General features: G+C 40.3%; 2 protein-coding genes across 2 annotated transcripts in view; both read left to right on the top strand.

Annotated features, from left to right (window-relative positions):
• TMEM196 (transmembrane protein 196) overlaps nt 1–12,001 on the top strand; it is a gene marked incomplete at both ends in the record, with an annotated part of 17,615 nt that extends 5,614 nt beyond the window's left edge. Inside the window, 3 exons of the mRNA XM_082478943.1 lie at nt 5,595–5,651; nt 7,468–7,722; nt 11,939–12,001. Of these exons, the coding sequence (XP_082335069.1) occupies nt 5,595–5,651; nt 7,468–7,722; nt 11,939–12,001 (375 nt within the window). The remainder of the gene's footprint in view (nt 1–5,594; nt 5,652–7,467; nt 7,723–11,938) is intronic.
• A 27,300-nt stretch (nt 12,002–39,301) lies between these two features.
• Nucleotides 39,302–42,820, top strand: POLR1F (RNA polymerase I subunit F). Its single transcript, XM_082479556.1, has 4 exons — nt 39,302–39,556; nt 39,724–39,865; nt 41,020–41,228; nt 42,366–42,820. Exons 1-4 carry the CDS (start codon nt 39,339–39,341, stop codon nt 42,754–42,756), a joined length of 960 nt encoding a protein of 319 aa, XP_082335682.1. The 5' UTR covers nt 39,302–39,338; the 3' UTR covers nt 42,757–42,820.
• The last annotated feature ends 29,269 nt before the right edge of the window (nt 42,821–72,089 follow it).

Genomic DNA, 72,089 nt, shown 5'->3' with positions numbered 1-72,089 from the left:
ATTTCAAAATCACGGATATTCTCATTGTAGTCACATGTTTATACAGTTTTAGTGTAAAACACAGATTTTCTGGTCTGCCACCTGACAAGAGTAGATAGAAATGAAGCTGTTGATTCTGTCTTGATGGCTTATTCTTCCAAGTGGGGGATTATTTGAATAGGTATGATATGCTTGCATTTTCACTGTGTAATAATCAAGTTTGGAATAATTTTCCTTCCTTTATTTCACCAGATACATATGGATGACCCAGAATGCTGGAGGGCTTTCCACAGAGTGTATGTAGTTTGGGCTTCTTTGTCATGAACAATAACTAGGGATCAAACAGTCCTTATATTCAACAGGTTTTCTCTACTATTTGCTTCAGTCTCCCTCCAGAAAGATTTTCCATAGACAGTTTTCATTTCCTCAAGGGAATTACACTCTCCATTGCTTTTGCCTCCTCAAAACAGAAGAAAGAAAGGTTTCTTAGCTTCAACATACAAAATAAAAATAGTTTCTTTTCTTCTGCACGATGGAAACCAACAAATCTGTGGCTGTCTGCAGCTATCACTGAAACTGAACCTTTTTTTCAGACTACCAGTAAGAAAGCCTCCGTTTTTCCCATGAGAAAGTGAAAGAGGCCAAGTCCTTTTTTTCCAGAAAATATGAAATAGGGATGGATCCAAACCACAGAACTTGAATCTAAATTGAGATTTCAGCCTCCTTACCGAAATTTCTGGGTATTTGGATCTGAGGTTTTGCTTCAAACCCATATTTAATATAAAGTAAATCAAAGCAGGCTAAAAATAAACATTCTCCTTTTCTGGGAGGTCCTTGGTTCTTTATTCCAAAGTTTGACAGACCAAAAGACAGATTTCCACCATTTATCAGCAGTCCTGGCTAACCAGGGAGGTTCCAGCTGACTGGAGGTTAGCATATGTGACACCCATCTACAAGAAGGGCCACAAGGAGGATCTGGACCCTATCAGTCTGACCTCAGTGCCGGGGAAGGTTATGGAACAGATTATCTTGAGTGCTGTTATGTGTCACATACAGGACAACCAGGCAATCAGGCACAGTCAGCATGGGTTTATGAAAGGCAGATCCTGCTTGACTAACTTGGTTTCCTTCTACGACAAGGTGACCTGCTTAGTGGATGAGGGAAAGGCTGTGAATGTTGTCTACCTAGACTTTAGTAAATACACAGTACTGTGTGTAAAGTTTAAATGGTATGACACGTTAACATGAAGATTAAATCCTTCAGGACAGCCAAGAACAGAGAGTGGCAAGACAGCAGAGCCCCTGGTGGCTGTATTCCAGCTGGCAGTATTATAAAACAGAAGAGTTCACAATTAAAAGACAAACATGACCAAACATAGGAAATTCCTTTTGAGTCTGATTTGTACTTGCATTCTTTTTCTGGCACAAAGAACTAGTGTAGTTTCTCCTATTCACTTTTCGCTACTGCTGATCACAACACTGAGACATCAAAAAATTTACTGGATATTACTATGGCACTAACAAAAAAACTCCCCTACTCCCTAGCTATTCTATCAAAAAGCAATGATCAGAGTCAATCACATAATGTTGCGCTGACTTCCTAACCTTTCCAGAGGTCCTCACATTGAGAAGCTTGGCTAAGGCAACTCTGCATGAGTGGTGTTTCTGAGCCCCTGGTATTGCTAATGTTCTCTCTGTAAAGCAGGTTTCCACTGCTTCCAGTGAATCAGAATCCTCTGCAGCCTCAGAAGAGAGTGGTAAACTTGGGTCATCATTTTCAAAGCTTTGCATGAGGTTAATTGCCTGACACTGCGACTCAAATTCATCCATTGGTTTTAATAGCAAAATGCCTGCAATCATAAATAAATAACCACACTGGGTTTTGGGCAAGCCTTTTCTCTGTGAATGTAAATAGAATGTCGTCTAAAAACCCCCAAAATAATATTAATCCTTTGCTACAACTTAGTGCTTTTTTTCCAAGGTTGTTAACATGTTTCCAAGGTTGCTAACATGTTCAAGCACACCAGTGCATTCAGTTTCACAACTTGTCTCGTAGTCATACAATTTCTAAAACTTTAGCATGACCTTCTCAAGCTCACACAGAAGAAAGTGGAAGAATCAGGAATACCCAACTCCTCTGAGTTAGAACAGAACAGAACAGAACAGAACAGAACAGAACAGAACAGAACACAATATTTCAGTTGGCTCTCTCTTGAGTTCTTCAACTACAGAACACTTTATTCCTTGTGTATATGTATAAATATCGTAGATGTACAGAGAGAATACAGACAGACCGTGACACAATAAACTATTATCATAGAATCACAGACTCAAAGAATATTTCAAGTTGGAGGGGATCCATAAGGATCATCCACTCCAACTCCCTGCTCCTTGCAAGACTACCTAAAACTAAACCATATGACTAAGAGCATTGTCTAGAAGCTCCTTGAACTCTGACAGGCTTGGCGCCATGACCACTTCTCTGGGGAGCCTATTCCAGTGAATGACCACCCTCTCAGTGAAGAATCTTTTCCTAATGTTCAATCTGAACTTCCCCTGATGCAGCTTCATTCCATTTCCTATGGCTGGTCACCAGAGAGAGGAGACCAGCACCTCCCCCTCCTTTGCCCCCCTTGAGGAAATTGTATACTGTGATGTGGTCACCACTCAGCCTTCTCTTCTCCAAGATGAACAAGCCAAGTGACCTCAGCCGCTCTTTGTGTCTTGCCCTCAAGATCTTTCACCATCTTTTCCCTCCTCTGCACACCCTAATAGTTTGATGACCTTCTTATATTGAGGCACCCAAAACTGCACACCGTACCTGAGGCGGGGCTGCACCAGTGCAGTGTAGAGTGGGGCGTTCACCTCCCACAACCAGCTGGCTATGCACCCCAGGACACAGTTGGCCCTTTTGGCTGCCAGGGCACACTGTTGACTCATATTCAATTTGCCATTAAACCAAACCCTCAGATCTCTTTCTGTGGGGCTGCTCCCCAGCCTCTCGTCCCCCAGTTTGTATGTATAACTGGGACTACCCTGTCCCAGGTGCAGAATCCAGCACTTGATCTTGTTAAATTTCATACGGTTGGTGATTGCTCAGCTCTCTAGTCTGTCCAGATCTCTCTGTAAGGCCTCTTACCCTTGAGGGAGTCCACAGCTCCTCCTAATTTAGTACCATCGGCAAATTTACCTAATGTACATTTGACACCTGCATCCTGATCATTACTCCAGGTAGTCCCTCTGGAATACGGTAGTCATCCCTTGATTTTGAGAAGCCAGTACCTTATGGCTTGCAGATTAGCTCATTCACTGTTCTTTGGATTTCAACTGGGAAACCCCTTAGCTAATATATGTGTATATGGCACTACATAAAGGTGGCTTGGAAAGGTGTGTGTCCTGTCCTTGAAAAACAGTAAAGAATAGCAGAACTGCCCAAACTGGTGGGTTCTAACACTGAGTGAATCTGTAATTGGCTTGTTGCTCTTTTGGTCATATGCAACTTGTTCACTACACTCCCTTCTGGCTAGCAAAGACTGTAGAACAGAAATAGAAAGTCTTCACTGACGGAAATCAATGGTGAAAAAGCCATGAACACTAACAGGAGCACAATTAGAGCCTTCTTGAAAAAATGGGTGACCTACTCTTTCACCTTTGAAGGTAAATTATCAAAACCCCAGCTATTTAAACTAGTTAACATACAGTTGTTACAAGTTGAAACGATCTTTCATGGTATCTTCCAGATTCTTTCTGTAAGCTTTCCAGAACTCATAAATTTTTCCTTATACAAAATTTTCCTTTTAGTCTTATTCAATCACTACAGAGAATTTATATTATTAATCTGCTTTATCAAATCTGACTGAAAAGAACTTAATTACAGTGATGTCTTGAGCAATTTTTTTTTTTTTGAGATTTCTGCATTAATGTTGAGATATATAAAACACTACTTTTGAAAACCTGAAGCACACCTTCAGTTGAAGGCAATCTACAATAACAGGATTGGGAGTGAGACTCCAAAACTTCACAGAAAGCCTGAGTGAAAACTTACAAGGCAGGTGTGATAGTTCTGAGCTGAAATCTCCTCTGTTTTTTGATTGTTATTCCAATGGGTGAGCTCTAGCAGCAATTCACAGTTGTATGTCCAGATCCGTTCAGCGCCACAGTCTACCTGAGCCGTCCTTCTCCATAATGGGACTGGTATTAAGCCACATCCCAAGCTTAGTGTAGAGGTAAATAATATATTAAAAAATTAACCATATTAATTGTGGGAACTGATTCAATGGGCCTAACTCAGAGTAAAAATACATCTCAAGGCTTATGCTTAGCTATATGCATGAACTACTTCAGTTGGAGGGGAATAAACCAGGTATTAAAGCACCTCCTCAACTGAGATACTGAAGTTGCAAAATTTTGGAGGGTAAATAAGATGGACATGCAATATATTACATGGACCCTGAATGCTGTATAGAAACTGCTTTTTTTTTTTTTTTTCACTTCTTATGTAACAGCCAGGTCTGTTCCATGATTTAATCCTAAATCAAGGTCAAGCAGAGCCTTTTGCTAGAAATACCATCTCAGTGCAAAAAGGATGTGGAAAAATCCAGTTTTATAACTATAAAATTACTTCCCAATAGGGGTGTAGGGTTAGCTTTACTGAAAATAAGTAGCACAGATTTCTTAATAAAGGAGTTTATGATGTATCAAAGAAATCTTTTGACAATATTACAAACACCTGGAGAAGGCCTTATTGTTTTCGTAAAACTACTGCAGTTCCTACCATGACTGCTCCCTCAGGGACTGTTGTTTCCCTTGTTAAACTTTTTTGGAGGAGGAAAAAGTGACATCAGAGAAAGTCATCAGTCTTTGACACAGGTCACTAAAAAGCATTAACATCTATTCATATCAGCTGGTAGGGGGTGTTTCTGTTTTTTTTTGTTAATTAGTTGTTGCCTAATGCTTGATGCAACAATTAGCAGACCAGTCTGTGAAAGGGAACTACATGAAAAAAGTACAGATACTTTCATGCTATGTCTCTTGCAAAGTGGGGTATCTAGAATCTGAAACAGATTTTCCTGCATGTTCAGTGTAGCCACACCGACAGATGTACTCGCATTTACACCTGCACCCAGGGAGGTGACTGAATGTCGTTCTTGCCCAGACCTCCACCGACTTGTGGACAACAATCAATGTATGATCCCTCAGTGGTTGACACTGTAGGATCAGGGCATTAAGTACCTCAGCTATGCTTGAAAGTAGATTTGGATCACTGACTACCGCCTTGCTAAACTTTTCATAAAGTTTCATAAACAGGTTTGCTTGCAATATTGGTTTTTTTTTTCATGTTTTGTTTACTTAAGCAACTTAAAAGTGGGATTTTTTTTTTCTTTTTTTATGAGTAATCATCCCCAGTCTGACTTCTCATTCCAGTTTCTTCTTCTCGGATAAGTGTGTTTATAGTTGAGTTATAAATTCCTGAAACATAAGGTTTGTGATAAAAATGCTGACAACAACTGTAACCATTGCCTAACCTACTGCTGTGGTCACCGCTACAGCAAGACAGCAGGATTTAAACTTAAGACCTTAAATGATGAAATAATTGGTATTTTTTTTCTTTGCAGTTTCTGCTTTGTGGTATATGTGGAATATTGTGCGCCAAAAAAAAATCTGGACTTGTTGTAAGTTTTTCCACTGCATATATAACGCATAAGTATCTGAATGGCATACTTATCTAACTTGAACTCCTTACTAGGGGCTTTCTGTTTCCAAGTGTTTCTGATAAAAAATCAGCAAAAATTTCAAGTCAACAGTCCAAAAAAATAATCAACATTTTGGGTTAATCAAGCAAAACAAGGCAGTTCTGAAATGGCCTGTTTAGTTCATGCCTGTTTAAGCCACACATCCCTGTTTATCCCTGTCTGGATAAATACGGATGGAAAACCTGTTGACACAAATTTATGCCAAGTCAATAAAAACTTCCCCAATAACTTCACTGGATTGTAACTTCTGTCCTTCAAAAACCCCTTTCTGTGAAGTGTGGTATGACTGGGCTGCCACCTCCGTGAGGCTGCTGACAAAGTTTAATCCTAGGTATCATAACAGTTCACTGTTTTAATAAGTTATTTTTTGCAATCAGAATCATGAATAAGCCAGTTTTTAAGTGATGGTGGATGTTTTCTGTCTTGTCTAAGAATCAGAAGTACAGTAATTTTTCTGACTGCAGCAAAATGGTGTCACAGCAGAACTTTACGTTAAAGACGTGATCCTTTTGTAAGTGACAATGTCTGGCTTAATTTTCTGTCAGCTTGATTATTCTGCCATATACAGATGGAAGTCACGTAAAACCAGCATAAGTGTGAAGGGAATCAAGATCTCTGATTATTTTTGCATATCAGTGAGTTATCCTAAACCCTTTTACAATGACAGTCTCATTTCTTAAAGCATGTGGACCATAACCAGTTTCTAAAAGCTGTCTGTTCTGGTGGTCTCACGGAATAGTCACTTCTCAGTAGACTGCAGCACACAGCCTGAATGCCACATTCCTGATGAAATTCCCATCCCAGTTGTGTACAGAAGTGGTCTGTAAGGCTCCATAAATTCCTCCTACCACAGTAGAAAAGAACATATACAAAGCTACATTGGGTAACATCAAAGGCCCATCTAGATCAACATCTGATAGGCCAGCAGTCAAGAGAAGTGAATAAGACAATAATTTAGCAGTGTCTCCATAATAAGGTCTTTTGCTGTCGAGTCATTTGTGGCTCAAGGACATCCTGAACCAGGGTGGCCTCTTTGTGATTAAAGTGATAGGAGGTCTTTAAACATGCCTCATTAATTGCAGCCTGTTTCACATCCTTCTAAAGTTCCCAGAAACATTTTAACCAAGTTAAAAACAAAAACAAACACATAGTCACCACACTGATCTGAGCTGCACCAGACTTCTTTGTTTCTCTTGCTTCTTTGTCCAGCACGTTCACCTTGAACACTTTTGAAGTCCCCACAAAAGCTGTAGAAAGCCTCCAAACTGCTGACTGAACAAATTAGCATTGAACAGGAGGCAGAGTCAGATGGCACACAAAGCAAGAGAGATTCACTGCGAATGCATGAGGGGTTCACTCCTGAGGAGTGCTGAGAAACTGCACAATAGAAAATTAAGACATATTCTGCCATGTTACTGTTTTGAATGAAGCGCTGGAAATCAAAAGATTCTGTGTCCTAGTAGTCCTCCCATTGACTAGCTTTTAACATGAACAACTCGTTCTACCCAACTTTATCTTACATGCAACATCAATCTTAACCCTTGTACGCCAGAAGGTATTGTGTTCCCTTGGAGCTCTGTGGGAGCTAAAGGAGATAAAAATGAGTGTCTGTGTAGTGTTTTGCAGCCCATGATGCTATCAAAGCATTGGATTATGGTTAGTCTCATTTTTATATGAATGATTCTGTCTCTGATAAATGCTACTGTGTCATAACCTCTCTTGTCTTTCCTGACAGATGATACTTTTCTCTGCCTGTTGCATCTGTGGACTAATTGGAGGAATCCTAAATTTTCAATTTCTTCGTGCTCTGACAAAGAAGTCGTCCGCTCTCTATTCTTTGCATCTTGCCTCCATGTCTCTTGCATGCATTGGAATTGGTGGTTGCACCCTTTCTTCATGGCTCACTTGTCGGCTAGCCAGCTATGAACAAAGGCGAATGTTCTCAGAAAGAGAACATTCATTGCATCACTCTCATGAAATGGCAGAAAAAGTGAGTTGTGTGTCCTCCTTTATTTGTTCTGCTAGTCCTAAAATGCTACTGTATGTGTTAACATTTACAATTGGGAAGAGATGTATTCAGTTTGCAGTTTTATATGAGAAAGAGCTTCTGGGAAACGAAACGCTGCCATTCTGTGTAAGCTTTATTATGTTGCATTATATGGAACTATTTTTAGGTACTGTATATTTGCAGTACATCCATTTCAATGAAGTACATCCATTTTCAACATAATTCCATTGTATAGCCGTTCAAGGGCTTAGCTGCTAAATATAGCATTCCATAAATAATTGGAAGCCTTATTAATATGGATTATCATGTATTGTACTGTGAAAAAGCACAGAATGCTTTCTGTAACCACATCATTGCATGCTTCAAGGATTTAATCAATTTCTTCCTCTCCCAAGTACTCAGCTTATAAAGCAGGCTATTTAAACACAAAAGCCACAGTTCACAAACCTAGATGACTAAACCTAAGCAACTAAGGGCATATTTAGACACCTAAATGAAACTGGTCCGATTCGCAGCAGCACCGAGCATTTACAGCATTTACTGCTCTTCTCTGTTAAAAGGAAGCTTACCAAGGTGTCTAGGTCCATGTTTAGGGGCTGAAACTTAAGCTCCCAAAGTCGAGCGTTTAGGGCCAAAAGAATTAATGGAAAAGAATTCTTGAAATCAGCTCCTTGGAGTTACAGATCTGATTCCTATTTGAGAAGTAAAATGTTCATTGACACCCTGTGCTTTACATTTGGACTTCTTATCCCATGCCTTTCATTTGAGAAATGAGTAGAGAAGGGAGCAAAAGTCATCTGCCCATCTAAACCTCCACGTGCAAGTTTGCATTACAGTTAAGTTGAACAGTCTGTATCATATCTATTGAGACCTCTGAACAGCAGAGTGAGGATTAATTCACTCAGACTGTAGAATGTTTTCAGATGCCCTGACAAAATGTGATATGGCATTTAATTGTCCATTAAGTAAAAATTACTTGTCGCTATTCTTTGGTTTCTTAACTGAGAGGAGACTCCAAGCAGAAATAAAGACTGAATTCACCTTAGAGGATATTTGAAACATGTTTTGAAAAGTTAAATAGTATAGGTTACAACAGCAATAAAACAGGGTGATAAACTCAAGGGAAGAGATACACATTTCTCCCTCTCATTTTAAAATGAAGCAGAATTCTGTTGAGCTATGTGGGCAAGTATGACCATGGCCTTGCAGATGGTAGGCTAGATCCTGCCTTTCAAAGATGCTCGTGCCCTAACAAGGACAAAGATGAAGCCCATTTGGGAGAAAAAGAGAGAGGCTGAAAATGACCATGTATAGCAGTAGTTCGCTGCCTCCTTTCCTGGCCTGATGACCTACTGAGCTTTTAGACACTTAGCAGTGAGGACTGCCAGGTGCCCACTTATCTTGGGGGAAGGGGCGTGATGCATGTGCAGAGCAACCCTATTGCACATGCTCAGCGAATGTGGGATGCGCCCCACCAACGGTGGACTCCCTGCACGTGTGTTGTAGCACCAAGTATGCATGTGTAGATGGTCTGATCTGGGACTTCATAGACCTACAGCCTGCAGATGGTCTGCTGCTGGCAGGTGTGAGTACATTAGCTCCAGGCATGCCCCTAAACAATAATGAGGCTACTTAAAAACTTACATTAAATTAGGCCCTGATTTAGAAAATAGCTTTAAAGTGTTTGATATATAAGACTATTTTGTATATTTATACTGATATACAGTAATATAGACATGTACTGCATGTGCATTTGTTTGTGCTATATTTATTGTATAATTGTTATATTTATATTAGAGATTGAGGGGTATTGAAATAACCGACCTGCCCAGCTGCCCGGTGGTTCCCCCGACACCAGAGTTACCTCCAAGGTACGCTGAACACTAGGGAGCTACCATGTTGTTATGTCACTTCAGGAAGGGCCACCTCTAAGAGCAAGTCATAGTTTCAGCTAATCAAAGTTGGCTGATGCTGTGATGTCACTCTGAGTCAGGAATGGTGCTTCCAGGTAGTGACATAATTCTACGTGGTGAATGCTGCAATCTGGAAGTAAGTTGAGTATTTAAAATATTCACCCTAGTTATAGACATCCAAATGCTCCTATTTGGATGTTGCCACCATTGACTCACTCTGCTTCTAATCTGTGTGCTCCTTCATTTCTTGAATTCGGCAACATTTTTTTAATTCATTAATACTTTTATTTTTGAAAATAGAAATATTGGGGAAATAAATGGTTTTCAATGCTTTCTGAAATTATGATGATATTCTAATAGATGATGTCTGCAGAGGATTTAAGTGATAAAGCTGACAAAAGGAAACTTACACTCACTCATGAGTAGCCTTCTGACAGATCATTACTATCAACCTGTGGTTGATACGGCTTTGGTATTCTTGGTCCCTTTCCCAGTTGACTGATATCTTCAGCATAGATCAACAAAGGATTTAGGCACCTACAAAGAGGAATAACATAGTGCCTCATTTCAGAGCAGACAGGCCCCAAACTGGGATCCAGAGTCCAGTGTTAGGCATGCATGTTCCTTTTCAGTGTATGAGGAGAATAAAGCACCATACAAACACGTCCAACACCATCACCTGCCAAGTGGCGAGCTGGGTGTTAGAAAATGCTCAAAATTCAGTAAGTTTATACACTGTATTTTGTTTGAAGCTTACGCTTGATTTAGGTGTATTAATTGGCAAGGCTACTTGGTTTGATGGCCCCAAGTTTACTTTGTGGAATAGGACATCCTTTCTTTCAGAAATTGTGGAGGGAACAATTAAGTCTTGTGATCTACTTTAAAATGTAGCTGGTAACACCTGAGAGAGGAGGCACCGGTGCGTCCACTTTATGTTAAACTCTGAGTTCCTGTCTCTGCCTCCCAAACTATTTATAAATCAAATATTGTGGATTAAAAGAAGAGGGAGAAAGATTAAGACTAGGAATAAAGACCAGGTCTGAGATTTTTCTTCTCTTAATCAAGAATCTCAGATACTACGCTATAGAGTTAGGCTTACTCTTTCTGATTTTCTCTCTCTGTTTCACCCAGTGAATCTTGCTTTACGTACTTCATAAAAACTTCCACAAGAAGGAGGCCAAACAAATCCCTTTTCTTCCACATTTTCTCCAAGTGTACCTAGGAGGTAGAAGAGGTGAATTTAATCTGCATGGAACGCAGAGAAGAGCTTCTGGTTCTCATGCACACATTTTAGAACTAGCCCAACAGTGGCACCTCTACCTCATCTACCTGAATTTTAAAAGGAATAGACCAAACTGCATTTTTATGTGCGCCCATTCCTCTTGGCATAGTTGGATGTTCTCTGGGATCTGCCATTGGACATAAGCAGCAGATCGCTTCATTTCTGCATCCGGATTCAATTTGGTATGAAATAGGCTTAGGACTGCTCAGAATAAGGCAGTTCTGAGCATAAACTCTATGTGTCTTTGCAGCCTTGAAGGTCAGAGATCTGCTTAATTAGTGTAGCCATCTCCAGGCTTAGACAGCTGCTAAGTAGGTATTGTTTGGATTGCAATTTGAGAATTAGAAAATCTAACTCCAACCAAATTTTGGTTTAGGTGCTTTAGGATTCTGACTCATTATCAGGTCAGCTTCCTCCAGGGTGACTCATCTGCCACTTGAGTAGCAATTCCTGAACTGCTAAAAATTGTAGTCCGGCATATTAAGGGAAAACCAAAATCAGTCCCATCCCAAGGCAAGCAGTCAAACCCCTCTTTAGATCCAGACCTACTTCCCAAATGTCTATCCCAGCTAGCATCGAATGGCATCTGTTTGTAGCATGTCAGCACAGAAAAAGGTTTGAATGGAAATGAAGACTTAATTACCATCTTGTTCCTTTGTAGATTACCACACAAGCTTGAGTTGATTCACTTTCAAAGGATAACAACACAAAACTTGCACGGATGCCATCAATGCTGTACATGTGGTCTGAGAGTAATGTCCAAGTCAATCAGTATCAATGAGTCTATCACCTTTCAAATGTACTTAATTTATGTAGGAAGAAATGTGATTTCTTTTTTTTTTTTTTTACAGTGAGATTTATCAAGCCAAATAAAAAGCATAAAATTTTTCTGACTGTTTGAAATCCAGAGTTTGTTAATTTTTTGTTACAACCTTAGCTAACTGAATTTCAAACACCATAAAATAATTGTAATTTTAATCAGTGTTTTCTATTCTTGTTCCAGGAAATGACAGACAACCTAAGCAATGGTGGCCCACATCTGATTTATAATGGAAGTGTATATTAAGAGATTTTAAAAAGTTCCATGGAGAGAAGTGGTTTTAGAATTTTCTTCAGGAAAAAAATAAACTCCAGGAAACTGAGAAAATGGAACTACCTTAGCTTTTATGGCTCAAATGTCACAACTGCAAAACAGCACAGTTGCATTTCCCTTTTAGAAACATGTTCAAAATTTGTCTCCTAAACATTTTGCGGATATACAATATTTATTCACTTCCTGGCTACTCTCTTTTGGTTTGGGTTTTTTTTTGTTGTTGTTGTTTTTTTTTTTTTCTCTGAATAACTTTTCAGAATTGTGATAGCATTTGAAATAGACTTCTCAAGACTCTTCTCATGGAGACTCAAAAACCAGAAAAAAATAATTAAACTGGACCACATTTATCCGGTCACAGGATTCCTAAAGAGAAGAGAAGAGGGCATAGGAAGGGTGGCTTAGGGGAATCTTTTTCTCCTCCCCACTTAGCAGCATCTGGTGTAATATGATGGCTTCAGATCATGTGGCATGGTACCAGCAACACATCTGCACAGTCCCTCTCCCCACATTGTGAATGCATCCAGCCTCTGTTTTCCCAGTAGATCGTATCAAAAGAGTGCAAATTACTCTTCCAAAAGGCTCCCATTTCACATTCAGAGTGTAAATGAACAGTGTGCTGAAAACAACACCGATGTCTTTGTTTTGAAAGACAGAATGCTCTAAGAATGCCATAAATCAAAACCTCAACAATGCCTTGTTGTAAAGAAATTGTAAATATTTCCAATTTGTGAATTAAGTATATTTCGTAATTTGTTCATAAAAGATGACAAATAAAATGAAATATAAACCAGAGATTTTAGAGAGATCTTCTGGGTTTTTTTCTTGTTAGAAAAATCTTGCAAAGCTGAACAGTTATGTGTGCATTTTTGCACAACACATTGAAAGGTTCCCGAAGGGGTGGAGCAGGCTCAGAAAGGAGAAAAATGAAGGCCGGCCGAACAGAGGCATGGTCAAGGTCAGAACATGCTGGCGATCCTGCACACACACAATAGAGTTTGGGGTCTGTTAAAGGGACAGGTTTAGTGGTAGGGGACATGGGTTTAGGGCAACATGGTTTAGTGGTAACTTGGCAGTGCTAGATTAATGGTTGGACTTGGTGGTCTTAAAGTCTTAAAGGTCTCCTCCAACCAAAACGATTCTATGATTCTAAAGCAGTCTGTATGTCAAGGCAGCAACTTTAACTGACACCAAACTTTACTGTAGGACCTACTGACTCATGTGGCCATGAAAAACGGAAGATGTAATCCGTAACAGAGCATATCCAGCATAATGTCCATATAAAATATTCATGTAAAATCACTCATATGTTACATAGTAAGTCCATGACTGTGTTGTAAAGCCCAGCACTTCAACATGAGTTTGAGATGTGAGCATTATTGATGACTGGTTATTCATACCCATGTTCCCAGACAAGCGTGACTAGAATCTTATTATTATTCAAGCCACGCTATAAAAACCACTAGAAATTATATTAAATTGTTTTGTGAATCTATATGGTATAAAATAATCTTTAGTCCAATTATCTTAGGATTTTCTAAGTCTATAAGGGAGTTTCCCATCTAATTACAACATAGGAAACATCTTCACTGTGATTTAAGGCTCTTACTTAAACTTCATGAAAATTTGGATAGCTTATCTTGTGAGTCAAAAACTGATCCACCTTATAAGGCCTCTCTTCACTTATCTACTGTCTCAAAGGGCTTTTGAATCTTCTCTAAGCTCCTGATATACTAATATGTATTACGTACATTAGTAATCGCTAAAGAGACTGTTCCTGTTCATAAAGAATATAGATACTGTCATAACAAAATAATTAGATGTTAAGGCATCTCTACTATAGGAAAGTGCTCCCTTTGCCAGATCCTACCAGCCTTTAAACTGTCTCCCCTACTACATTCCAGCTTGTTTGGGCTCTTTATAGGTGCCATTGCCTCTTCAGCTTGATGCTCCTCTTCCTCAGCAATGGGAAACATGGGATGAATTTTTCTCAGCATCTGCTCCTTCTAGAAGCACTTTTGCTGCAGCTCTGGACTCAACTGTCAGTGGCAGGACTAGTGCCTAAATGGGCTGCAGAGTTTCATACAGGTTGAAGAAATCCGTACTGGGCATAGAACCAGAGGAAATGGTTCTGCACGATTCCCTTCCTCATTGCATCAGTACACAGAGTATAAAATTGCCTTATCAAAGAAAAGCAAGAGTAAAATAAAAAATGGTTCAAAATTCTACCTCGGAACTACCTGGCCGAGGTTCATCGTTACCTCTGTACAACTGTAAAATCACAGTTTGTACAGAGGTATCTTGTTACACTTCAGGACTAGGAGTGGTATCTTCAGATCCTGGTTTGCAATTGCAGCTCAGAATCTGCTTAGGAATGGCATGACAGGACACACCATAACATTATCCGTTTACTTATCACAAACACTTCATTTCCCAGCACAGTAGTAACAGTATGGGATGGTGCAGGGGAATGGGTGATTCTTCTGTATCCAACATAGTAGCCCAGTGCAAAAGCCACTTTGTCATGCTCTGGAAAGGAAAGGAGGATACATTTTCCAAGCTCACAATGTTTGAAGCTGTACTGTAACTTAGCAAATACAACCACACCACTTTTGCTGCTTTTCAGGGGGTGCTGGAAGAAGAGAGAAGAGATCCGGGCCCCAGAGAACAAAAGATTCAATTGTTTGGTGTTGTTTTTTTTTTTTTTTTCTTTTGCTGCCAAGCCTGTAGAATGCAGAAAAACTGGCTGGTCCCCACATTAATAAAAGCCTTGAAAATGCAAAGCTGGAATTCAAAAGACTTCGGAACAAATGTGACGAAGACGACTGCTGCTACAAAGTAGGATATAGAAAGAGGATCAAAATTCTTAAATTCAAAGTAAATTAGCATAATATATGGACGTGCTAGGGGAATTCTAGGAAATGTTTCACTGTGTTTAATGAAGTTTTGTTCCGTAACTGTATACAGAGTTTAACTGTAATGGAAATATTTTCTGTATGTTTTCATTACTGGTACAGTTGAAAGGATACTGATTCTACTTATCCAACTGTATGGAAACCAGAACTTGCAGTTTTCAAAACGTGACCAGCCAACTTATCTACACCAATAGCTTGACGGCTGGGCACCAAAGTCCATTTGAATCTAAATAAGATGAAGCACGTATTGTCCTTGACGCAGTTATTTCTGATTCATGCTGCTGCAAAAGCAGATGCTGGCTCAGATTGTCTCAGAGATATTCAGCTGTTATTAACTAGGTCAAGAAACACTCTTCCTGAAGGGGGTTACTTATTGAACTTTGTATGTAGAACTTAGCTGGTAAGTCCTTCACCTATGTTTTAATATTTTAGGCTATATTTTAGGCTATGCTTGGCATTTTATAGAAGCTTAGCCTATGAGAAGCACACACATGTTTTGAATTTACAACAATCAACAGTTCTTATTGCAAACTGTGGAGAAAAGTGCATATAATATGTTTTAAATCTTTTTCTTGCACAATCTGCAATATGTATTTGTTGCATTAGGACATATGAATTTCCCTTCAGATGGTCTGGGCAGGTATGAAGGACAGTGCAACAGGTCAGATTCAGTAGGAAATTTATATGCAGCTAGCTATGACCACAAATAGTTATATTTATGCCAAAATTTTCCTTGAGAGTGTGATTTTGAAGATAGAAAGAAAAGAGAGTATAATGGTATAAGCCATTTTTAATCCTTTCAAATCCCAGTCCCTGGCAGGTTAAGGACTTAAAACAAACCTTTTATAATTAAAAGCTTAGAAATGACTAAAAGCAGACTGGTATTAGACTACCATATCATTGCAGATATTATTGCATAATCTTTCTGCCTAAAATGATTCTAGCTAGCTTTCCTTTCCTGTATCAAAGTGACATATTTAGCTCCACTACAACCTCCAACAAGTTCCACAAGGTTGTTGTACATGCATCTAGAGACAGATTTGGAAGAATATTTTTAGAGCTTGTACAAGGGCTAGGCAGACATACTTACAATCACAGGCTGGGGGGGGGGGGGGGGGGGGTGGTGTAGAAAAAAAGAAAAAAGAAGTATGTTTTTGGTAAAACGTAATTTGATTGGAGTGAAGATGCTAAACTCACCCTAGTTTAATATCATCAGCCTGAGGAACTCTAAGTGAACTTGGGAAGCTTCTTCAGGAAGGCCTTTTCTCCCCCTAAATATAAAGTTATGAAAATGTGATTCAGTGTTCTAAAGGAAAAGAGTGAACTGGGTGGGATGAATCAGTAGCTGGAATTTCAGCAGAAAGTTACGTGCCTGGAGAGATTTGTTTGGCTATGGAAGTGTTGTTCTGTTTCAGAAAGAAGCAGCTTTGATTTGGAGCAAAAAGTCCAGAGGGCTTCAAGGTTTCTCTTGTAATCTCTCTACAATGTAGTCAAAGAAACATCGAAGACACAGGATAGACACATCTACTTCTGCCAGGAAACAAACAATAAGGTCTGCAGAACAGCCTTACAAGTGCTCTGTGGTTCCCTCAAATAAGCCCTGAGCATATACAGAATTGGCAGTTTGTTTCCCCCCACCCCCTCCTTGCATTACATTTGATTTGCTGAAAGGTATCTTTTACGTCCTTTAACCACTGAGTCACAGCAGGTTGCTTTAATGATTTCCACATCAGTGTAATTTTGCTTTGTAATCAGTAAAAGTTTTTTTTGTTGTTTTTTTTTTTTTTCCCCAGACATCCTTTCTGAAACGCAGTTTTAATTCTGCCATAAACTGCAACACGTGTCCTTCTAAAAATATATCCAGTTATGGCATGTTAAATAGGTTGACCACATACATTAATTAAAAATAACTCTGCATCCATGAAAATAGCTGTTTTGATGAACCGGCATAATGTGCAATGGGAACACGCTAGGAAGGCAGGAAGGAAAAGGGACCACAGGCACAACTAAAAACGCTTTGGACTGCAAAGTGTCACTACAGTGCTGCCCATAATTGCACTGATCTAAACCAGGTACATAAGTCAACACAACTTGTCCTTGTACCCTTAAGAAAGCAGACATACATTTAAAAGGAGCTAAGAGCCGTTAGGATTTCCTGCCCTCTTTCTCACATCCCATTGCTAGTGGCTAGTTTGAGACAAATCAAATGATGTAACTGGGACCACGAACTTGTGCAGCTCCTCTCCCATATCATTAAGTGAACCCTTTTTTCCCTCCCTCCCTCTTCATGCTGGTTCAAGCTAGGTCGTGCCTTATATCTTTCCTTATCTCTTCTCTTCTGTTAAAATACAGCTGTATCCTTTAAAGTGTTTAGTATCGAACAAATTCTTACCTTCCCTGCCCACAGAAAGCAAACGCAGATCATTGCCTTCCCTTTACAGCGAGACTGCAAACGAGGCAAATCTAAATCTAAACCATGAAGTCCAAACATCCAGACTGACAGTATTAAATTCCTGTGGTTTGCTACACTTACTGATATCTTTGTCATCTTCCCTCCCTTAAATCCAGGCATAAACTCCAGGAATGCTGACAGCTAATATTTTTCTGAGGACTATCTATTAACTGTGTAGCACCCTGGAAAAGTATGTGTGTCAGAGCTCCCTTGGTAACCATCACACATGAAGGACAATAGGTTAATATTGACACCCACGCTGTGGTGGCAACAGCAGAGATCTTGAAATGGCCCAAGAGTTCTACATCTGAATGCTACGAAACTGGTGGGATGACTCCTATGACTGGAGTGTTGCCATGGAGGGCTACAGGCTCTTCAGGAGAGACAGGCAAGGGAAACGAGGAGGCGGTGTTGCCTTATATGTCAAGGAGCAGCTGGAATGCATGAACCTCAGCCTAGGGATGGATAAAGAGCCAACTGAGAGCCTATGGGTCAGGAATAAAGGGAAATCGGGAGCAGGGGACATTACAGTGGGGGTCTGCTACAGGCCACCCAACCAAGAAGACCAAGTGGATGAAGCCCTCTATAGCCAGATAGGGGCAGCATCACGTTCACAGACCTTGGTTCTCATGGGTGACTTCAACCATCTGTTGGAAGGGTAACACACCCAGGCATAGGCAATCCAGGAGGTTCTTGGATTGCATTGATGGCAACTTCCTTCTCCAAGTGGTTGAGGAGCCAATGAGGAGAGGAGCTATGCTGGACCTTGTTCTTACCAACATGGAGGGGCTGGTAGATAGTGTCAAACTCAAGGGTAGCCTGGGCTGTAGTGACCATGAAATGGTCGAGTTCGAGATCCTCGAGGCAGCAAGGAAGGTGCGCAGCAGGCTGACCACCCTGAACTTTAGGAGAGCTGACTTTGTCCTCTTGAAGAATCTGCTTGGTGTGGTGTCATGGGATGAAGCGCTGGAGGGAAGGGCGGTCCAAGAAAGTTGGTTAATATTCAAGAACCACCTCCTCCAAGCTCAGGAGCAATGCATCCCTACAAAGAGGAGGGCAGGCAGAAAAGCCAGGAGGCTTGCATGGATGAACAAGGAGCTCCAGGACATGCCCAAAAGGAAAAAGGAGGCCTATAGGGAGTGGAAACAGGGGCGCGTAGCCTGGGAGGAATACAGAGGAATCGTTCGAGCAGCCAGGGATCGGGTTAGACAAGCTAAAGTGCAGATAGAACTAAATCTGGCCAGGGACATTAAGACAAACAAAAAATCCTTCTTTAAGTATGTCAGAGAGAAAAGAAAGACTAGGGAAACTGTGGGCCCTCTGTGGAAGGAAACACAAGAACTGGTTGCCCGGGACAGAGACAGAGCTGAGGTACTCAATGACTTTTTTGCCTCAGTCTTCACTGGCAAGGACTGCAGCCACACTGCCCATGACGCAGAATGCAAAGACCAGGATTGGGAAAATGGAGAACCGCCCACTGTAGGTGAAGATCAAGTACAAGACCACCTGAGGAATCTGAAGGTGCACAAGTCCATGGGACCTGATGAGATACATCCGCGGGTCCTAAGGGAGCTAGCAGATGAGGTCGCTAAGCCACTAGCCATCATATTGGAGAAGTTGTGGCAGTCTGGCGAGGTTCATGCCAACTGGAAAAGGGAAAACAGAACCCCTATTTTCAAAAAGGGAAACAAGGAAGACCCAGGGAAGTACAGGCCAGTCAGTCTCACCTCTGTGCCTGGCAAGATCATGGAGCAGATCCTCCTGGAAACTCTGCTGAGGCATGTAGAAAACAAGGAGGTGATTGGTGACAGCCAGCATGGCTTCACCAAGGGCAAGTCATGCCTGACAAATTTGGTGGCCTTCTATGAAAGGGTAACAGCAGCAGTGGACAAGGGAAGATCAACTGATGTCATCTACTTGGATTTGTGCAAAGCGTTTAACACTGTCCCACATGATATCCTGGTCTCTAAGTTGAAGAGACATGGATTCGACAAATGGACCACTTGGTGGATAAAGAACTGGCTGGACAGTCACACACCACAGTGATAGGACGAGGGGAAATGGCTTTAAACTAGAAGAGGGCAGGTTTAGATTAAACATTAGGAAGAAGTTTTTCACTTTGAGGGTGGTGAGGCACTGGAACAGGTCGCCCAGAGAGGTTGTTGAGGCCCCATCCCTGGAGGCATTCAAGGCCAAGCTGGACGTGGCCTTGGGCAATCTGGTCTAGTGGGAGGTGTCCCTGCCTATGGCAGGGGGGTTGGAACTTGATGATCTTCAAGGTCCTTTCCAACCTAAACCATTCTATGATTCTACGATTCTATGAAAAAGTATGGGATTCTGTATGATTGTATTTATGCAAGGGATTGTTTTGTTTTTATTTTATGCTTGCTAAAAATATTGTATAAAACCATGAATAAACCTGTTAGGTTTGTAAATTAAGATATTCAAACATGAAGAATACCTGAATGGAGTTAAGACTAGAAAGCACCTTATGATCTGCTGTTTTTTAATTCTGTATAGCACAAGACATGATACTTCATCTGACAATTCTTGTATCAATCACGTAACATCTGGGTAAGCAACACATATTTTCAGAATGAAATCTGATCCTTATTGAAAGACTTCAAAAGAGGTATTCTATTACCTCTATTCCAATGAGCAGAAACCCTCCCGTTTTAAAGTGATTTGTTTCTGTGCAGAATTCTTTTGCTTTATTTCCCAGGCACTGGCTCTCACTACGCTATTGTCTGCTAAATTAAGGGGCCTGGGAGAAACTGGGATCAAGTCATGTCTTAACCTTCTCTTGAGTGAGGTTCTTAAATTCCCTCACAGTGGAGCAGGTTTCCAGACATCAAATATATATATGTATTTTACTTCTTTCCTAAACCCTTTCCAATTTTTCCACTTAAAATTATTCTTTTTCTTTTTCCTGTGCATAGGAATTATGACAGTTTCTTTAACTACTTATCCCATTCATCCTTGCCTTAACAAAGTTCCATTGGACTGCCAGCCAGCAGGCTGAGTTCTCATCTCATCTCTTTCCCTGATTGCTTTGAACTAATCTTTATACTGTAAGGACTTCAAAATTGAATAACATTTCATACTCTCTCAGCTTTCTTTCCCCAGTTTCTTCTCAGATGAATGACCTATTTTACCCCTAGAAGTAATGAGGGAAATGAGGAATTCTTTATGTATTAGAATCTGTCTCCTTCCCTGATTTCCATCAATGGAAAGACAGATCTTTTGTGTGAACTTGTTTCAGGCTGGCAAGTTTATTTTAACACTGACGCCTATACACCTAGGATCTTAAAAGGGTTACACCATGCAATAAGGAATTCTGCAGAGCTCCCATAATCCTCAGACACCGGTTATGGTATAGTTGTATTAATGAGGCACTCCTGACCTGAGCTAATTAGCCATGCTGAGAGGTAGGGCTTACAAATCTGAACACAGAACCACACGTACATGAATATATTGCTTCTGCACATTACAGATCAGGTACAGTAACGCACTGTGTGGCACAGGCACACCTATACTGCTTCAAACCTCTGCCTGGCTCTGCGCAGGGAGCTCTGCTCTCTCTAGCTTTCAAAGCCGACTGTCAAACAAAGCTGAAAGACTATGCGGAGATTACATTTCCATCTGTCAAAAGAAAGATGTTTGCCTTATGTCAAATGGCTTGCTCAAGAGGGAATGACTTTTCTTCCCCTCTCTTACGATATATGTTAGGTTTTTCAGGGTCTACGGTATGGACTTGGGTCATGACAGCCTCTTGGCAAGTAACAGAGCCAGAATGAGCATCCAACAAAACAGCTTCAAGGATATATAAATACTAATTTGTTGCAATTTGGCATTCAAGAAAGCGTTGCAACATTCTTAACTCTGTGGTAATTCTATGGGTGCACTGATGAGCTTGTGTAGGCACAAAGGAACCAGTTGCATCCCTCCCTATTGCAAGACTGGAAAATTTGGAAAAAAGACTCATTCTGAGAAAAAAGCTTTAATGATGTATTGGCACGTCATACATTTAATGGCAGTAAAAAACAAAAAAAAAAAAGAAAAAGAAAAAACAAGGTAGGTTTGTTCAAAGTATTTTCAAATCCTTCACTTTCATTTTAACACATTTTTTTTGTGTTCAATTTATTCTTTTATGTCATATGTTTGGGACTCCCCTACACTGTATGTTTGGTTTGAAAATCCCACACATATAAACAATAACGAAAAAGATTTAAAATTAATTGTTCATGCTTTATGAACAAAGGGTAGTATGTCCACGTATCTTGGGGCCCAACTTCTCAAATACTAAATTAAAGTCCCTTTTGAGGATTATATATAAATATGTGTTGAAGGAACTGCTCCCTCTGAGAGCAATGGGACTAAGACTTATATTTAAAGTTAAACCTGGACAACTGTCTCAAACAAGGATTCTTTTGTGAATAACAGCCTAACATTGAGATGAATCCAGTGACTAGTGACTACTCTTGGTTTGCAGTGGTGTCAATGTGAGAATCAGGCCCTCAATCTGCATCGTCCTGAACTCTGCAAAAATAGCAACTGGCTGTGCAGACCAAAGGCACAGAAGTGATCAATCAGAATAAATGAATTTTATAAGTACAGATTTACTGGAAGGGAAAAAAAAAAAAAAAGAAAAGAAAGGGACAAATGAAGAGGTTTCTACTGCCTTCTCCCTGCCTTTCCATCAGCACCCAATAGTGAAAAAAAACCCATTTCTATCAGTCAATGCAATCACAGCTGCTTTGCCTCCACAGTGCCCCGAGGTCGACTGCACCATCCTTCAACCCTCATGGCACCTACATTTACAGTCTGCAATACTTGCAAGCCCTTAAGATGACTCTTCTTAATGGTTCCCCCAAATGCACTGCTCTTAACCCAAAAAAAGGTTCATGCTTGAACTCTGAAGGTTTCTTTGGAAGGACTTACTTTTGATTTCAAATAAATGTACATTCTGGGGACTTCCAGGATATTTATTGGGTCTGTCAAGGAATGGAAACATAACAGATGCCCACCAGCTTACTGACAAAGAGAAGAGGTTCTGTCAAAACAGCATATTTATTTGGAATTAAGAACCTAATTTTAAATCTCCTTTGGCGACTATCATATCTTTGGCATTTACATTTCCAATGTTTATACTACTGTCTTAAGAACACTTAAGTAGGACCTTTATTTCCAAATAAAGTTTCATAACTTGGCAGGCTCATGTTCACTTTATAAATTTAAGAACTTTAAATCCTTTTCCATATAAACTTGTAATATTTCCTACCAAAAGTGTGTGACAGCCAAGAAGTTCGATCATTCTCAATCTATAAATCTCTGCAAGACAGTTCATCCAAAATAAAGCACCAGCCTAGGCATAATTACAAATATACTTGTCCAGTAAAGGTAAATAAAGAAATATCCTCTAAATATGAAATAGCAGCAACTTGCCAGGAAAATTATACTGTATGTTAGAATACCCCATGGGTTCATTGGGATACAGTTGTGGTGAAAAACAACAGGAGACCTTTTCACAGAATCACAGAATTTTCAGAGTTGGAAGGGACCTCTAGAGATCATCTAGTCCAACTCCCCTGCTAAAGCAGGATTGCCCAGAGCACATTACTCAGGACTGCATCCAGGCGGGTCTTGAAAATCTCCAGAGAAGGGGACTCCACAACCTCCCTGGGCAGCCTCTGCCAGTGCTCTGTCACCCTCACCGTAAAGAAGTTTTTCCGTGTATTTGAATGGAACTTCCTGTGTTCTAACTTGTGCCCATTGCCCCTCGTCCTGTCACTTGGAACCATTGAAAAGAGCCTGGCTCCATCCTCCTTCAACCCACCCTTTAGATACTTGTACGCCATAATAAGGTCTCCCCTCAGCCTTCTCTTGTCCAGGCTAAAGAGTCCCAGCTCTCTCAGCCTTTCCTCATAAGGCAGATGCTCCAAGCCCTTAATCATCATTTTCCTCCTTAAGGTGTCCACAGTTCTCTGAAGAGTTGGAAATTAGCAAAAAGTGAGGAAGAGGAAGATGATCAAGATGTCCTCTTCACCAGTACACACGCAGCCCAGCAGGGAGGAGGCTGCCGGGGAAAGGGGTTCAGTTTCTCCTGTCAGTAAGCATATGTGGACATGGTCCAAAGATGTGCAACACTGTTATAGGCACCTTATCTTCTGCTCCAAGACACAGAATGGAAAAAAAAGAAAACAGAATGAAAAATAAAGGTGTATTTTTCCAACTGACACCCTCATTACACACTGCCACATGAACAGCCCCACTGATTGCACGGGGGGTGATTGCAGAAGCAGACGCTACTCACTGAGAATGAGTGTGGTGCTGTTTTAGCTCAGTTTACTTGGATTTTTGGATAGGTCAGCAGCAAGAGATCAGGAGCAGGCTTGAGCATGGGTTTAAGTGTACTGAACCCCGTGGCCTTCGCTGTTCGTCACTGCCGCAGACACGTTGCTTTGAAGAACTGACCCTTGGCTGCCTGTGAGTGAAGCGGGCTGCACGCACTTACACCACCTCTGACTCATCTGGCCATGAAGAAGTTGGGCACTTACTGAAGCACGCAATGTCCTCACACCACCCTTCTCTGGAGTTTGGTGTTAGCCTGGTTGTGCTGGTGAACCCAAGTTTGACAACAGGTCTGGATTTTCTTAGAAAGTCTCCAGTGGAAATAGTGTAACACGGACTCAAAGTAAGGCTAACATAATTTAAGACCACGTAAAGTTAAATCCCACTAATAAGTCTCCAGCGTTAAAAGGGATTAGATTCTGATAAACATTTTGGGTAGCTGCAAGCTAGGCCTTGCAAAGCCCAATATCTTATGTGCCTCACTCTCAAAGTGGAATATCCAAAGTTTCTTTAGATATTTGGCTCGTCAGGGAGAAAGGGGTGAGCTTTGCCCCTGCAAAGGAAATATTTCCTCCTCTCGGGATCCACAGCTCTGAATCTTTACCTTAAATCAGGAACCTATGAAGGAACTGGGGACTTAAAAACTCATGTTGTCTCAAGGCGACTTCATTGTTCTACCTCTTGAATCGCACTTTGACTGCAAGAGCCCGTTTTGCTCAGCCTGAATGCTTTCAAGCTCCTTTCCCCATTTCTCAGGAGTGTTCACCAAATGTCTTGCTAAAGGTTAAGCTGGGAGGCCCTCTTCTGTCAAAATGAAGCACGCATAATTTACTGCACAGAAGAGCAGCACAGCTCTGGGAACTACTGATTAGGACAGTCAGCTACAAGCCCTGAATTTTGCTGTCAGCTTGTCACACCAGTTCTTTCAGGCGTTGGTGTTGGGGGTTCTTTCCTCCACAACTGCCTAAGCAAACCTGAAAGCAGAAGCAGACTACTGAAAAAAAGCAGTGTTACCCAATTTTGGGGTATTGCCACCTCCCTCTCTGGCAGCTGCAGGACAGCTCAGTTTTAAGCCCAATCTTCTTCCCTGTCCTGTCTCAGCCATACAGCTGGGTTGTTAACACATACACTGATACTGCAGGTTTGCATGTCCTCCAGCTGGGAAGGGAATCAAAGCCACTTCATGGCCCACTCTTCTGGCCACTGCATAAAATAAGGGCTTGTCATCCACCTCCTTTTGAAAAAAAAGACTACAACTGTGTTGGGGGGAGCAGACAGCTGGTACCATCCACATATTTTACATATGTTATCACACGTCACAGATTAGGGCCTTCAAGACCTGTTCTGCTTAGAGGTTGGCTCCCAGCAAGGTTTAGGATGGAGCTGGAGAAGGAGCCTGTTGAAGTGGGGCAGGTCAGCCCAGTGCACCGTACTGAGCCTCAGGCAGCACAGAACAACTCATACTGACTTTTGTCCCGGGATTAAAATGGAGTTTCTGAATTGGCACCTGAAATCCATCTTAGTCCCGTTTTAGCTGTTTATGTCTTTAACAGGATCTGATTCTTTTTGTACAAGGCTGTTAAGACTTTTGCTTTACCCACACAACGTAGCCTAACAACAGTTCCTGCACTGGTATATCCAGACATGAACCTCTAGAACATCACTGATCCTTTGCCCTCAACTTAAGCAATCTAGGGGGAAAAAAAAAAAAAAAGGAAAAATAAAAAGTATTTGAAAATTCTATTTCAGACTTACCTAGCAAATATTTTTTACTCTCAGAAGTAAAGGTTTAAACAAAACACTCAGATTTGTTATTTCCTCTTTCTTACCCTGACTGATAATCAGTATTACATCCATTCAAGTCAGCAAGGTTACAACGAGACATGGGAGAAGAACCAGTTCTGACTGGCCTACAGTGAGACCCTTTCAAAACCCTCCAAACCTACATTGCATGCATAAAATTAATTAGTGAGGTGTACATGTTGCAACTGAAAGCATAACTAACTTATGCACATCACTGTTTTTGAGGTTGTTTCTTCCTACTGTTTCCTAAGACAGACATGTCTAATATTTCTGAATTCCTTTCTTCATTAGAGTATTGCCAAAGGAATGATGATAACTCACCAGAGTGATCAGATCACCTGAAAGACCCTATTACTCTGCAAACCATCTTTCATTGGAATTATTTTAAAGACGATGAATAGCTGCTTCTTCTACCTGTGACAAAAAAATAAAATAATTAAAAAAATACTTTACATGACAGAAAAGACTTTGGATTTTGATAATTTATTGCAATAAATCTGAGGGGGTTATACTAGTACTAACCTGAAGCTTTTATACAAAGCTGTTGTTCATAGAAAGCAACTCAGAGTTCAAAGGCTTCATTTATTACTTTTTTTTTTTATCCTTCCTAGCTGAAAAGGGACAGGATAGAATTTTTTTCCCCATCGTTGTAGTGACAAGCAAGTTTCCCCCAAGATTTTGTGTCCTACTGTTGCTGTAGCACTATCTGATTCTTTGCACATTGACAACAGTATGAATCTTCACACTGACTTTAGTTGGCAGTTTTTCAAGTCCGAGGTTATCCTTACTTACATGTAATTGTGTCCCATGGTTTGGACTAGTGGAAAGAAAAGACCTCATAGTGTAGACTTAGAAGCAGTACAACTACTGTGATAAAGTATGACTATTTTGGTTACTCGTATGGTCTTTTCATAGTGAGATAAACTACCTTTCTTTAATAGTAACAGCGCAGCTGTAGTTCAGGCTCTCTTACTGATGAGTACATGTGTAATCACCTGCAAATGCTGCAAAGGGAGCCATGACTACACAAAATCATTGCTTTTATATAGGAACACTGAAAGATGGGATTCAAATTCTGTTTAAAGAATCAAATACACATGCCATGTTACTGGCTCGGTGGCTGAAATAACAACATGCAAAAATAACAATACATTATATTAAGTAAAAAAGCATATTTCATCCGGTAATGTCAAAGTACGTAATGAACATGAACTAAGGCTTACAACACCTCTGTGAGGTTGATAATGTACCAAACTGATATGTAATCTGAAGTCAAGATAAATACAGTCAAGTTGATGGGCCCAAAGTCTCAAACTCAATCACCGTCAGGGCCCTGAGCACATTCCCTCCATCCTGGGGCTTTGGCTGCTCGGGCTAAGACCCAACCTTGACAAGCAGCTGTCAGGCCTTGAACCAGTTATGAAGAAAGAGCTCTCGGAGAAAAAGCTGGAAGAAGCCTCAGCAGAAGCTCTCCCCTTTTCTTGGGAGATACATTTAAGTGGAGGTTCAAACTTGGTCCCTGTTGCAGGAGCACATGTGCTTGGTCTCGAATCTCTCTGATCCTGAACCTCACCCTGACCTGGCAACTTGACTTTTAGGCTTGACCTCAGCCTTGCCTCCTCTCTATGGACCTGTTGGGCTCGTAGTGGACCTCAGCTGACCCTGGTTACCATCAAGGACATGCTTTGCTCTTCTAGCTCAGGTCCTGTGGGACAGGGCCCTTGCTGCAGTCACTGGCAGGGCCAACTGAATGAACTAAACATCTAATTTTAACTACTAGGCAGCATGCCTTACAGACACATGTACACACATTTCAACATAAACACAAAGTCAGGCTTACAAAAGTGGTATAGGAAACCACCCATTACATGATCATAACTTTAAAAGAAAAATTTGTTGTATTTCCAGAGTGTTAGGTGTCTGAGAAACTGTTTTATGGCAACAGCAGAAAGAAGTGTTTTAACAGCAGTAATATATGGCTTCTTATCACTACCAGTAAGAACTTCCAGCGTGCTTTGCCTCACCAGTTCAACAGGACTATTATACCCTTTAGCTGCTTATTAACCTAACCAGTAGTGACAAATAAAAAATAAAAAAGGAAATTGCAGACCGTGAGCTCCTTACTAATCTCAAATAATGCCATAATAATAGTAGCCAGCCCCAAGAGGAATGCTTTTTAGTTGATTTTGCAGATAGAATACTCAAACAGCTAAGCTGCATGTTTAACTGATGCACTTCAGGAAATCAGATCATTTTCTTTCAGCATATTTGAGTTCCTTTGTTGATGGGACTACTTACAAGTATCACAAATAGCTGGAGATATTTACAAGAAATTAATTTAATTAAAGAAAACAAAAGCAAATACTTTTAAAGCCATGCAAAACACGCTAATATACATGTTTACAAAGTATAAATCACCGATAATGTCTGTGTGGTAAGTGCAAATTATTCTAATTGCACAATTCAATCAAGCTGTCTGTAGATTCAAATTCCTCCTTAAAATGTGTATGTATTCTTTAAACTCTTTCACTATTAGCTCATTAAGCTCCAAACATAAACTCATATAAATAAATACACTTAGCATTTCAGCTTCCCACTCATGTCTCTCATCTTTCACTTATATCGAATATGCGCAGTCTTTATACTTGTAAAAATGCATGCAATGAAGAAATTCCCTATGGGAAGTTACACTGATTTCAATAAAAGTTCTCATTTATATATATATATATATAAAAGTCTTACAAGACTTATATGAATATATAAGAGGAATATATAAGAAGAATACAGGGTCTGTACATAGACTGCAAGATCAGCATTAAGCACAAGTAGTTAAAATGACTGCCCACACGCTTCACGCCAACTGCTGTGAGGAGACTGCAGAGTGTTGGGTGAGCCCAGGAGACCAGTTCACTGGTGAGAGAATACTTTAAACTCCTAATTCAAAACCTTACTGGATTGTCCTCTTTGTCAAAGGCCAGTCTAGCCTGGGCAGCTACATTGCCTGTGGAAATACCCAAGACTCCAGCCCTTGCCAGCCCTTTGACATGTGCTTATCTGTAACCATGAGCAGTTTCACTGAAGTCTGTTTTCAGAGCAAAGCTCTCTGTGTGCCTAAATGTTGAAGAGCTGAGATTTAAAATGCTGTCCAACCGGAGGCTGGCAATGTAACACTTCCGAATTTCCTTCAGCACATGACCATTAGCAAATATCAGCAATGTCACAATACTGAGCAGTGCTGAGAGTTGCAATTGGAGGGTCATGTTATTTTTGGAGCACAGGGTGCTTTGACGAAGCCTATTTCAATTTGCGAAGTACCCTGATGCAATACACTGCTGTTGTGCCGAGTAAACATATTAGTTACGCTTTGCCTCATCCACCATATACTACGCAATCTGAAATATCTGCTGAGCAGCAGTACAACAAACGTCATTAATTAAATGTCAGTGAACCAACAGTAACCACATAGTGGCATCTAGGACATTTACTTCCTGATTCAAGTTGAGATGAATATTGCAGAATTCAGCAACGGCAGTGTCGTAATTTTTGGTGAAAGGCGGTTGCAATTTCATGGATAACAACCACAGTGGCATTACTGTTTAACATATGTTTAACTGAAGAGTGGCATCCTGCTTAACATCTTCATTAATGATCTGGATGACGGGGCACAGTGTAACCTCAGCAAGTCTGCAGATAGCTCAAGTGGATGAGGAGTGGCTGATGTGCCAGAGGGTTGTGCTGCCATCCAGAGGAACCTTGACAATCTGGAGAAATGGTCTGACAGGAACCTCAGGAAGTTCAACACAAAGAAGTGCAAAGTCCTGCACCTGTGGAGAAACAATCCCATGCACCAGTACATGCTGGGAGCCAACCAGCTGGAAAGCAGCTTGGCAGAAAATAACCCGGTGGTCCTGGTGGACACCAAGTTGAACGTCAGCCAGCAATATGCCCTTGCTGCAAAGAAGGCAAATGGTATCCTTGGCTACAGCAGACAATGTACTGCCAGCAGGTTGAGGGAGGTGATCCTTCCCTTTTACTCACTACTGGTGAAGCTACACCTGGAATACAGTTAACAACCAGCAGGGTCTCTGGAGAAGTCTCTGTCCATGACAAATTGACACAGTGAAGCCATGGCCTCTATTTGTCTCTGCAGCAGGAGGAGTTCAGTAATATGTATCCTACCCTATGTCATCTTGCAAGTGGAGAGTACTTTCTAAGCACACCCCGAGGCCTCTAGAATACTTCTGCTGATGTCTGCCTTGTAGATGTATAAATGTAGATTTATAAATAGTTCCTCAGACCACAGGACAGATGGAGGGCTGCTGCAGGGCACAGTCCTCTCTGTTCTGCTTTCCTCAGCTTTTACTAGTGTGAACTCTGATTTAAAAGATTGCCGTGGCCCTGTTTGTCTCACTGCCAAATACTTATTTTTCTGTAATGAAGCTGTCACTTAATCTAGACTCATAGAATAATTTAAAGTCAGATGGGACCTTTGGAGGCCATCTGGTCCAAAGCATTTTTTTAGTATTTCAAAGAACAGGGATCCCACAGCTTCTCCAGGCAACCTGTTCTAGTGTTTGATCACCCTACCTGTAAAGAATCCTTTCCTTGTATCTAGTAAGAATTTCCCCTGCTACAACTTGCACCCGTTACCTCTCATTCTTTCACTGTGCACTGCCAGAAAGTGTATGGGTCCATCTTCTCCATAGCTAATCATTAGGTTGTTGAAGAGAGCCAATTAATTCTCCTCTTGGCCTTCTTTTCTCCAGATCAAACAAGCCCAACTCTCTCAGCCGCTCCATTATATAGTCATTGTGCTATTGTCTCCCTGTGTCAAATATGGCACAGCAGTGTATGTCCTTTACTCATTGAAGATATTAGTAATATTTCATTAACCGTATTTATTGATGATGCAAACCTGGCTAAGTGGGACTCAACTGTCTGTGTCTTTACTAGCCAGAGTGCTCAAGGATTACTACCATGTTAATCGTGAGTAGTAGAGGCAGAAACCATTTCTAAAGGCCCCATCCAGAATGCACTGAAATAAAAGTGAAAACTCAGTCTTGACTTTAAGTCAAGACACTCCAGTTTTCAGACCTTTTATGTCTCTTTTCACAATGAAACAGAAAAAGAGGCGTTCTCCCCAGTCAAGAGTCAACTTGGTATTTTTGAATAGGTCTAACAAGCACTTGAAAAGGATTCCACTGCATTATGCACAAACAAGAATTAGAGACAAAGTAGGTTATTCCTCACATACAGAACAGATGTACTTTCATAATGTATTCTTAAGTTTTCAGATCCCTCTGTACTTTTCTAAAGCCTAAACAGAAGCAGACACACCGCATCTTAATATCTTATTACTCTATATAATGCCAATAGCTACGGCACTTTCCCGAGTTGCCATTGTTTCATGAAGATGCCATTCCTATTTCTTGTCTTTTGTGCGTTTTAAAATGACATCAATAATTGCTGACTATATGCATTAGCATAGGTCAACTCAGGGGGTCCACCTCTAGAGCAAACGGGAGCATGGCAGGCATTACACCCTCCCTCCATCCCACACAAGGGACTTCCTCTCCAGCTACTGGAGAGGAGTGCATAAGTACTCCAGCTCCTTGGTGGATGAGTAGCTGCCTATGCTGTGAGCAAGCCAGTACTGGCAGAGCTGGCAGGATACTACTATATGTTGGGCAGGAGTGGAAATGCAGAGCACCGCATTGTCCAGATGGCAACCAAGGGCTACACTTCTATCAGACAGACACCTTTGCCTTGGAGAAGGGGTGGGATGCTGAGGGCCACACCGAGATACCTCTCCGATGGAGCAAGCATGCCACGCTGCTCTTTACTCAGACAAATTCCTTTGGCTTCAGTTGCAATTTGCTTGAGTGAAAACTAACAAATATCTGGGGATTTGACTATTGCACCTCGTTTGCTTCCAAGAAGATGGTGATGGTAAAAATAACGATGAGAATCTTGTGATTAATGACACATTTCAATTTACATACAGGACAATGCTGTATTTCAGAAATTTCTCATGCTCTTAAGGGATTTGGGTAAGTGAAAAGAGAATCTGAAATAAGAGCAGGATTTTGTCCACACTGCATTTACTTTTTTACTACTTTCACCAGCCTAGGGAACATTAAAATTGTACTTTTGTCATGGCTTTCACAGAAGAGTCCCTGATTGTCATGTTTTGTTTTGCTTTGGTTGTTGGGTGGTTGGCTGTTTTGGGGTTTTTTTTTTTGTTTTTAATTTTTTTGGTTTGTTTTACTATAACCATCACTTATGTTATCTTGGGATTTTTATACGTGGGTGGATGGATGTGATGATAACAAGTTGAACCAGTTCAATGAGAACCCTGTAAGCTGCCAAACTAAACCATGAACTCAGCAGGAAGTTAAGCGAGAACGGAATATTTTCTCTTTAAACTAGGACAACCTGGCAATTGCCTAAAAATTATGCTAGGTCTGTTCTTAGGCCCTGTCATTCAGAGATAGCATTCAGGCATCAAGCAATACCTAGCATTGAATCACTCAGAGGTGACGACACTCAAATAGTTTTCAAGATGAGAGCTACTATCGGCACAGTACATTGGAGATGACCTAAACTACTGCAGGTGCATTTGCTTCAGCACCTAGAGCTGCTCTACTCGAACGCAAGTGGTAACATCGAGCTCTTCGGTATCCACTCAGAGTAATGACTACTACCCTTTCTTTGCCTGAAGATAGATATTGCTGCCATTGGTAGTCAAAGGCTCAGCTCTTCTAAAAAAATCAATGACATTAAAGATTTTCTGAAGTAGTATACACTGCCTGAGAAGGGCCACAGAAAAATAGTAAATCTGGAATTGTTTTACACAGATGGCGTTTTTTTAATGCTCACTTTTAAGGAGAGATTGAGGAAGAATTTCTTCATCATTTAGGCAGATCTTTATGTATCACATACTGATTCAAAATATTTAAAAGATTATCTTTCAGTTAACAAAGGATATTCCTGGAACAGGAATGTCAGTATTTTTGGAGAATAAACAGAATAACCAGCCAAATGTTATGATGCTTACTCACCCTCTTTGGTTTACAATATGAGAACAGAATTCCCATCAGATTTGAGGTTCTTTTTTTTTTTTTTTTTTTTTTTCATTCTTGTAGGCTGGAAATACAATGAGGATAACTTTTTCAATGATATCCTAACAAGTCCACATTTGATCCAAAACAAAACCATATAGTCACAAGACAAAAACTAATCACACTTTCGAACCTCAAGAAAGAATTGTCTCTCATTTACATTACATTTCGATAAAGGCTTCAGTTTTTCCGGGCTTTCGATAGAAAAGCATATACCTTTAACTGCAGAAGAGAATACAGACAAAAGAAAACAGAATAATTTGTAACGATACATACAGGTGATAATCTACCTGTTAAAGTCTGTAGATGAAAAGAAAAAGAATATCCGCATAACTGAATCCCTCATCCTTGTTTTTAACACTTCTCAAATGTCAAACCTCCTGAAACTCACTTGCAAAAATCAGATTCCAGGGCTGGGCCTTTAGTTTGAAAGCAGCCTAGCAGTTATAATCAAGTATCTTTCATTCAACTGGGTGGTTACTTTGTATCTCTGTTAAATGGCAAACTCCTCACATTAGGGACCTGGTCTCCAGGCCAGAAGGATTACACAGTTTTCCATTAAAAAAAAAATAAGAGATGTAAGAGATGTAAGAGATGTAAAATTGGGAATAGCACCGTAAGTTAAAAATTTCTGTGCCTCAGCAAAACCTATATAATTTCTAGAGTTTTGTCTGAGCAAGGATTTAGATCTAAATGTCTGAATGTTCTTCATTTCATTATAAATGTCTTCACAATTATTTACGTGTTTAAACATGATACAAACACACACAAAAAAAGAGAACTAGTAGAACAAGAAGATTATTTTGTCTTCTGTAGTATCTTGAAGAAGTGCAGGAGTCATAAACCAGGATGGCAAAAAGACATTTTCTACTCTTAAAATTAATAACAGCTGGCTTTTCTGGAGGTAATCCCCTGGGGATCCTTAATTCCTGTCTTTCCTGGCAATTTTTAAAAAGTTGGAGTAAAGGGTTGCTTGAAGTTTCTCAGAGTATGAACAGCAAAATAATACAGCCAGATTGTTAAGCGATACCTCATTTACCCCATTTAAAACATGTGCATCCATCTCATTTGTTAGCATAGTTCATTAGAAGCACTTACAATGCTGTAGAAAGGTCTTGCTATTCTTTACGTTGGCCTAGGCTGCTTCCTTCCCTTTTTTTCTGTGGCAACATCCCCCCTTGTATACTTGGAAAAGTCACATTCTCACATGATTTACTCTACTTTCAGCCATTATCAGAACACACTTCACTCACCGTTTGGAAACACGGAGGACATACTCAGCATCAGATGAACAGCCAGAACTCCACAGGTCATGATGTTTCCACCATTGAAACTACGCCTTCAAACACCAGCAAAGCTGGAGAGGGGCACCACAGCCAGCACCAGCCATCCTACAGCAGGTTCTCGTTTCCACAGATGTAATGCCAGGGAGCTACTTGGATAAAGTTCTTTCAGTAATATATTTATGGAGGAGATGTGTTATCTCCAGAAGAGTGATTCATCAGTGGCCATACAGATGGCCAGCCGTATCAGCCGTTTCCTAGCAGGCAGCAACTTACTTGGAGAATGAAGGGCCAAAGGCAAATCTAGCCAGTCCCCTACTGTTAGGAGATGTCCATCCCAGACATCATTGTGCTGGTTTTGGGTGAGATAGAGTTAATTTTCTTCACAGTAGCTAGTATGGGGCTGTGTTTTGGATTTCTGCTGGAAACAGTGTTGATAACACGGGGATGTTTTCATAATTGCTGAGCAGTGCTTACACAGCATCGAGGCCTTCTCTGCTCCTCACACTGCCCCACCAGTGAGCAAACTGGGGGTGCACAAGAAGCTGGAACAGCTGACCCCAACTGATCAAAGGGATATCCCATACTATATGTCATTGTGTTCAGCCATAACAGTCAGGGGAAGAATGAGGAAGAGGGAGATGTTTGGAGTTACGATGTTTGTCTTCCCAAGTAACCATTCTGTGTGATGGAGCCCTGATTTCCTGGAGATGGCTGAGTACCTCCCCGCCAATGGGAAGCAGCAAATGAATTCCTTGTTTTGTTTTGCTTTGCTTGTGTGCGCGGCTTTTGCTTTACCTATTAAACTGTCTTTATCTCAACCCACGCGTTTTCTCACTTTTACTCTTCTGATTCTCTCCCCCATCCCACCGGGGGTGGGAGTGAATGAGCGGCTGCGTGGTGCTTAGTTGCCAGATAGGGTTAAACCATAATACTCATAAATGTCACTACAAATTGAGACAAATTATTAGCTGGAAAATAATTAACATAATTGCTGTCTTATCCCATTTCTTTCCCTTAATGTTTCTCTAAGTAATTTCCTAGCTATTAAAGACTGACCTAATAATCACTGACAAAACAAAGCTCAGCCTGCATATGCACTTTAAATTTTCAGCCTGCTACGCAGTTACTATCCTTCTCTTGGATGATAGCATTTTTCAGTATCAAGGCTTTAGTGTGCCATCTGGTGGATTTTCAGCATTTGGTACATTTTCTTTATGTACAAACCCAGGGACACAGAGATGCCTGATACACTGCCAGGAGTATCTACCTTCTTCAGTCAATGTCTTTGTTATAGAAAAAACAGTATTGATCTTATTATCCCTTATCTGCTCAAATTAGATTTTTGTCTGAGAATAATAACTTAATTCCTCTCACATTTCCAGTCAAATGAGTTTTTACTACAGTAACTATTGTAACGTTAGTTAATCCTGATGGATTTTATATGTAATTGAACGGTGGCTCTCTCAAAAAAACTTTACAAAACTAGCCTAACAGAATTCCATATTTAGGGCCGCCCTCAATGTCATTTACATGCTTAATTCTCACTGACCAAACACGCTAGGATTAGTCTCTGTTTGGAAAGAGAGTCAAAGACATTGAAACAAACCTATTACCATACAATACAACTTCAAGCAAAACTGATTGAGTACTGATTCCTCATTTTAAGTACCACAGCAACAATTGTCATTAAAAATACTGTAGTTTTTTATGATACTTCATGAGAAATGTGAAGCCAGCCAAAATATTTGGAAAAAAATAAAATCTAAGCTTGAGTTTTCTACTGTATCCACCCTTTCTTTGTAACTGTGAGACATTTCTTCATTTCTCTTTTCTTATAGAGCACGAGTTGTGTGATGAGGAACCTGGAATGGATTCATTTTCAGAATGCGCCAAGTCCTTTGAGCACATGGCCCAAAGAGGGGATGTATCTTCTACTCCAGCAAAGTGCCACGGGCACTCCTCCACTCTGCACGAGATGCAGTATATTCCATTGCAGCCAACACTTCTAGGATTTTAGTGCTGGATGGAGGCTGCCCTCTGAATGAATGAGCTGCAGTTGCCACAAAAGAGCATGAATGGGCAGCTGGACAAGGCTTCTACCCAACTTACCATGTCAGTTCAGAAACCTGGACTGAAGATGGCAATGACTGTATGGGAATAAGAGAAAAGATCAGCTGAGACGTGCTGGATATGTGGCTGTTAATGAGTCTCCTTAGTGGAGCCTGGCCTTCTTTCCATAAAGAGAAAACAAGACAAACACAGATAAAACAGAAAGGAAAAGAACGGCAGTGATTGAAAATGCAGCTTTTGGTTTTGGTGCTGATTGTTACTGGCAACCTGACCGCCAGAGAAAAAACAGGCTCAGCTCAGTTTTATCAGCCACTGTGAGACTTGGCAAACATACCAATGCTGTGCTGTTTTAGACATTGATTTTAGCCACCTCTTTGGACACAGGCTCACTGCAGTCAGTGCTGCTAAAAGGTCAGCTGAGACTGAACGCTAACATCAAGAAGTGAAAAGCGGATATACAACCAGGGAAAAAAAAAGAACACAAGAAATGGATGTGGGGATATCAGGATTTAAGTGTCACAGTCCAGGCGGTTTTAAGAACTGAACTGTGACTGGGGGAGATGGCAGTTGGATTGAGGTTCCTCTCTTTTGTCAGGACACCTTTTACAATCAGATAATGAAAGTTCAGGTCATATGATGGGTCTGAAGTCTCTAGGAAACTGCAAGACAATGCTGCTTTTTATCCAGATAGGCTATGTTGCATCAGCAAGCAGTGTCACCTGACAGGTGTGGACTCACAGAGAAAAAAAGCTGCTGCTGGGACCATGTATCTACACTAAAAGGCTTTCAAGGACGCTATTTTGAATTAGCTCTGGCCTGACCCCATACACTTAGTGACCATTACGATTTAAAGTTCATCTCCAGATTCCTTTAGCCTGAAAGGAAAGCTGGAAGACCCAAGAGCACTTTGCAATGAAAAACAAACCACAGCACCAGAGATAAATGGAGATTCAATTAGAAAGCGCAGACCTGATCTCAACTAAAATACCTATGCGTGACCACAGCCCCACTGGGGTTGGGGAGTGAATCTTGGCTTCCAGGCCAAGTGGCAGCATGGATGCTAAAACATAACTCTCCTTAAAGACTACTGGCTTTGTCCACATAGGTTAGGGTTTAGCCCAGCCTGCTGTAGGCCTCATATCGTATCTATAGGCTTTAAGGCATTATTATTTTGCTGTAGGTTTTCAGTTTAGAGTGCCTGATACCCAGCAAAAAAATTTTTGCAGCCTGTCAGAGTGACCCTTCCAGTAGGCTGCAAGAAAGGGCATGTGCTGCATGCTGCAGGGTACGGCACACACAAGTAAGGAGTCTTCTGGGGACAGAAGTCCATGGGGATAACCCTGGATTGCTGCAGGAGCAGAGGGGGGGAGCCCTTCTGGCACCGTCTTGTCCAACCTGCCTAAAGGCAGAAAGACAAAAGTCCACATTTTTTTTCATGCTGCCTTTCCATCTTATTTGGAGGTTTTATTTAACCAGCAGAGTTAGCTTTTTATTATCCTGGATAAAGTTGTGTGTAACCCTTAGTGCATTGTATGTTCTCATTGCAAACTAAATCCACTCATAAATAACAGTTATAAAATGTATATTTCATTTAGGAATAGAAGTGGATGCAGTTATTGTATAAAGTCTTTAACCCAGATTGAAAGCACATTGCAAGGATTAAATATGATCTGAATAAATGAAATAAAAAATACAGATATTTCTTCCAGAAAGCTGAGAGTGTATAACATACAATTAATTTCAAAAGACATTAAATAACTCGGAGGATTAAAGTCACAAGAGAATACAGATTACAGTAGTTCAAGATATTTTCTCTTTCAATTTTGCAAATTCAGTCTGACATCTGAAAACCTTTTTTGTCAGTTCTTTCACTCTAATCTAACTTAACTTGCAGTAAAGTACTGCAAATTATACAGATTGTTTTACCTGTGAAAACTAACAATGTCCTGTCTTCACAGCACGTTCAGTCAAAGAAAACCTTCTGGTGATATAGTATTTGAGTAATTTCAAAGGCTTTTGCATCACTTAACATTTTATAGGGAGTTCAAGGATTTCTGTCATCTGATGTAAGGCTTGTTTTTATAGAACAACAGTGTTTCTAAGGCCTCCACAGCATAAAGAAATGTTAAAACTTTTAATAAAATTGATGTATCAGAAAGTTATAACTCCCCATGTGGACTTAATCAGTTTGACAGAGTACATTTACTAAAACAAGCTAAGCTGATATAAATGAGATTTAAATCAAAGAATATATTTTCAACGTTTTGCAGCAGTTCAGTTAAATCAGGTTAAATTTAAATCTTAAAGCAATACTGTGCAACTCTGTGCTTTCATAAAGCCTGACTTTTCTCGACAAAGTCTTCATTAATCAGCCACAAGTTCCATTGGTTACAAGAGAACAAGATTTTTTTTTTTGTGATAGCTGTGGCTCACTTTGTAGGTCATTGCAGTGTACAGTGTACCTGCATCCCTTTTATTAAGTTTCATCTTTCTTCTCCTTCTATCTTTTGGTATGCGGTTAATAAAATTGTTGCGAAATTTCTCATTACATGCACAAATTAGACCCAGGACCTAGCAACAGAAAACAAATTCTGTATTTTTAAAATTGCCATATATGAAGAACACTATTTAAGGTAATTTGACATCGTGTTTTTTGTCTTCTTCACCAAATGTTCGATTTAAATTCAGAATGGCATTATAACGCACTTTTGTCTACCAAATCTCCAATTTCCGTTCATGGGGCAATTGGATGCATGGGGGGGGGGGGAGGGGGGGGTCATTAGATGCAAAATCAGATGAAAACAGAAAATAACTGATGTTGATGACAGAGGTAGAGCCTGAAGAGGCAGTAAGTGGTGTGCAAGAGATCGTACAGGCGCATTACAGAGTCCAACCCCGGCTTCCAGCTGCTACCACAGCCCACCCCGCGGGCCCAGGGCTGCGGCGGAGAGGGAACGCTGGCGCAGGGGGCCAGCAGGAACCCGAGGGGCCGCGACCCCCGGGACAGCCACAAGCCCGGGTTACCCTCACACCTAAAACAAACAACGCGGTTGCTCGGGGCGGCTCCCCCACCTGCCCCGGGCCCGGCGCCGGTGAGGGACCCATCGCACCGGGGCCCCGCTACGACCAGGCCGTAGCCCCAACCGGCGCCCTGTCATTGCCCGCCGCCCGCACGCGGAAGTGCGTCACTCCCCGCGGCCGGCACGCCGCCATTCCGCGCCCCCGCCCCGCGTGACGCCATCTCTGCGCGCCGCGGCGTGTGCAGTAGGTGCCGCCGCCGCTGCCCGTGTGGCCTCGCTGGTGCCCGCCCGCAGCATGGCCGTGGCGGGGGATCCGCCGCCGCTCGCCCCCGCGCTGCCCGCCGCCGCTATCCCTTCCTTCGCCGTGGCCCGCGGCCTGGTGGGGCGGCGCTACTCGTGCCTGGTGGTGGCGCCGCACCGCCGGCACGTCGCGCTGGCGCCGCGCTACCTGGGCCGCAAACGCACCGGCATCCGCGCCCAGCTGGACAACGAGCTCCTGCGCTACTCGGAAAGGTACGGCCGGGGACGGGGCTCGGCTCGGGGGGAGGCCTCGTTCCGCCTGGGGGGACCGCCCCGCCGGCTGGGCCCACCGCCGCCGGGGGGAGCCCCCCCCCGGACCCCCGGTGGTGGCTGTCTCCGGCCTAAGAGCTAACGGTGCGTGTGTCCCCTTCTCCTTCCAGCCTTCAGGGTGTGCCGGTGGCTTATGACAACATCAAAGTGGTGGGCGAGCTCGGGGACATTTACGACGACCAAGGATTCATCCACCTGAACATCGAGGCGGACTTCATCATCTTCAGCCCCAAGAAAGGGAAAAAGCTTGTGGTATGTGGACGCGTTGATGTCTCACGGGGCGTTTTGTTAATCCAGTAATCACGGCTTGGCATATCTCTATCGTCAGCAGAGGTTTGGGACTTAGGTGGAGTTATATTTTAGTTTGTATTGGTAGTTTATTCATTTATGTGTAGTTTACAGTAGCTTATTAGCAATTTGTAGTAGTAGGTTTTGTTTTCATCTGTCTATACTGTCCCTATATTTGTTATTATATATAATATTCATATATTATTGAATATTGCCTCATAAGGATTACATATTATTAAATACTGTATCATAATTTTGTAGATCGTTTATATCGATACTTCTTTCTGAAGAGCAGGTAATTCTCAAACAGGTGTGTTTGTTCTTATTTCATAGTGACAGGAGTGTCAACAATGTTCTCCTGAGTCTCTTTCCTTCAAGTACAAGAGCAGTACACCAAGTTGAAGCCTGCCTTTCAGTAAAAGGAAATGTGTGGCTCACAGAACAGCTTTAAGCTTGTTAACACCAAGCTTTAGTACTTGTGGGAAAAATAAGTTGAGAGTTGGCTTCCATTCGTTGTTGTGCCATACCTTTGACAGCACAGTTTGTATCTTTCTAAATGTGATTAAGAAATTAATGTGTCCTCATGCTAGGAAGAGAATGGAAACGCCCTCAGTGTCTTCCATTCATCCCTGGGAATAACAAAGGTGAATAACGTTTGATGTGCAAATGTGTCAGACACCCACTGAATGGAGTACTTAAAAGCTTTTTATGTGTCATCTGTATCTTTAGCTGCTAAATTATGCTGTTCCAGCATGAAGGCCATTTTAGGCAAGTAAGTCAGACTTAAAATGGCTTTAAAGCAAAGTTCATGGCTGTAGTGTGAGGAGTTACCTGTTCTATTCGGGTACTCGCTGTGGCTAAATCCCATGTTTTGACTTTCTTTCTCTTGCCAGATACAGGTTCATTTCTATTTTGGGAGGAATTGTATGAAGAGTGTATAGGAATAGCTTTAGTTTTGGTGAAGAAGAGTTAGCTTAATTTGCTAAATAAACTGACTTTGTAACCTGTGCAACTAAAGACTTGTTGAAAAATGTCCATAGAGGGAACTATATATCGTGTATGCGTTTAAAGGGGTGATCTTAACTATAGCTTCATATGACATTCTTTTTCTTTTTCAGGGTATAATTAATAAAGTGGCCCCTAGTCATATTGGCTGCCTGATACATGGATGCTTCAATGCTTCTATCCCTAAACCTGAACAAATGTCGATTGTGCAGTGGCAAGAGCTGGGGTTAAAAATAGGGGATGAACTGAAATTTCGAGTATTGCACTTGGATTCTGATGCAGCTGGGGTGTTCTTCATTCGAGGAGGACTCACTAAAAGCAGGTATTGTGCCCTACTAGAGAATATCTTTAACTCTTTTAATGGGTTTGTTAAAAGCTAAAGTATTTGGATTAACATCTTAATCTTTAAGCTTTCTTATTTTTACACAAACCCATGTCTATATATAACCTGTGTTAGTTGTCTTAAACTAAACTTTCTAGTGTTAAGGACTTGCATGGAAGCTTTCTCTGGAAAAATAAAAGTAGATTTTTTTGAGCTTTAAAAATCTGAGTGTGCTGACCTATGAACTCTTGATTGCATAAATAATACGTGTTCAAAACAGCAACCCCAAATGTCTAGAGTAGCTCTGTTTATGAATGTGTATAGGCTTTTGAAGAGAAAACACTCCAGTTCCTGAACACAATGTTTACAGTGCTGTTTACACACACACACACTGTACTACTACTGAAAAAATCATAACATTTTTTCTTTTGCTTTTCTTTGTTAACCTGGAAGGATGTTCTGGATTGTTTCAGTGAGCGTACAATGAAATGTAATGATTTTGTCCTCAGTGCCTCTGGGGATATCTCCTCCTCCATGGTTTTTAACTGCATTCTTTCCATATTTGTCTTCCTATAAATTTTCTCCAGTGCTCTTGGTTGCAAGGTACCTGCTGGGTTTTTTGGTTATTTTTTTTTTCTTCTCTTTTTAACTTTTCTGGCATCTCTTTTGTTTTAACTATAGACTTCAGCAAGGCAATTGCTCGGTAAAACCAGCAGTATCTTATGTATGATTGAACAGGCTGTTGGCTGTGCATGTTTGTGAATAACTTTAAAAAAAAAAAAAAGCTTCACTACACAATGTATAATTATAAATTAGTGGATGAAGGAGTACAAGAAAAGAGGAAACATCAAAATGGTCTGTACAGCATTTTAGAGAAGAAATTTAGGCTAAGATTTGAAAGAGAATATTGATTGTTTGGTAAGAAGGAAGCTAGTCAGGTAATAGAAATTACCCTGAAAGTATTAATCTGGCTTTATGATTGTCTGTAACTAGAGTATAATGTTCTCCAATTGTTGTTGTTTTTAGCAAATGCTTGTCTTATTGGTGTAAATACTGTGTTCGCAAATTGCGATATTTCACTGTGTGAGGTGCACTTAGATGTCTCTACTTCAGCTTATTTTGTATATTTCTTTACAGCATGCGACCCAAACAATCTGAGGCTGTCACTGACAGTACAAATGGAGATGAAATTCAAAAGCTTGACCACCAGGAAAATGGCTTGAATGACTCTGGGGGAGACAATGTCACAGGGGAGCCTCTAGGTGAGATGGATAACGCTGGGAGGGAAAATGCAGAAGAGCAAAGTGTTGATGCTGTGAATGGATTATGTGATGATAAAAAGAAGAAGAAGAAAAAGAAAAAGCATAAGCAAGAACAAGAACATGTATTGCCTACCAGTGACTCCAGTGGTTATCAAAGTGACCATAAAAAGTCAAAGAAAAAGAAAAGAAAGCATTGCGATGAAATCGAAGAAACTGAATTATCTCAGCTGTCCCAAGAACCCAAAGCTAAAAAGAAAAGGCACTAAAGTCTGAAGTGCCTTTCCTGAACAAGATTTCAGACGGTTTTGATAAGCTTCCAATAAAATTCTGTTTTCAAAATGCATATGTATATTTCTTTACTACACAATCTGCTCTGCTAGGTGGGATGATGTTTGTGTGCATACGTGCACCAGCAGCTTTAAAGGCAGGAGCTTTTGAAGAAGTGATAGAAGAAATGGAACGGAAGTAATATTTGCCTGTTTTATTTATGGGAAAATAAGGCATGGAAGAACAGTGCAACATAATTACAGGAACATGTACATCACCTCTGTGTCTGCTTCCCATTTCCACGCATTAACCAGTAGCTAGTTATGGTCTTTGCTACTCTAATTCCGTCTGTGCTGCTCAGTGTCTTGATTTTATAAGAATAGATAAGGCTTACCTTTGGGGTTCTGGGAGATACACTTGAATTCCCAGGGGTTGAGAAGAGATTATGTTGTGTTTGGTTTGTTTGTTGTTTTGGTTTTTTTTTTTAATTATAGTAGGGAGCCATGAATGCCTGTGAATGAGACTCTGCTGCCTGACCTAAAGGTTAAGCAAACTCTAGTGTCTTGGATCTTTCCAAACACCTTTTGCGGTATTCTAGGAAAAACAGTATGATCAGTTAAATCTGAGCAAGCGGGGAAGACAGGAGAAGATTAATGTAACCTGGTGTAATGAAGCACCACTTACAGGTTAGAATACCACTGAGATAGGCTGATAAAGCAGTTGGTAATGGAACATATTTTGATAAAAGTTCATTTATTTGCATCAAGCGCATTCACTTCAGTTTTCTGGTGTTTGGGGTTTTTTTAAAAAAGCTAAAGCGCAACTCCCAACTTTTTGTTCTAGTTGTAACTTTCAAACACTGCTGTCTAGCATAGCAGGTAGCTGCTGTCAGTATTTTCTGAACTGTTGGAATTGACGTTAGTGGAAAGTTCTGACAATAGGAAAACGACAGTCAAATGTTAACAAATGTACCTTTATTAAGAACTAATTTTCTTCATGTATGTGTCTGATAATTTTTTGAATATCAGTACTTTTGGTTGCAGCTCTTTCCTATTGTGATGAGTTCTGGGGAGAACTGTAGTGTGACATAGTCTAGGCTGTGTCTTTAACCAAGGTAGGAGGCAATGATTACTTTCGTATTGATTTACCTATTACAAGAAGACATAACCAGCTCATTGGAAGCCTTGCAAGTAAACAGCGTGTATGTGGAAACTTGCTGTTCATTTGTCCGCTCTTAGGTGACAAAACATTTTGCTCTAGTGATTGTGCTGATGCTATTAGCTCACTTTACTAGATTTATATATAGTGCCTAAAAACTTATCCGTTCACATTGAACATGTTCTGCATTTAAAGTGTGACAATACTTGTTTTAGGGCTCACTTTGTGCTGTATTAATGTCTTTTATGTAACTTTAAAGCTCCAAACTTACCAAGACACTTCTGAGTTTCTGTCTTCCAGGCTTGGTGGCACGGCAGTATGTCATAGGCATTTTAAAGTTAAGACGTTTTGAAGACCTATAAAGGTAAGCTTAAATAGCTGTTTAAGGGCAGCAGAAACTTCAGTGTACTTGATCTTGAAACCAATTTCTGGACAGTCCTGAGATGAACGTGAATTGTCCCAGTTGTGTTTCTACGTGTGACAATGCTGAAACCTTAACTACATACAGTTTCATGGACGCTGTCCATTCTTCCTGTAGTGTGGCAAAACCTGAGAAGTCAGTTAATGTTTGTAACGTGTTTGTTACAGCACGCTACAACGTCAACTGAGGGCAGTTAAGTGTTGCAGAGAGTAACACAAAAAGTCCCACCCTAACGTGCTTAAACTTCAAATACACAGGACAGGCTGAAGGTTGGGACATAATTTACAGTCAGAAATTAACTGTTAGATCTTCCCTCCCTCTTTTTTTTTTTTTTTTTTTAAAGAAATTGATGTAGGGGGAAGAAGTTGGGTAGGTATGGGGGATATATCGGAGAGGAGAATGGCATTTTTTGTTGATGCCTATGGGAAGAGAAGGATGGAGGCAGTTGCTATTGTAGGTGGACCAAAGACTGTAACAGTCATGACTTCATCTGCTAGTACTTAATAATCATTATAGCTCACTTTCCCTTTTAGGGGAGGGAAACACATCTCCAGCAGACCCACTTGGTGACTGCGGCAGGAGCTAAGCCCCACCAGTTCCTAGAACCAGCTTGCAGCACCAAGGGTTTTGTCTTGCTCTGTTTCAGCTTTTCATCAGCGTGGAGAGAAGAGAGACGTTCTGCGGGGAAGAACTGAAGTTGCAACTAATGAATCAAGTAACAGATAGTATAAATGCTCTTCAGCACTTTGAATGCTCTTTTCCCACTTTTGCTGCTTTACCATTCTCTTACTGAAAAAGAATCATCTACTATAATTTAACAAACTATGCAAACTGGCTTTTTGACAGTATTAAGCAAATTTTCTAAAAGCCTGATGTTTTGGGCCTTATTTAAAGGCAGGATTTTTTTTGGAATGCAAGTGTAGCCGTCACCGTTTTGTATCATTTGTTTGGTTTTCTTTCTTGGTTTACAACAGAATAGAGCAATTAAAAAATAAATTAAATGCAGGAACTGACAATTTACGATTGCTGAACAAGTTCTTGCTCCAAATTGCAAATATTGTTACATTAAATTCTTGCTAGGTTAATATGCAGATAGCATCTGCACTAAAAAATAAAATCGTGGATTCCATTGCCTAACAATTGTATGAAGCAGTTGGCGTTTTTTTCCTGTTTGGTGTCTTTGGAAGGGGAAAATTGAAGAAAAGGCTTGAAGAAAAGTGCTTTTCACAGATGGAGCCAGTATTGGCAGCCTCACAGCTGCGCTGTTGATGTTGCTGTAGACACTGTTTGGGCATTAGCTAAATATGGCCAGAAAACTTGGATTTTCAAAAGTGAATTGTCACTCTATTCATGACTTTAAACCGCTTTCCTTTGTTTTTTTTCCCCTTAAAAAAAAAGTAAGATTTTCCGATGCTTGAAATGAACAAAGAAAAGAAGCTGAACTTGACACTGCGTAGAAGTTTCTATGAAGTTTGATCCTTATAAATGTTTAGCTTTCTGTGTTACCCTGGACTACAAATGAAGAGTTGTATTGAGTTTTGAGTTGAGCCAAGATTTTTGAGTATAGAGAACAAACATTTGTAAAGCTTCCAGTGAGGCCAGGTGACTTCATATTTGTTTGCAAGGCCATTCTGTTTGCTTTTTTTTTTTTTCAGAATGCATTCTAGTACAACTCATTTCTGTCACATAGTGAAGAGCAGCTTAGAAAGTAAAATTGTATTTTGTCCTATAATGAAATTGATAGTTACACCAAGGTAACAATCAGGTGATCTAGAGAAAACATATGCTGTTTTTTTTTCATGTTTTAACATTTAAATTGGCAACAAAGCCAATATTCACTTCTGCTTGTGGTCGATAATCTTTTGTCTGTATTTTGAAAAATATAGTTCCAACATAACCAGCTATAAGTTTCGGAAGCAGGGGCTACTTCTTTGTAGTATTATAAATATTTTGATCCTGCAAACATATTTCTCAGTGTATTGCCTGCCTTTGGCAGAAGAGCAAGAAGAAAGTATTTTTAGTTCTCATTAAAACAATTGTTTTGTGCTGTATGAAGCTTGCAATGATCTGCAGTGTTAACTTTTGCTCTTTGTCTTTTCCTTGCTTCTCTTGGAAACGAATTCTTTGCTTTTGACTTGGCAGTTTTCTGCTGCTTAAAATATGCAGCCCAAACAGCCCAAGGGATGAGCACTGGGGAAAGGAGTTTTTAAAGAGCCGAAATAAGCTAGCTGCCTTTTGGAAAACATGAGCCTTGATCGGATCTGCCTCTGAATAAACAATTTGCCTTTGGAAGCATCCCAACCTCTGATAGCCCTCGGACAGTACAGATCTTTGCTGTAAAAAGCATGGGGTTACTTACATACCCAAACTGTTAGAGTTGTATTTTTTTTTTCCATATACCTATGAAGACGTTATGTGATCTGATGCTCTCAGGATTATTAGGTCTGGCTATGAAAGGACTGAAATAGTTTCATTCTAATAAGGCATATATTTTTCTTACCATAATGTTGATTCTACTCTGCTATTTAGCTTTCAGAAATTCTGTAATTTCAATAAAGCCTGAAGAACTCCAGTATCCAATAGGCTTAGAGAAAAGATACTTTGTCTTCTGGATTCATGTGAACAAAAATAAGAGTCTCAAAATCAAACTTCGCGCTTCTCCAACATTGCCCGTTTTTTACAGACACAGATCATTATTTTTGTGTGCTTCATCATGACTTTATGCATAACTAAGCTGGCTTAAATTCAGCTGTAAGTCTTGTAGCAAGTCATTCAATTGACCAGATTCAAGTTCCCCTAGAGCCAACTGTCCCAAGTAAAGATGGGTAAGAAGGAATGAGCTTTAGCTTTCCCACTTTACCTATCCTCCAGACCTTTTAAAGGACCCCTGCTCTGAGACATTGAATACACAGATGATCTCCCAAACTAATATGTCTACAGTGTATTATTGCTGCTAGAACATGTCTATTTCGGCCAGAGACAGTTCAACTTGACAAAGACTTCTTTGAGAAATCTATCTACAGAAACAGCTAAAATGAACTTGCTGTACAGAAGGTGAATGAACTGTAGAAGTTCTTAGTACATAGCAAAGAAACCTTATGAATAGAGGAAAGAATTTTGGTACAAAACTCATTATCAATACTTTCGTGTTGTATGGATTATTTTAGCGTATTTCATGTGACTAGAAGGTTGTTTTGTGACCTTTGGTGTCTAAAGCTATATGATACTTATTAAGAGTGCAGGTACCAAGATACACCTGACTATTGCTCCTTATCCTCTGTGCTGCTTCTTTATGCTTTCTTTCATTGGTGCCTCTGGTGTATGGGGACTTCTCTAGGAATATTCTTACTACACCTGAAACGTGAGGCCTCATCCAAAAGCAGGATTTCACTGTGCTGCACAAATTGATTGAGGAGAACCATGTGTTTAAGAAGCTCTGGTAAGAGCCAGTCTGTCAGTCAACGTGTTGTTTAGAAGCTCACGTTAGGCATGGTTGATCCACTAGAAGTTTGGACGCCGAAAGAAGCAGTTCTTTGTCAAATACCTTGACTGAGTTGCAATTAAGGTTGTGTTCAGAAATAGTATTGCAGTTCTGTCTTCGAAGCTGTGATCAGTGGGCATGGCCTCATTGTGATACATACATACACAGCACACACAGCTTCTGCTGAAGACTCGGGAGCATAGCGGTTAGTGAGATGCAGGCTCTGCAAGTACAGTCCCAGATCTGACGGAAAGCATTTTGTCAAAACAACACTGGAAAAACTCAATCATGAAGCTGGCTGAAGTCAGCGTCGTCTTGTTTTCAAGGAGAGTTGGACTGGGCTACAGCTGGCCTTGATAAAGTCAACTGTTCAGGCTTGTTTGTTACTGAGTGTGAAGACGCAGTCTATGCTTTTATTTTTTCATAATAAAAGCGTTAGGGTATGGATAAATTAAAAAGTCTGTATGGATTTGCCAAACCAACATTTAAAAGCTGGACTAAAAAGAAAAACAAATTTACGCTGCATCAGTAATCATTAATATCAACATCAGGAGAAGTGAGATGTAGTCTAGGAGCACTGTTACATTTTTGCATCAGCTCCTTTTTCGTTTCAGATAACAAACCAGTGACCCTCTTTACGGATAATGCCGGTCTATTATATTCGTGCTTGAAGACTCTTTTTTTTTTTTTTTTCTACAGAGATTTGGTCAGCTCTTCATGGCCTCAAAGATGACCATTTTTTTGAAGCATTTTCCTAGAAGGACAGCTATCTGTCTCCCTGCTGGGAAAAAAAAAAAAACTAACCCCAAAGCCCAGCAACAAAACAGAAAGTGCACAGATGGTGTAGGTATTTGCAGTTTCTTCATGGAGTCTGTCTATGTTAGCTTGTGGCTTTGTGAAGAGGGGCACACGTTCACCTCTGGAGTATCTACATTCTACACAGAGGAGCAGTTGAGGACCTCTGCCTTTCAAAGAAATTCCATATATTGTGGCTAAAAATAAGTACATGGAACAGTCTGCACTGATGATGAATGGGATGCGCTGATAACTTGTTTTGCTGTGATTTTCTCAATGTTAAATTAAATTTAGCATAAGCATCCTACTTTATGTCTGTTATTACTGAATCCCATGTTTTCCTAGTTTTCTCAGAGAGAAGATAATTCTGGTTTCACATGTGTAATTTCAAAATTCATCTTTTTTCATTTAGGGTAGACATTGGTTAAACTTGACCCTTTAGTTTCCTTGCGCCAAGTGAATGATATTATGGAGAGTTGTAAAGTTTCTGAAGTAGAGAAAAGTGTGCATGTACTGTAGATTTAAGCGTATTTGCAAATTCATATTTTTACCAGAATAGTGTTTATAAAGTACTTACCAAAATATGCAGATACTCACAGATTACTTCTGCAGTAATTTGTATTGTGGTTACTTCCATCTCATTTCAATGCCTGGTTTGCAAAAACATTGCCAGGAACGATCCCAAAATAGAGCCCAGCATCATCTTATTCATTCCTGATTTGTGTTTGTTCTGTAACTCTGTGGTTGTGCAGTATTATGATGACGAATGTGAGGACAAGCTCTTGCAAATAACTTTTTATCTTCCTATTAATTAAGTGCAGCAAATGTCTTTTCGCAGGCAAAACAAATTCCCCAAAGGCTGTTTTCTCATTTTATGAACAAGTCTTAGAAATAGAAGAGTAATTACTGTATTTGTGAGACAGACATTCAAACTTCTGACTTACACTTGAAAGAAAAGACAGTTAAAAGATGTTAACAAACTGGACTCAATTGAAATACCATCAATAAAACAGATCTCTTTCATGAAGAAAAAAAAAAAAAAAAGATTGCTAATTTTTCACCAAATAGTAACCGTGGATGTAAAGAGAAAAACCAGACTGAATATCTCTGCAAGGTCTTGCTCTGAGAGTTCTCACTGGGCTTGAGGTAGGTTGCAGTCAAACACGTTCAGGTTGCAATGCAGCAAGGCACCTCAACACCACCAGCAAGAGACCGTAGTTACAAGCAGCACTTCTTCATATCATAAATATTATGTGAAAACTTGGTGAAGGATTGTTTCACCATTTTTCTGTTGAACACTTCTAATTCTATAATGATAAATGTAACAAAGGAAAGATAAGTAATTTCATTTTCTGTAGCACTTTTAGTTTGGTGATGCTGTTTTTTTTCTCGCCACTGAACGAAACCTATTCTTTAGATATTTCTAGTGGTTAGGAAAACTTGAGTACAGAGAATTCTGATACTTCAGGTTTTGGGTTTTTGTTTTTGTTTTTTTTTTTTTTTTAATGATTGCAATTATTTATGGTTAGGCTTTTTTGTTTCTTTACTGGACTACACTTTGGGAAATGATCTAAGAAAATTCAATTAATTTTATGGAAAACTGACTAAGAGAGAAGGATTTGAAAAAAAAAGAAAAAAAAAAGGAAAAAAAGCTGGGAATTTCTTCATAAAACCAGAGTACAAAGGGTAAAATTTCAGTTTAAGGAAATTCTGGAAATTTCAAAATCTTTCCTAAGAATAGGAGAAAATTAGAAGACTTTAAAGAAATTTCTCTCTTCTCTCCAGAAGACATTTCTAGTCCAAATGTTATCAGTCTATTCCAAATGCTTCACTAGTTTTTGGAAGTGTGACATAAGATATTTAAAATGTTCATCTAGTCATTTCAAGTAGAGAAGTATACCATAAGAAGTATCTGAAATACAGTGTTAGATAAAGAACCAAAAGGTTTTTCCCAGTTCATAATCTGGTGAAAATGAATGATTTTTTTTTTTTTAAAATGTGTCAGAATATGATTCCAAGAAAAATACTCTGATTCACTATGAATTTAGACTTTATATGTCAAATCAATGTAGGACTTGGAACAGTCAGGCTTGCGGCAGGGTTCTGCCTGTTCTCACGCTATGCCACACGGTGGAGTATTGCTTCTTCTGTCAGGCTTTTTCACCACAACTGTCATCTAAAGAACTCAAAACTTCTGTGAACTTGTATTTGACGAGAGGAAGTTTCTGGTAAGCTTTTTAGCTTTCTATTAGTGCTGCGCTACTGGAGCAATTACAAAGTTCCCTGTCAGGAACACAAAAGGTTCTGAATGACAAAGGACACTTCTGCACTTTGTTGTACTTTTTGATTGCTGCTGTTCCAGCCTTGGACTACTTTCATAACGCCTCTTTTAAATTAATAAAGTCAGCGAGAGCCAGCAGACTTATTTCATTCCCTTCCTTGTGATGTAGTAGGGTACTTCTGTATTACAGTTGACTGTAAAGAAAACTTGTTTATTTAGGTGGAAAATGAACTAATAGGTAGAGCTGTTTTTTTTTTTTTTTAATTTAAATATTTTAGCAGGATGAAGTATAATACAGCCACAACAGAGAGGGCTAGTGAGCTAACTGAAATAAGACTGGAAGAGACAAACAGAACTTGTGTGTTCTCTATTTCAGCATCAAAACTTTTGTATATACAGTGGCTGCTGTGACCGTCTTAGTTTATTTTCTAGTTTTCATATATCTCAAAGTGCAGTTAATACATGTGGTCATCCAGTTTTTCGCTGTTCATATTCCAGATTCTTTCCTTAATTTGGTTGTATAGGAAAAGAGGCTTATGTGGCCCTGCTGTGAATACAAGCTCATGCAAATGATGGGATGTGTAGATGCCTTTCTTTGTCCTTCTTTAGAAAAAGTTTAGCTATCGGCCAGTGTTGCGGGCTTCTGTCTACTTAGGTGAAGTACGGAATTCCTATAAGTTTCATGGAAAACAGTCATTAGGAAGAGAAGAGAAATTATTAGTTCCCTGTTTGAAGAAAAAGTGACCCAAGTTCAACTGTGGTGAGCCCTAACCCCTCTGTGGGCTCCATGGCAGTGGGAAAAGCTTCAGGCAGAACTTTGCACCTTATTAGGGACGCGAGGATGAAAAAGGAGGCATCCTTAGCTCTGGTGCTGAGGAAACAACTGGATTTTGTCTTTACCGCACTCGTGTTTTTGTTACAACGTGTAATTATTTTGTGTTTATTCAGGCTTCTCTGTTTTTTGGGGTTTGCTGTATACTAATCTGTTCTCCTTTGCTTACATGGGACAAAGAGGCTGAAAAGTCCACGCTAGTCTTCAGTTCATCAAGGCATTTTAGTTTTCACATAAGGCCACTGTTAATCATCAAAAGGTCAGTGTTGATCATGTCAAGTGTCAATGGCTGATGTAAGACCCGGAATTAAGATTTTAAAGAGTGATTTGGAAGTGGGGGAATTCGTCTGCGTACTGCCAACCCACATAGGCTGCTGTACTGTGACAATGCCACCTGTAGACACACTTGAATTATATTAATGTAAAAAGGGTGACATCAGATTACACCTTTAGCCCTCTGCACTATATCAGTCACAAGATACTCAGAAACTGTCCTGGCAGTTGAGACCATAACCTACTCGACTGCACTGAACTGAAGTTATGCTTGTCCTTGTTCTGGATAAGGGTGTCTTAAGTGTTTGTCTGTAGAGTTTCACTGGGAAGGTTAAAAGGCGTCTTAATCCTGCTTAGCACGTTAAGTGATGTTCCCATCTGAACATAAATCCATGTGTTTTACATGTAGGCAACGTAACCGTTAGAATCTTGCAGAAAAGGTGGATAACAAAATCTTCACATGTAGTAATGAGTTACGTTATGAGAGCAAACTGAGCTCTGCTTGTGGAATGGTTGTGGGGATTTGTCTTTGAGAGGGATTTCAGCCTTGTGAGCGTGGGGACTCAAAACCATCAGTAAGGCTCTGCCGTGTGTGTGAATACTGGTGATGATAGAATACGTGACTATGCTCGTGGTATGTCTGTGCTGTGGAGTGGATGTGGATCTGGCTCAGATTGCTTCAGGCTTAGTCATGAAAGTATCCATTGACTTAGTGTAGGAATTGCATGATTTTTTTAAGGTTAACTAGAGAGTGGAATTAAGGGGATTCTCTAAAATCTCAAATATAAAAAGACTAATTAATAACTTTAGAGACAGCATTGAATAAGTCTGCTATGAAAGACAGCTAATGGGATATAATGGAATTGTGCACTGAACTATGGAAGAGGTTCATAGTGCTTTCTGTGGGATGGGATGTTAAAACCCTGTGGGATGGGATAGTAAAATTACTGTAGGACCCTATCAAGAAAAACAATCAATGTGAGACCAATGTTCATGCAACTCCGCTTATTAAAACTCTAGAAAACAGAAGCTTCTCTTTGACAGATACCATCCATGCTTAAAGACTTTCATTCTGCTACTCTTACTAAAAAGTGCCTTTCACCACTGAGCTGTTTCATCTGCTCTTAGTTTTGAAACACCAACAATACATTTTGGGAAAAAAAATAATTAAAATGTCTTTCTGTAAAAAGTCTTTAATGCTAACAAATTGGCAACGTTTATTTGTTTTCAGGTACAAAATTTAATCCAAGCCACTTTTTTCCCTTCAAGTTGGCAGATTTTGTAATTGGAAAAGCTTTGCACACAAACTGTAAGGAGAGTAGTATTCTCACTAGTTCAATATGAAATTAACAGACTGTTTGTGAGATCAGGACTAAAATATCGTTTAAGTGGCAAATAAAGTAAATCCTTAGTTTTGTGTGTCTGTGCAATTTATGTAGTATGATTCATAGCACTACGCAGCAAGGCCAAGGTGGGGAATAGCAGGAATTCTGCTGAAGGCCTGAAACCGAGACAGTTAGGAGGGGATGGTTGGGAGGTTACAGGAGAGTAAAACTTTGATCTCAGTCTGCTCTTCATAACATAACTTATCAATCTGATCAGTATCAGAAGAAAAAGAAATGCTGTTATCTTAATAATTAAGACTGACCATCCTACAGTGTTATTTTGGCACTGTGCTAGTGGTATGTCAGCTGTCTCCAGGGGCCCTCGTCAAAACCAGAGGAAAGTCTCCTGCTGTGCCAATACTGTAAAATAAATAACATTCTCAGAAGATTAATACAGAGCTGAAGCACAGAGAGTTACTCGTTGTCATAAAACAGACAGAAAAAGGGTTGCGTTCTAAATGGCAAGACTTAGGAAGTGACTGATCCCAGGGAAGGATAAGTTTGTTGATCTGGAAACATCATTTGAGAAAGAAATGAAGAGCAAGTGTCCAGCAGTTTGGAAGTTACGAAGAGACACGTGTCCAAAATGCAGATCTACAGCTGAACTTCTTCCAAGGACATTTAACCTTGTTTGGTCTGGAAATCTCACGAATCTGAATTGTGTTTTGAACTTACGCTTATCAGTATTGGTTTTGCTTAGGCTGGATAGTAAAAAAATGTGATCTGGAGAGCCTTTTTTCCCTATTTTGATACTCTTATTCTGATATTTGATATTTACTCTTTTGATACTCTTATTTCTAGCTGAAACTAGTAAAAGAAATAGTGCATTAATTACTGTAAAAAAAAAAAAATAAGTAAAAGGTAAGCCCCAAATGTACTCATTGTGGGGTGACAACTAAATTCCTGTTTAGTGTCCTCGTGAGTTAAGTTTTGCTACCCATTTCCAAGCTGCAGTAAGAGTAACAAGATTCGTGTCTCTCTTCATCCCTCTCCACCACCCCTCATAAATCAGAGTGCAATCAGCGATTCCAAACTGCTTACTGTGCGCCTACAGATATTGTAAGTGTTGCTTAACGAGAAGTCAAACAGCTAATCATAGTCACACACACTGTAGGTAATTTATGGCTATGCCAGGGGCTCTGCCACGTGCTCCGCCAGCTGGATCCTGCCGTGGAAGATCAGTCAGGGGACTGTTGGGGTGTGCTGCTGCCCCCATCCAGCCTGAACCCCAGCTTTGCTCTCCATGGGCTAGAGGTGTACGTGTACACCCCATTTCAGTTCAAAGCACGATTGTAGCTGGAGAAATGTATGCTTCCCAAGAATTGAGTCTAGTCCAGATTAATTACAATTCTGAAATAATTAAAAAAAAAAAAAACAAAAACAAAAACAAAGAAAGAAAATGTTAGAACTGTCATGAACTGGGAGGGGAGCTGGCCCTTTGGTGTCCTTCTTCATATCATGCTAAACACGTATGTCTCACAAACACAAATTATATTTCATCATGTTCCAGTCATTATCAGCTACTCCTGAGACAGGAGCTGGATGAGGCAAAACTCATTTTTGAGAATTTTGATAATTTTAAGGAAGGTTCTTACCTGGAGCAGGCCAAGGGCAGGCTTTCAGGGTAAGTCAGAGGGTAGCACACATACAAGCATCCGGGGTGCAAGGATACCACACCTCGGACATCGCCCCAGCTTTGTGAGGCAGTGAGTGTTAGCTTTAGGAGGGTTTGACAGTGATACATGTTATACTTTTTTTCTCATCCTACTAAGCTTTAAAATTGTTGTTTAGAGCACAACATGTTATAATTGATTTATTGTATAACGGCTTTCTTCTAGAACTGTTTCTCAGCTTTCTTTTTATCGGTTCATCTGTGCTTCAGGAGTTAGCACCATCCCCAGCTCTCGTTTTTGGTCCCGTCCGCTAGGTGCTCTTTCTGTCACTCTATTTTTCTCAACATGACCCCCACAAATTAATCCTATTCCTTGCAGTCTTCAAAGAATCACAGATTTCCTTTGCTTTTCTAATCACGAACGCCTGGTTTCTGCAGCTGAAGCAGAAGTTAAATGGGAATCCCCATCTGTATTTAATGTGCACTTGGCGCAGTGCCTCTGTTATTTCTTTAAAATTATTTCTTCCTTTTAGAAGCCAAGGTTGAAAGTCTAGTCTTGATCAGGTCAATAGGATTTTTTTTGCCATAGAGTAGTGGGGCTACTGAAATAAAACCCAGAATCCCAGCAGGTACATTTTTATTGTTCATTTTCACCTGTGAACACCAGGTTGCCTCTTCTCCTTGTTCCTTCATTACAGTCTCTTAACAGCACTGAATTTTAATATTACAAAATAGACTTAAGGTCTTCAGTCAGTTACCGGAGGTAGAAACAAACGGTCATGGAAGCCAGCTTATTTAAATTTCTTTTTTAGACTTAAAGAGTTTTTTATCTCTATGCATAACTGAGTAAACATCTCTTCAAAATCCTCCAATTTATTTTGCTAGTTCTAACTACCAACTTTTTCTGCAAGAGAAGCCTTTTCCATTTTCTGAATTTACAGTCTAAATCTACCAAACTTTTGCTTTGTACGCTTTTCCTGTTCCTTTTCATAAATAACAAATGTATTTACATAAGAAAATCGGGTTTTATATTCTCCATTCCTTATAACTGATCATGCATGAATAACAATGGTGCTGTCTGAGATCACAAGAGCCTAAATAGCAAATTTTTAGGTCAAACCCAAGATTGCACCCCTGAGGATCCAGCGGATAGAGGAAAATGGCCATGATCTTCATTAGAAGGTACCAAGAGTCAACTGCTCTCTAACAGGTAGTGTAATTCTCATTGGGGGCAGATGGAGACCGTAAAGAGTCAGTGTGTTATGGTTCCCTATTTGAAGATGTTGGGAGGGTAGCCCAATGAAATCATTCTCCTGAGAAGTAGAAAATATCTCTGTTCTCCCTTAGGAATGTGTAATTGGCAGCGTCAAGCCGTTAAAAAGCTCAGCACAAAAAAGAATCTGCTGTCCCTCTTCTGATGTAACACGAGGCCCTTTATTCCTACATAGTAACAGATGGCGTATTCTTTTGCTGAAGTGCTTGCTTTTGGAGAAAGTTGGACTTTGGTAAAGGGGAACTTTCTTTTCACAAAATTATGTCATTTTATTTAAAATTAGTTCAAATACACATCAGAAAAAAAATTCCTGTTTTTCCTCCCTGTGTCACCAAGCCGTACTCTTTGACAAACTTTTCTGATGCTCCGCTTTCTCTCAGAATAACTTCCTGGTTATTTCCATGTACTGAGTGCAAAAGAAGTTATGGTTTGATCTCTGGCTGACTTCTCAACATCATGTCTCATACAGCTTTCCCATCCTGCCCTGAACCACAACATCGTTGCTCTAATTAAAACAAAGCTTCCCCCTCCCACCCCTTTTTGGTCTTGATTTTACATTCACATTTACGATGGGGGTTCTTTTGAACCTCCAGGATTAAGCCAGTTGTTTGGGCATCACACAATAAAACCCACTGAGCTCTGCTACAAAGAAAGGACTAAGCAATGGAAATACTCCATATTCGATGTCAGCATAGTTCAATCAGGGCAGGTACCAGCAAATGTGACTGTGAACCTGAGAGGCCACAGCAGGCTCCTGTGCAGCTCATGGCCTTGGCTCTAAGGCAGTTTGAGCATCTTGGCAAGCTTGCTGAGGAGCCTGCCACTCCTGCTGTGCGGTTAGCAAGCACATCAAAGTGAAGACACCAGTTCTGGTTTGTTGTTTTGGTTTTTTTTTTTTTTTTTTAATTGAGGCAAATGCTCAAGAGATCAGTTGCCTGAGTTATCTTAGAGGAGCATGGGATAAGGAAAGAAAAACAGACGAATACAAAGAGCTCAACCTGGAAAAAAACCCTGACACTAAAAGTCTTTCACCTTCAATAATTTTTCCTTACCGTGTGATTTGTCGCAACTTTCTTGTATCTGCTTTCTCTTTTAATTCCATTTCCCCCTGCATATTTCGAAGTTTGTTCTATCTAAATCTATCTTTATCTAAAATATAGAAGATATTTTCTATCATGTTTTTCTTCTCTTTTTTTTCTTTCTTTTTTTTTTCTTCTCATTTTCTGTATTTCCTGGGATCTGGAGAAAGTAAGTTGTGCATATCTACAGAGCTTCTAAGTATGATGGTGACTTACACTAATCCTACTGTAGCAAGGAGGAAGCTTAACAACACTTGTGGGATGCCAGCTACCGTAGCAGAGAGGGGATCATATGGTGTACCTGCCTCTTTCTTATATCAGCCTCTGTTTTGCCCATACATTTCGTTTAGTAGACCACTACAATATCAACAGTTCTTTTTAGTGTGACATTTAAACAAAAGGGCTTTGGGTAGCAAAATGTAGAAGAGAGAGGAAGAAGTAGGAGAAAAAAGATTTCATTGCAGACATCCTTACTTGTAACATTTGCATTCCGTCTTCCCAAAGAACATGTCAATAACAATATCTGCAAGCTTTATTTATGTGAAAAATAATCCCAAACTTAATGTGGAAACACTGTGATCAGCTCTTGAATTTGCTCCGCAGCAGATATTTGGTACCCATATGCTGGTAAAATGCCAGTGTATTTTAACTGTCCTCCAGGCTGCCTCTTGTGCCTGCACAGCCTTTGCAATTGAATTTGACCCAGAAAACCATCATCTTCTTGTCACTGAGTTCTCCAAAATGTAAAGCAAACAGAGGAATTCCCAAGTGATTATAACTGAAATATTTTTTACTCAGTGTCAGCATGATCTCCCATAAAACCAACAATTTGATGTGTTTTTCCATACTCGCAGGCTTCAGCCATTTGGTGTGGTAATAAACATCCCCAAATCTTATGTCACTGATTGTTTGGCTTCAGCGATGATGAAATATGGAAAACAAAATGAAAGAACATAAACCTTGTCTGAGATTTATTTGGAGACCGTGTGTGAAGCATACCTGGCTTTTCATACTTATCATAGCACCTGACAGAAGGGACACATTCAGCCTTAGCCACGTCTAGTTTATCTTGTCAGTGTCTGAAACAGACAGGGGAAACCTTTCAACGTTGTACTTCATAAAATTGTAACCAGACTGATAAATCTGTTTATTTTTCCTTTAAATGTGCCCTGGTTTCCATAACAGAGACAGCTTGCGTGTATGCTGATGAATGGTTACTCTCCCATCACAGACCTTTATGGACACTTTGCCAAGAAACTTGTTTTGTGAATTCCTCAGCTTTTTTTTTTTTTTTTTTCTTTAGTTTTCCAGCACCTGAAAACTTGCAACTGGCCTGGCTTGAAAGCTGCCTTGACAATTTTACTAAGGCACTTACTTTGATAGCTAAAAATGACCTTGAAGAATGATTAATACTGTGTGGGGGTTGATGACATAAATCTGTTAAAGTGTGCCTGATGTACAGCTTCGCATGCAAGAATGTTATAGCCATATCCCTGTACTAACACAGTGACATTGAACAGACTGTAGCAGATACAAGATCGACCAAAAAAGTCCCGTCCCCCCCCCAAGGGCTTGAATTATTTTTACGAATTTGTTACCAACAAAATCCTTCTGGTAAGAGAATATAAACTTAATGAAAAATAACAAACAGTGGTTTGTTAAAGGTGCATTGGGACATATTCTCTAACTCACATAATTAGGTGAATTAGAATGTAAGTCTTTGCCCCAGGAGTGAAAAAGTCCAGTCTTTTTGTACCGTACTGTTTTAAATGCAAAACAATAACAAGATACAGCTAAAATGGGAACAAATTCCCAATTCAGCAGCACCAAGAAGTATGTATCTGCACAAATCTGTCAGTTGCTAGTCATTTTGGGTGTACATATTTAGAAGACATAGGTTAATTCCTTCCTAACCTAAAAAACAAAACAACACAAAACAACATAAAGAGATAGAATAAGGAAGGATGTACTTTGTACTGGACCGGTATGAAATGAACTGAAGTTGCTATCACTAACCAAAGAAAATGCATGTCTTACTATTTTGCCTTTGTGATTGTGGGAAATTAGCTGAATAATTAGATTTGCAGCGGAGCAGCTGGGGACAGTTTCTAGCTAAGAGGTCTCAATGGTAGCTCACACTGTGCATAATCATGGGAAATTACTTAAATGATCTTTTTGCTGTATATTGGCAATAAGTCTCCATCAAACACTTTTTTGTCCCAGTGTGATTTCCTTTGCCTTCAGAAAAAAAATTGGATAGCCTGGCCAGGGGGAGATGAGTATCCTAGAAGTACTTAAAATACAGTACTCTGTGCCAGGTCATCTTTTCCACTGCACAGGATCAGCCAGCACACTTCCATTTACAGCCTCATCCCTTTCACCAGCTCCCGTGTCCGCCAGTGTTACAGGTCTTCATGGCTGCACAAAGCTGGGGAAGCCTCCAACTGCAGTTTTAACAATAAAATAAACTAAACATTCTCAGCACAAATAGACTATTTTAGTTTCCATGTCTGACAGTTTGGCACCTTTCACAGCACTAAATTAACTTGAAACATTCATCACTACACATGCTTTGAGAGAAGCAAAACAAGTACTGAGCAGGATTTGAGACTTGGTAAACTTTCTATTTAAGATGAAACAATCATTTAAACTGACAAGAAAAGGCTGTGAAAACAACTCAGAAAAATAACATTTCTCTTTAAGACTCGCCAAATATTAAGAGAACAAGAAACGGTACTAAAATGGGTGTCGTGCTCTTCTGTAAAAATAATAAAAAAATGACAAGGCTGATTTACGTGAAACTTTGTAAAACCATTCTGCAACCCGGCCTTTCCCAAACTAGAGCTTTGTATGCCAAGTTTCAGCTTGAACCATTTTTTAAGGAAGTCGTTCCTTAAGGTATGAGAATTATATAACGAAGTAGTCATATCTTAATCCTAAGTGCACTTTCATTCGTGTCACTTTTTTTAATAGAACAAAGTATAATACAAAAAACGTTTGAGTGCAGAAAGAATGTACACATTCTATTAAAATTGCAGCGTGTGCAGAAACTTAAAGAACCTTAATACGGTAAAGCTTTAAATCATGCTACTGTATCTATATCCCAGGAGATAGATTCCTACAATACAAACCTAACATTAACATTTTTGCTAATGCTCACTAGCCTGGCAAAAAGCTTCCTATGTTTTTGTGAGAAGTAATAGTTCATAAACGAAAAGGAAACTTAACGATTCCTCTTAAAAGATGAATTTGCATAGCTCGTGGCAATCCACACACATTTTGGCCCCGTATAAGATTTTCCAAGTGATTCAGGCTAGTGGAGATGCTCCGATCATTTTGGGTTTAGTTCATCAGTATCAATTTTTTGAGACCTTGGTGGCTTTCCATGACCTGAGGGTCTCTGCTCAGTCACACTTTGCTGAAACTGCATCACGGTTTCCCTTTATGGGACAGACAAATAGCACGACTTGTCTGACTGTAAAGAAGAAAAAGCAAACACCCCCCACCCTCCCCCAAACCAAAACACATTTTATTTGTGTTCTAACACAGGAGGGTTTCCAAAGTGGAAACTTCTAATAGGCCCATGTATTTACCACAGAAGTTAGTGTCACTGAAGCTTGAAAACAATTTGCCGTATTCATGTTCAGGAAAACACAGAGGTTTGCTGCTAGGATTTTTACTTTTTGCTATCCGCTTGTTCTCTATGCTTATATTAGAAAATAACACGAAGGTGACTAGCAGTACTTCTATTTAGCCTAGAATTCTTTAGGGGTGCATTACAGCGAGCAGTGGATTTGGATCTTATTTTAAGCTCTGGAATGTGACAAACACGCTTGGAACAAAGAGCGAAAAATCTGCTGTAAAAATGTCTGTTTCGATTTTCCAAGTTCAGATATGAAAGAAGCAGGCGAACAGGAAGAACGGGGAAAAATGTAGCTGACTAAATTGTTTCTTCGGCATTAATACTTTAAAGTGTTACAAACAGTTCAGACAAGCTAGTCTTCTCTTCAGCAACATAAATGTCTTTTATACTGTCAGTTGCACAGAAATATGTGGAATGGCCCTGATTTTTTGACATGACCTTTGCTTTTGACATCTTGGAATCCTTACCTGCCTTTCCTATTATTCATATTTTAACCAACATAAAATAGCCACATATGTGGATGTTCTAGTTCCTCCATACCTGAATATAAGAATCAATTCAAGAACTAGATAGAAAACCATCTCAGATTTTTTTTCAGAAGTGTGGCTAAAGACAGTTCACTACTCTGACAGCCTCGCTCATTTAAAGCATTAAAGATTCACACAGTAGCTTTAATTCCATCTCAGAGTAATGTTGAATAGAGGATTTAAGTGGGGTTATATTCTGTTTTATCTACTGCTTCTGTCCAACCTTGCTGTAATCCCCTTCTTCCCTAATCATTGCTAAAGGAGATAATTTATTATAATCATAGGGAGGGGGAGGGAGAAATAAAAATAAACAGCAACATCTGTTCCTAAGTTTTCCTTTTCTCTAAATTTCTCTATTGCTTTACTTTCCTGGGTCATTCTCTTTCAGTCTAAAAGAAATACAAGACACTTTTTTTCCTCTCTTTCTATATAATTTTATATTTTTGGAAACAAGGAACAGAAATATATTTTGGCACTGTTTTTTCAAGAAAACAAAGTGATAAGACTGTGTGGTGCCATGCAAGATGGACTTGTCATTTTTTTACTACATCACTGCAACCATCTCTAAGGTAATACTGCCATTTCTCGTGTGTAACATCTACCTAAAACGCTGTGAAATCTCAATTTTATGTCACTTCTTTCAATATCACCTCTCTTTAGGCTCCCTGGGAAACAAGTATTCAATTTATCTTGCCAAATTTGTGCCAAATAGAGTGCTCTCAGATACTTTGCGAGGTCATTAGGATTATACAGATCCAAATAGGATACACGAGTCTAAAAGGAATGTAGTGTATCTTTAAAACCACACTTATTTCAAGTCAGGGGGTTGGTTTTGATCCTCTCACTTTCTGTTGTGTATCCCCACGGTGCTATATTTAGTGATGCCATCTACGAACTGAATATCGCCTGCCTCCGCGTTCTTTGGCGTTGGCTGTTTGTAGATATTTTCGGGTCTCCCACCTGTCAGTGGACTGTGTCGTGCCACTATGATCTAGGCCACTCTTGACCTGGACTGTGACTCCACCAAAAAGTGTCGTTTGGCCACTACAGAGGTGTAAAAGAAAGCAACAGCTGGTAGGAGCCAAACAACAAACCTCATCCTTCAGCTGAGAGTGGACTCTGCTCTCAGTAGAGGGCAGCACTAGTACCGGTGTGATATAAATTAACCATAAAGGACTGTTCTATAGGTTCGCCAAATGCGTTAACCAGCCCCCTATAAACCAAAAGCAATGACAAAAACCCGCCTAGAGTGGGGCTTCTGAATGTCTTCACACAAGGCACCTCTCATCACAGTGGCAGAATAAAAGCACGGGCTCCACCCAAGAGCTATTTTTAATTATAAAGGCCTGGGTTTGGGAGCACCCGCAGAGATGCGGTTAGTAACACAGGTTAGGAAGAAGTCTCCAGCAGCAGAGATTTTTAAATGACAATTGTGTTAAATGGCCCGGTCAGAGTGGCTGTAGTGCTGTGGGTGTCTGACATACTGCACGTTGTTCAGTCAGCATTAATCCTATCAAACTGGGACATTAACTTCTACCAGCACTCATAGGAACAGCAGGAGTTTTTCAGTACTGTCCTTTTTATGGCTTCACATCGGTAATTATCTTGTCAAAGTTGGGTTTGCACCAGAGTTTCCATCTCTTTTAATACTGATAAAACTCCACCGCACCCCAGTATGTGTTTCAGCACCACAGCTGTGAAATTAGAGAAGGGTTTCCAGATGCAGGTTTAAATGGCTAGGAAGCAAAAATGGGCTAAGTCAATTACAACTGTCCCATCAGGCCATCTTGGAGGCCTACTGCTATTATCCACACAAGTAGCATTCGGCAAACTAGCCACTTAACTGGCTATAATTTTAAAATCTCCTTCCCCATGAGACTAGCTGTAAAATCAACGTGTGCCAAAGCACCAGGATTTAGTTCCACAAGTACATGAGAACCTCAGCGAAAATGCTACCTCTAAGCTTGATTTTGAGTATGGAAATCAAAAGCTTCTGCTCCGTCGTTATCACGATGCCTTGGCACCAGTTCATTTTGTAGTGCACGCGTGATCTGGAGGCACGGTTGTATCCACGTGCCACAACCAAGCGACTGTAGACCTGGACTGCACAACTTGTCCCCGAGCGGTGTAACAGCAGCCAACTCTGCGTGTCCCTCCGTGCCAGGCACTTGTAGCTGTGGCAAACGGAGTTTTCTCATTGCTCCCATTTTCCCATTCCCATTTTTTAAAGAAAAAGCAGTTCTTTAAGAAAGCAAAGCTGCCATTTTTCTGGACAATACAGGGTTCCTAATTGCTTAAACACATGCAGCCCTGCAGGTCTCCAACCAATATAACTGACAAGCAACCTTACGCGTATATATAACAAACTCACCAGGTTTTAAGTTAAAGTAAAGTGAGAAAAACTAATTGGCTGAAGGGTAAGCATAATAAATTCTGGGGGAAAAGTTTAGCTGATCCCATCATAAAACAACCAGAATGAGAATGTGCTACATAATAAACTAAGTGTTACTGTTTTCTACAATCACTCAGGCCCTGCATTTTGATTAATTGCAGATTCCGAATTACTGAGAAAATGGCAGTTAATTACCCCTAACACCTTTGCAGGAACAGCTTGGAGGGGACTATGAAATTAGCACTCTGAAGTCTGAGTTAAATATATCATTTCAGCTTAATGGAATTTAATAATACTGTAATTCAAACGTATGTTGCACAAAATTAATAGCTTTTAATACCGAAATACCTTTATTTGATCTGTCCCATATTTTATGCACACTGACATTTATTGATTTCTTCTGAAATAACCATCGCTTCCAGAAACTGGAGGAGAAACTTAGGAGCGCGTATTTCAGGTGGGGTATTACTCCGAAACCAGCAGTCACGCCAGAGGTTTGATGTGCTTATCCTGATAGCTTGGCTGACTTTTTCTGCCCTGCCGTTAACTCTCCCACAGGCTGATTGTATCCAGTTATGAATCCGGAGGGCTGAGCTGTGGTTTTCCATCGGAGCCCTCGGTGGACGGCACGTGGCGGGACCCCAGCGGGAGCCCCGTGCCCTGATGCTGCCGGCCGCTGGGACCGAGCTCTGCCGCAGCCGCACCAGCTCCCGGGAGCTTTGCTGGGAGAGCAGCCGGTGCAATCCCGTCATCTCACCGTCCCGCGAGCAGCCCTTAGAGTTGCTTTGTAATTGAACGTGGTGAGCAGTTTAGACCGTAAGTAGAAATCCTCTGCCGATTCAGAGAAGGAGGCTGCGGTAAATCCCACTCATTCCACAGCTGTATCTGTGATGGGCTTGGAGTCACAGCTGGCCATGGAAAGTTTTATGGAGATTTTTGGAAACGTGGGATATGCTGAAATTACATCTTTTTGACAAAACCCACTGGGTGGCGCTAGGCCGTGTCTGCCGCAGCTGTAAAATCTGATCCTCAGTTCTTCTCCAGTCCGATTAAAAACTGCAAGTTATTCATTAAATTATAATTTGTTTGGACATAGGGGAATAGAAAAATAATATCTGATGTCTATTTACAGTTTGATAGACTCTATGAAAATTAGAAAGGAATAACTAGGCTAATAGAAAACATATGCCCAAGAATTATCAAATATGTCAGTTTAAATAACAAAACCCCTCAAGGTAGTCAAGTTGTCTGAAAACTATTGAACTAGATTTCACACTTAGGAAATTCCATTTACATACTAAGAAAAAAAAATAGAAAAGTGAGTTACAGTACATCTCCACATCCAAATCAGAATCATATTCACAAAGTGTTGGATGATTTTCAAATTCAGGAGATAGCATGATTCCTGCTTACATCATGGCAACAGAAGATTTGCAGAGTCATCTTAAACTGAGATCCACATCATTTATGAGGCCTATGTTGTCCTTTTAGTTCAAAGTCCAAGAATATCTTGTGAGTCTTTAAAATAAAATCTTTTCCACGCCTGAAATAGCCGACCATGTAAAATATTGGATGAGGCCTGGATTTAGGTCCTTTGGTTCAGAAATAATATCTGTAGTAGGTGATTAATTTGAGGAAAGAAAAGATTAGTAATTAATTTAGAAATAAATAAAACCATGTATTCACCCTGCAAAATCTGTATACAACTTTCAGTGGGGACAATGGGGCAGTATGAGCAAACATGTAAGCCCAAATATAATGCTTACTTTGAGACATGTACCTTAACAACAGAGGTAGTAAAAAATCACTTAGGGCTAAAAGATGACCAAGAAATGTACAGGGATATTTTATAGTTGAAAACAAGCACATACACAAAAAAGTGCCAAAGTTTAAATGACTCGCCAGGAGTAAGAGGGTCTCGGAAAAGTATTTAAAAAGGCATTTATACAAAGGGTACCAGATACAGAGGCTGTATTTTATAGATTTTTACATTAGCAGAAAAAAATGTGGGAAAAAGGGGATGAGGGGATGGGGAGATGACCAAATATATTCAGTTTCATTCCCAGACTTACTACTTCTTTTGCAGAATTGTGTTAGTGGAAGAAAATTCGTGTGTGTCCAGATTCACAGGACCACAGCAGACTCCCTTGATTTCATAATCTCCTTAGGTTTTGTCAAGCATAGCAGTCTTGTCTCCAAATAAGAGAAAACTCTCTAAGGAAAGACCCACTCCCTGAAAAGACCTGGATGAATTTTATCAACGTGTTTGTCTTGCATCGACTGCTGACTCTGCTATTGTTTTTCTTTGAACTGAACTGAATGGTTTACACAGTATCATATGGAAGGCAGAACAAATGTGAGACAGGTAAAACCAGTTTAACTTGTAGTGGTACAAAACATTAAAGGTCCACTATTTGGGAATCTGTAATATCTACTGCAGAAGATAACCATTTTTCACTGTCATTTTTTATATTAGTTTAGAAATTGCATTGTGACATAATTTCCACAATTGGGAGCCGATGCTTCCCAAACGCTTACTCGGTGCAACAAAAGTTATTGCTTAAAATACAGTAGGCATCATTACCCAGACCTGCCCGAAACTCTGGGTGAGAGATTCGTGCATTTCTACATCTCTGATCCCCCGAGGGAATTGCTGCGCTCCAGCCCCGAGCCGAGGAAAGGTCCCATCCAGTTCCATGACACTATCACAGACAGACATCTGTCCCGACGGCTGATCCTGCCCCGGGCCTGGCTACACTCTTGCCTCCTGCTTTTCCACCGCCATCTATCAGTTCAAGCCAATAAAATTTTGAGCCACTGTTTATCCATTGCTTTATTTTGCTGTGCCACTCCCTCAACAGAAACTCTTGTTGAAATTTTTGTCCAAGTTTTTACTTTCCTCTCAAGGAACACGTCCATAATGCTCCCTGTAAGAATGGGAATCGTGCCCAGCTGGAACAGAAACCTTAAAAGCAAAACACCGAAGAAATACGTATTTTTTTCTGCTGATTATGTTAAATCTTTGCTGTGCACTTTGTCCTTTGAAAGTACTTTCCCTGAATTGTTTTTTGTTTTGAAATTTGTGCATATTATATTCAAGCTAGAGGCTACCTTGCGTGTCAGGTGAGGATGCAAATAAGAAACTTAAGACCAAGAAATGAAATATTCCTTAGCAAGTTATAAAAACAACATCAATGAGCAGTTGGTAAAGCAATCAGGGTCTCAAGCTGAAGTGCACAGCAAACACAGTGACCTTAGCCCTTCTCTTTTGATTTACAGCAGTGTTGGAAAGTAACTTAACTAGGTGCCATGGGGCTCCAAGAATAATTGAGTCAATGTATTGTTTAAATTGTTATGGATGTTAATTAGATTAGCAATTTGATGTTGAGACCTGCAGAGAGAAACGAGTGTGCTCTTTGAAACTCATTCTTCTGGCCTAAAAATTCAGGAAAGATGAAGCCCTACACTGGAGAAATCCGTAAGGTCCTACTGACTCCCAGAATCCTTATGACAACAACTATAAAGTAGCAAAGGAATTATCTGGTTTTAAAAGTAACAGGCACCAGCGTTCATGAACTGTTCACTATAGGCACATCAACTGGACCATGAATGTCATACACACCGGTACATTCCACTATCAGGTCTCTTATCGGCCGCTAAACATTTTTTATTAATGGAGTGGTGTGAAATCAGAAACATTCTTTAGGAAAATTTAATGGCTATTACACTCCTAACCTATCTATTGCTCATTACCAAAATAGCTGTGCATCTTCCGTATAAATTAGGACAATCAGTAAAGTCTTTAGAAGATTTCAAGGAATCCTTGACACTCTGCCATAGTCTAGGCTGAAAAGCAAGAGAAGACGCACAAAAATTCCTAACAACTTTTTTTTTTTTTTTTTTAATCCTGTGGAAATACAGTTCTCTTGCACTTTTGGCAAATACTACAACTGACTGCTTTAATAATATAATGGCAAAGTATTAGACTTTCTCCTCATAATCCAGTTTATACTTTTTTTCAAATTCAAAGCAATTATACTCCTTCTAAAATCTTCAATCAAATCCATAATCTTTGTCATTCAGTAGCCACAAATTACTGTTTGAAGTGCTCATATATACACTTATTTTGCTGAACTAGGGCTACAGAAAGGAGAGAGCAATCTGCTGAATCTGCTCTTCTTATTGCCACATGGGTTTCTGCAGAGGTCTGGCAGGCCTGATTTTGTTTAATCTTTCAGAGGCCAGAATAGGTCTTCTACATGTCACTACTGCAATTATAAAGCAGGCCGTCAAGCGAAGCTGAATCTTTAAACCAATCCAGCAGCTGGAACTTCAAACTTGCTTTTTTTTTTGCGGAAAAAAAAGTAAGTGGAATTCTAAATTATGGAGAACCTTCCTGAAACCTCCCAACTAGTCCTGAGTTCACATCATACAAAAGCAATGTGAATCCCCTGATGTTAGTACACCAGTGTCCTTTCACTCCGGCCAAGTGTCCGGTAGAAAATTTCCTGATGTCAAAACACCCGACTTTTACAGAAAGGAAGATGATATGATATTTTCCCTCGGCTCCTGGAGGGAAATTCTGGTTCCAGAGAATTATCTATTGCAGAAGAGCCTTGATAATAAACTATTCAGGCACTTTCATTTCTTACTTTCGCATCCCAGCTGAGTTCCTTGACTCCGAGACTCATGGCTATTTTGGAGGAAAAAGTGGTTATGTTTTGCTTTTCTGTTTTTTACTGGGGGTGGGAACCCATAACTCCCACAACTGTTAAAAGCTTCCATTCTTCACAAAAGAAAGCTTGTCTCCCCAGTCTTATTCTCCCATGTGCTCACAATGCGTGATGGAACCCCCGTGTTCACATGAGTGTTACACAATGTGTAACTTCCATCAAGCAGATGAAAATGATACCGTACATCTCATTCCCACTCCTCATCCACAGGTTCTTTCATGCACATCTCTGACTTCCGTTACCATCCCAAATGTCCTGAGCCATCTGTATCCATAGAAGGCATGGACATTTTTTAACGTGTGCCTGGTTTAGAAAACTCTGCTGAAAAAAATATCAATGCCCTAGGCTGTCTTCTGAGAAGATTAGCAAGTGAAAAATACTGAAATGAGAAACAGCCACATCAATACCATCAGGATTAGTCCCAGCACCAAGAAAAGAATGTTACTGCACCTGTGCCAGGTTTAATTGCCACGAAGACTGTGAATAGCTTAACTTTGGCATTTTCTCATCAAACCAGAATAGAGCAGGCTATATCCATGGCGTCTTAGTCTCCCCCTGTATCAGTGGAAAAAATATTCCTGCAATGAAAAATGAACACATTTCAGGGAACTCGTTTTCAATGCACTGAGAATACAAAGGTCAGCTGCAGTTAGTACTGCCAAAAAAGTGTGATGGCCCATTATAATTAAACTACTACTTCTGCACAGCCTTCAGTGTGGTGGACATAATGCCAAACATACATATGTAGCAGAAGGGCAATATGTGGCATTTTTTGTAACTGCATTCATAAGCTTTGGGACTAATTTTGCACTTCCTGCATTACAATCCTATTTAAGTTCTTGGAGTTTTGGGATATATCTGAGGCAAAGATATATTTTTAGTGGTTATTCACATAAAATTTGCAATTTAGAAGATCCTCCATTCTGAAACGTAACCCAGGACATGAATCGTCAGCCGCCCAGGCACTGAGGAACCGCAAATGTCATAGTGACATACATCGCTGTTTAATATTATTTCCTTTGAAATAACCGGTGGCTGTTTCTCCTCCTTCCAAACAGGCTGCTAGCTAATGATTACATACCAAAATAACTGCCTTACACACACAGAGAGATGTACAATGTCATCAATCCATCTAAGAGCTCCTACACCTGGTACAGTTAGGAATCCTTACTTTATTTGACTATTGCTGTCTTCCTTTTCCATACTTCTACTACTTTTGCCTCCTTCTCCTCCAGTCCTGTACATAGACACCCTTTTATAAGAATGACTGATTAAATAATAGCTGGTGTAATCCCAAGAAAGCCAACTTTTCCTGAGAGCCTCACATCTCACGAACAGTGTTTCAAGTACATAAGGCTACTGTTGCTATGTAACCAGTAAAAGGTGTAAGAGTGTGTGTGTGTGTGCGTGTCCATGACTGCGTATAGTTAATGATAAATCCTCACTGGTGTCTCTCTTACCGCAGGGTAATTACTGTAGTTTACACCAGCCAAAAAGCTCCCTTTTATGCATTACTTATTTTGACACTTCTCAAAGCAGCTGGCCTAGCATTCACATTTTAATGCATCTTTTCTGTCCAGGCACCATTTAAAAGCAATCAAAAAACCAGCCCTGGTTTGAAAAAAAAAAGACGTTATAACCACTATAAAAAAAAACTTCCATTAGTAGATTTCCTATTTTATAAATTTATAAACTGATACCTATTAGTGGAAAGCCACTTTTGAAATGCTAAGCGTCAGTGACTGTAGATCATGTATATAAAGTGCTTTGTGTCTGTTACTGCCTGCTAAGATCTGTGGTGCCTAGAAAGCAAAGAGGATCTCAAGGATGAATTACTAATAGTTTAAAATAGTTTTTGCTTTAAATTTTTATGTTGTGTGCAAGGGTGTGTTAAACAGAGGTTTTACTTAATTAATGTTTTACTTGGTAGCAATGACAAGATTTAGCCAGCTACTCCTACACGTAATTCTTTTTTAATTGAAAAAATTGAATTTCTTGTCATCGGGAAACCACATCATTTTCATGGGCTGTACATAAAAAATTGAAAATCTGAATGAGTGCCAGGACTTGAGCATCTGCGAGTGCCACAGCATCCCCCCAGGGTGCGCTGAGCCTCAGAGCTAGCTCATGGACAAGGGCGTATATGAGACTTAAAATTAGTTCTCTGCTTGAACTACAAATAAAGTTTGAAAAAGTTTTACGTGATATTGCACCAGTAGAGACAACAGGAGAAAAATCATGCAATCATAGAATCATTGAATGGTTTAGGACGGAAGGGACCTTGAGGATCATCTGGTTCCAACTCCCCTGGCTGGGAGACCTCCCGCTAGACCAGGTTGCTCAACGCTCCATCCAACCTGGCCTTGAACACCTCCAGGGATGAGGCATTCACAACTTCCCTGGGCAACCTGTTCCAGTGCTTCACCACCCTCAGAGTGAAAAATTTCTTCCTAATATCTAATCTATATCTACCCTCTTCCAGTTTAAAGCCATTACCCCTCATCCTGTCACTACATGACCTTGTAAAAGGTCCCTCCCCGGCTTTCCTGTAGGCCCCCTTTAGATACTGGAAGGCTGCTATAAGGTCTCCCCGGAGCCTTCTCTTCTCCAGGCTGAACAACCCCAACTGTCTCAGCCTGTCCTCGTAAGAGAGGTGCTCCAGCCCTCCGATCACCTTTGTGGCCCTCATGGTTTATATAATCACCCAAGGCACATCCAGAATGTAACAGCTCCTTAATGTGGCGAGAAGTTACCTGCCTGCAGGCTAAGGAGCACAGGACCTTTTGGTGCACAGCCCCAGCAGGGAGCTAGAGGTTGACAACCCACTGCACGCAGCCTAAGGAAAAGTGGGCTGAGAGTGTGGTCTGTGATTACTGCCCCATAACCTCGGCTGGGGGAGATTGAGCGGGTGCAATGGCATCAGTCAGCCGGGGATTTTTCCTTTCGTTTGCCTGGGTTTAGGTTTGTAAATATCCCTTGGCTAGGCTTTTCTCCTCGCTTTCTGTGACTGCCCAGTATAAGCAAAAGTGATTTAGTGAGAGAGAAAAAGTACTCGTTTCCTACCAACAGGGCTTATGCCTCCCGCACATTATCCCGTGTATATGGGGCAGGCGCAAGACCATAATCCTGAAAGAGCACCGAGGGCACGGCGTGTTGAAGGCTGCTTGCCACGAAGAGAGTTGAAGCCTTACCCAAGTGGACAGAGAGGGTAAGAGGGGTGGGTAGGGAGTTAAACCTCTTTCACAGAGTCGTTGAACGTTTCAGAATACATTACTGGATTTGCAATCAGTTTGGCTGTGGAATCTTATAACCAAACAGACGTCTCTTTTAAGAAAACCTTTGTACGGCTGAACAGAAGGAGGTTTGTCCTGAAGCAGGAAGCCTAACACAGAGCTTACACAGCGATATATTTTCAGTCATGTGGCCAAGACAATAAACATGCATCTT

Source organism: Vanellus vanellus, assembly GCF_965231255.1.
Source record: "Vanellus vanellus genome assembly, chromosome: 2".
Lineage (NCBI taxonomy): Eukaryota > Metazoa > Chordata > Aves > Charadriiformes > Charadriidae > Vanellus > Vanellus vanellus.
Note: the sequence above shows the minus strand (reverse complement) of the source record. Positions and strands in the feature narration are given on the sequence as shown.

Bases quoted from the DNA above. Each gene is read 5' to 3' on its own strand.
- POLR1F (XM_082479556.1), top strand. From the start codon at position 39,339: ATGGCCGTGGCGGGGGATCCGCCGCCGCTCGCCCCCGCGCTGCCCGCC. The intron at 39,557-39,723 runs GTACGGCCGGGG...TTCTCCTTCCAG, and splicing joins CTCCTGCGCTACTCGGAAAG to CCTTCAGGGTGTGCCGGTGG. The intron at 39,866-41,019 runs GTATGTGGACGC...TTTCTTTTTCAG, and splicing joins AGAAAGGGAAAAAGCTTGTG to GGTATAATTAATAAAGTGGC.